At 44.8% G+C, this 72089-nt stretch overlaps 1 long non-coding RNA gene across 1 annotated transcript; it reads left to right on the top strand.

Moving 5' to 3' along the window:
* Positions 1-14066: 14066 nt before the first annotated feature.
* Positions 14067-36583, top strand: LOC141160924 (uncharacterized). Its single transcript, XR_012250576.1, has 3 exons — positions 14067-14158; positions 15034-15173; positions 36451-36583. It is a non-coding gene; the product is annotated as an uncharacterized lncRNA (long non-coding RNA).
* Positions 36584-72089: the final 35506 nt, after the last annotated feature.

Genomic DNA, 72089 nt, shown 5'->3' with positions numbered 1-72089 from the left:
GTTCTCGGAGCACCCGGATGGCTCTGTCCTTGAACTGTGCAAATCCCAGATGAGGGTCCTGTAAGGCCATTGCCCGCAACTGGGTTCGGTGGGCATTGCAATATAAACCCTCTATAAATTGTTCAGTCAACAGCCTGTCCTCGTCTCCCACGCCGTCAGGGTCGGTCTGCTTAATGGCTCTCAGGGCCTCTTGTAGATTCAGGGCATAGTCCCTTATACTCTCGTGTGCTCGCTGCTTGCACCCGTAGAATCTAAGCTTGATCTCGGCTGAGGTGCGGGTATCAAAGGTGTCCCTCAGCCGGGTTAGTATCCCTGCAACAGTCCTTCCCCCAGGTGGCCAGGACTTTACCTCCCTTTGGGCTGCCCCGGTTAATTGGGCCACCAGGATGTTTGAGGATGCAGTTGTTGACGTGCTTCCAGTACTACGTCTCTGTCCAGGAAGGCGCAACCTGACCTCGTCGTCACTAGCATCCTTCTCCACCTCCTCTGCTGACCTCATCGACTGGCTGACTGTGGGTTGACAGTAAGTGGGATCTCCAACCTCCTCATCATCACCCTGTGTGTTATCACACCCCTCGTCCTCAGAGCCAACCTCTTCCGCCCTGACAAAAAACTAAAGTTGTCGCTCCAATCAGTATTTGAGTCTCATCATCGTCTTCCTCATTGTCTCCACCAACAGGAGTTACAGTTTGGGAATGAGGGTCTACATTATGGTCAGAACCTTCTGCGTCTGGTCCTGGATCCGACTCATAAAGATTCTGGGCATCAGTGCAGATCATTTCCTCGTCTGGATTCACAGAAGCTCTAGAGCCGACCTCTGATCCCAGGCTATAGTATGAGTAAACAGCTCTGCAGACTCAACCATCTGTTCTACCCAATACTCAGACGGGCAGCTGGAGACTTGGGAGCTGTGAGGAAGCAAGTGCGATTGGGGTGACACCTCTGAGGACTGGAGTATTTGTGATGTTGAAGTTGAGGTGGAGGAGAGCCCACTTAAAGGAGCACTTGATATCCGTTGAAGCACCTGCTGCTTTTGTGCCTCATCTGGAATTTGTAGCGATTGGCGTGGCCGTAAGAAAGGGATCTTATCACATTGTCCGCTAAAAGAAGTAGGCATCTTAGTTTGGCTGAAAGATGGTCTTTCTTCTGCAGATGTTACTGTTGCTTTAACACCTACCCCACGGACTCAACCTTTTTTCCCTTCCCAACACGCCTATTCCCCTTTCCACCAGCAGCAGGCCTTTTTCCACTCATTTTGGTGGTTAACTAATTCACAACTCTGGAGTTGTTTGCACAAAAGACAATGGATGGGAACTGAGCAGAGCTGAGTGGCCAAACTGTGGTATTAGCCCAAAAGTATTGGCTGGGTTAGATGCAGATAAAAATTATATTGAATTTGCAACCTGATGGAAGTTAGTATAGATGGACTAATAGAACAAGTCCCACACACTGCTACAAGCCAAAATATTTTTTCAGAGCTAGATGCAGATAAAAATTATTTTGAATTTGCAACCTGGTGGAGGTTAGTATAGATGGACTAATAGAACAAGTCCCACACACTGCTACAACCCGAAATATTTTTTCAGAGCTAGATGCAGAAAAAAATTATATTGAATTTGCAACCTGGTGGAGGTTAGTATAGATGGACTAATAGAACAAGTCCCACACACTGCTACAAGCCAAAATATTTTTTCAGAGCTAGATGCAGAAAAAAATTATATTGAATTTGCAACCTGGTGGAGGTTAGTATAGATGGACTAATAGAATGATGCTATGCCCAAAAGGTTTTACTTCACTAGGTGCAGTAAAAAAATTTGTATTCTATACACAGGTGGTATAGCTTGCAACACAGATATGCTACTCCACTGACTAACACACTGCAAGAGGCCAAAAAGGATTTGCTTTGCTAGATTTAGCCAAATGCTGTGAAAAAAACTTGCACAGCACTAAAACAGACCTGCCTGGCAAAAAGTGATAGGAACTGATGTAACCTAGCCCTGAAAAGGACTGCAATTACAATTAGTCTTTACTCCCAACCTATCTATTTAAGTGCACAGACCTGCCTGATAAAAGTGATAGGAACTGATGTAACCTAGCCCTGAAAAGGACTGCAATTACAATTAGTCTTTACTCCCAACCTATCTATTTAAGAGCACAGACCTGCCTGATAAAAGTCGTAGAAAATGATGTAACCTAGTCCTTAAAAGGACTGCAATCACAACTATTCCCTACTCCCAAGCTATCTGTAGATTTGTGCGAAAATTGGCTTGAAATTAACAAAGTATAGCGCACACAGCAACAGCGGTGCCGTCTAACACGCAGCTGCAGCAGTGAGAAAATGGTGGCGACGGGGAAAATGGCTGGGTCTTATAGGGCAAGGACATGTGACATACACTGCCAATGACACATGCCCTTGCTTGTGTGAAAAAAAGCAGTTCGCACCGTGTGTGTGCTGCTGATAGGCTGACAGATTGCACCTCCCCACTGTAAATGCGGGAAAGAGAAAAAAAAATGGAGATCTTCATTATTCCTGCAGAGATCCATCCCCTGCCCCTCCCCCCGCCCCGCAGTACACTCAAACTGCGTATTAACATTAATTTTCAGCATTACTGAGAAAAAATCCAGTTATGATTTTGGTGCATGAACAGTTATCGAACATAACCTCGAACAGCCGAATTTTTTTCAAATTGTTCGTGTTCGCCGAACGGCTCGAACACCGCCCAAAACAGCTCGAATTTGAGATTGGTGAACAGTTCAAGTCAAACACCGCTCATCTCTAGTTGGCATATTGACCCCAGCCGAAAAACTAAGTTTTTTTTAATAATTTTATTAGCCTTTCCCTCTGTCTTCACCAATCAGCCCTCTGTATTGATGATCAGATCAAAGATCTAGACAGGGATTGTCTCACGCTGCATCTCCTTCCTGATTGTATCACTGAGGAGACAGAAGCTGCCCCATCCCATTCTCCAAGAAATGCAGAACCCAATGCATCTGCTGTCCGTGATCCGCTTATTGTCAGAGGACATCATTAGGGACTGCATTTTCTCATTCCTTAAGAAATTGTTGGGGGATCCTGCTAATCGCTGAATAATAAAACTGCAGCACCGCTCCATTTAAAGCAGTGTTTCCCAAACTCCAGTCCTCATGGCCCCCAACAGGTCAGGTTTTCCCCCCAACAGGTGATGTTTTCAGGATTTCCTCAGTATTACACATGTGATGAAAGTATCATCAAAGAATCAGGAATTCTCTCACCTGTGCAATACTATGGAAATCCTGAAAACATGACCTGTGGGGGGCCGTGAGGACTGGAGTTTGGGAAACACTGATTTTAAAGGGACTGTCAGCACAGAATGACTGTTGAAACCAAGTACAAGCACTCTTTGGATCACGGCGTGGGCCAATCATTTATATACACCTTCCCACCTGCTTGTTTTACCAATGTCTCCTTCCTTCTCTGGTTCTATGAAGCCAGAGCTGTCAATCAAAGAAGAGGAGGGTGTGGATAGAGGGAAAACAAGCAGGTGGGAAGGTGTATATAAATGATTGGCCCCGCCATGAAGCACCGAGAGTTGGGACTTAGTTTGAACAGTCATTCTGTGCTGACAGTCCCTTTAGGTGGACGAGATCCAGATGCAGCTCATTTCACCGCGTAAGGCTGTGTGCCCACTGTGCATTTTTTAAGCTTTTCTGCAGCGGCAATTCCGCCACAGAAACGCTTAACAAAACTCTTGGTAGAAGGTCTGCAATGTTCCCCAATGATAATCCGCATGTGCTGTGCACATGCTGCCGAAATTTCCGCTGCGGATTATCATTGCGGAATAATCCTCAGCACTACCAATTATTTTGCGCAAGCGCGGCGTTTTTGCCGCCATTGACGTGCATTGAATCGCTTAATATCCGCATGACTACATGTGCACATGCGGATATTAAGGGATTCAATGTGCGGATGGTACCTTGGTCTGGTAAAGAGGAGACTCTCCTCCAGACCCGGGTACCATTAGTACCTGTAAATAAAGAAAAAAGAATTTCAAATAAAAAATAAACCTTATACTCAACTTCTGATGGCCCCCGGTCTCCTTAGTGATGAGTCCTGGCTCCCCAGCGGCTCGCGATGGTCTAAAAGGACCTTCCATGACGTCATTTAGTGATGTGACGGGTCGCATCGGATAAGGAGACCGGGGGCCATCGGAAGGTAAGTATAATATTTTTTTTATTTTTTACCATTTTTATTCTTTTTTTTTTAAATAACTTGGTCACACTATAATAAAATCCATGGCGTTTGCATGGATTTATATAGTGTGACCAAGTTGTCAGCACTTTTCCAAGTGATGTTAAAATCGCTTTGAAAGTGATTGACAACCCGCATGCGAAATCACATGTGCAAAACGCGTGACAAACGCTTGTCCCTGGCCGAAAAAAAACACATGTAAAATCCGCATGTGTTTTTTCTGCCAGGGAGATGCAGAAACGTTCAGGAAAAATCCGGAGCATTTCTGCATCGAGGGCACAAAATCCTCCCCTAGTTTCCTTTTCTCTGCTCCAGCGCTGTCTGTCCTGTTTTCAGCAGCTCCTCGCAGGATGTGAGGCACAGCACGCGCTCTCAGATACTGCCGTGATTAGCTGCTGTCTGTAGATTCGCTGCTTTCCACGCCGGGACTAAGTGCGTGGAGAGGCACAAATCTGCATTCACTTTAGTAGCACATGCCGCAGATGTCGCTATGAAGATTTAACAATAATACAATGAATACACAAAATAATACTTTATTAACTATTATTGGTTATAGAACTTAATACAACTGAAAAAAAATTATTAAAAAGATGATCAAAATATATAAACTATTCCATGAATATGTAACAATATTTTACAATAAATCATCGGACAAAAGAAGTACGACCCTAGAATATATTTCTTAACAATATGAACCTAAAATATTTTTGTTCACAACATTTTTGGTGAATACTTTTGGACTATCTGTAAGCAACTTTCCTTGTAAATGGGTATCCAAAACTTGCACCTTGACATTGGATCTCATTTTAACTCTTGAAAATGCAACATAGAGTTGTCCATGACCAAAAATGGGCTCCGGTAAATATATGCCAACACGGTGTCGAGTTTGACCTTGTGACTTGTTTATTGTCATGGCAAATGCTGGTTTTACTGGAAACTGTCGACGTCGAAGCCTAAATGGAAGACCGGTGTCTGAAGGACATAAATCAATGCATGGAATGAACACTTCCTCTCCTTTTGCAGATCCAGTGATGACTGTTGCTTGCTTTATGTGGGAATGGAGTCCAGTAACAATAAGGCGAGTTCCATTACATAGACTATTTCTTGTATTTAGATTCCGAAGCAATATTACGATTGCTCCAACTTTAAGTTGTAGTCTGTGGGATGGCATTCCTGATGGTGCAACACTATTTAAAAATTCAACTGGATAATGCTCTCGTTCATCTTCATTGTCGACATCCACCGAATCATCACTTTTGTACAATTTATACTCTCCAGGCATTCTATCCATCACACTGGAATTTAGCAGAGCTACGTCATCGTTCTTGGGACAGAGAATTGCATAGGAAGAGGCCCTCTCAACACTGCTTTGATCGTTCACATCTATTTCAACGCGTTGTCCAAAAACATCACTTACGATGCAGTCAGTGCATAACATGTCTTATAGTATTTCAATAATGTCTTCTCCAAGGTTATATTCATTGCTAAGTTCACCATTACCAAGTTTAAGAAGCCAGTTGCTGTACTCTGGGTCAGAAGATCGCATGTTGTTAATTAATTGTAGTTTATTAAACTCTTTCCAAAGGTCTGACATTTCTAAGGTTGACTCGATAATATTTGTTCTTGTTCCATTCGGTACAACTGGAACGCATTGCCTAAAATCTCCGCCAAGGTCAAAAACTTTACCTCCAAAAGGAATTTCATTTTTTTCAGCAATATTTGTAGTCATAACTTCACGCAGAAGTCTGTCAATTAAGCTCAAAGCATATTTGGGTGCCATGGTGCACTCATCAAGTATCAAAAGATTTGCACTGTTCAATTGTTTTCCTGCAAATGTGTCTTGTTTGATTCTGGAAATGGAGATTTCATTGACCGGAACTGGTATCCCAAAGAGTGAATGCATAGTGCGACCTCCTCTTAAAAGGTTTGCTGCAATACCTGTTGTAGCCGATGGCAATACAACTTTTCCTAACCCTCTAACGTGATGCATTAAAACTTCATAGAGGTATGTTTTACTGCTGCCTCCAGGACCGTCAATAAAGAAACATTTTGGCGTTGGATCGGCTTGGTTTTCTACAGCACTCACAATAGTGTCATATGCAATCCGTTGTTCTTGATTTAAGGAGTTTTTCTTCTCTGTTGCCAACAATAATTCATAAGCTTCGTCATACTCTTGAATTTGTGCAACTTGACTTGCAGGCTGTGGCAAATTAAAGTCTGAAAATGTTTTTCCATGCAGTAGTAGGACATTTTGGACATCTTGCATAGCATAAGATTCGCAATTGTGACAATTTCCACTTTTGTTGTGAAGACGTAAGCCGTAATCTTCAATTATATGTTCTTTGAATTTTTCCAAAGTTGAACCGGATTTGTAGGCGGTCCAAAGACACAAATGTAGGCAAACAATTCACGAGGTTTCTTAGGCATATGTAGGGTAACTGCGCCTTCTAAAGTAAGTGTCCATATAGTATCATACAATAGAAGTCCTAAAGCCAAAGCTGCAGCTTTAAATGTATCGTGCAATACTCCATTAACTGTTTTCAAATCTTCGGAACTTCTAGGTCCTTTGACATGCAGTAGTAACAGCCGAAGACAATATCTTTCTTGATCCTTGACACTAACAGTATACATGCATCCAATTATTCTGCTAAGTCCTCGTTGTCTTGGCTTCCAAGTTTTATTCCAAACGTAATGTTCTGGAATCTCTCGATACAAATATTGCCTTGCGTTTTCGTCACGTTGGTTCAGCAAAAACCATTCCATTAATGTTGACGTTGTGCTTAAATTTTTGGAGACATCTTCGACTTGTGCATTTTCAAAGAAATAAAGCTGCTGTTGATTTGGTAAATGAATAGCTAAACGTATAATGGCATGGGACTGTGAATGCATTGGAAATGCAAATATTCTCCAGGCAGCTTCTGGAGCACTGACATATCTTGAGTCAACAAACCGTGATGATTCATCGTGATTGCCTGTTTTTTGTTGTATTTCGACGTTAGCTTTGTCATGCCCCTTGTAGATGTACTTGAAAAGATATTTAACACTTTTTATTGAAGCGCAGATTTCAACGTTGATGTGACAGTTGTAGCGTTTTAATAAGTACGGGTTGTATGGAACTATCCATGAGTTATTTATAATCTTTTTGTTGTGTACAATGTTATCAATCAGTTGTCTCCGGTGTGATGGGTAGCCGTCCAAATCTTTAACAGTGTGCTGTTTCAACTGCTTTGGAAACCCTTTTGTACACTTTCCGTTTTCCATGCATGGACTTTTTGGATTTGCTACACCGCATGGGCCATGAACCATATTACAGATTACAATATTATACAATTCAGGATACTTTTCTTGGTTAGGAATTTCAGCCCACACTATGTTGTCAATTTCGTCCTCCGTGTGAAACTTGGAATCCGCGTCTAAAATAATTAGTATATGCGCATGTGGGAGACCTCGTTTCTGAAACTCTATGACGTGTACCATTGCTACGACAGTTCCAAAAAGGCCTTTTTTGATGTCTTTAAAAAGGCTGCTGAGTTTTAGTCGAAATACGCGTGCAACTAAGTCCGGCCTGTGTTCAACTTGCTGCCAGGGTTGTAGATTTTCTGTAATTTCCGGCCATTTAGGATTACAGGTCATTGTTAAAAAAATGTCAGGTCTTCTATACTTTGTTACTATTGCCATTGCATCTTGATAACGCTGTTGCATGTTGCGGGGAATACCTTCAAAGGACGACGGGAGAATTACTGTTTTTCCAATTGGAATTCCTTTTTGAATGGATTGTTTTTGCAAATGTTCTTGAAGAACGCAGTAGTCTTCAACTTTAAGTTGTTTTTGGTTCCTTTGTATGAAATTGAGCCGATTTGCTTCAATTTTAACGTATGCGTCTACTAAGTACTGTTGTGTCAGTTTCCCAACGTTTAAAATAGGATTGAAGTAATTTCACACAGACACAAGAAAACTGTAGTATTGTAGTTGTGTAATTCTTCTTGAAGTTCCTTGCTGGTGTAGGTTTTCATACCACCCTTGATCACCGCTTGGAAAGAATAGCGGATACAGAAGAGCATCAAGGTTGCTGTGCAAAATGCTAATCCGTTGTGTTTTAAGAACGAAAGGTTTGTTTTTGTCTGGCTTAAGATGGACTAATATATCTCTGTGAAAAGGAGGCTCTCCATCATCGTTTTGAAAAACAACTGCGACCTCACTTACACGTGGTTTGTTGTAACATCGGGGATCTTGTTGACGTTCTTGTTTAATGGCCATGATAATAGAAGGCATTTCCGTCCCATTTTGTATAGCTCTCTGTTCCTCCTCAGCTTCAACGTCTTTTAGCATGCGATATGCGGCAGCAAATGGGCTGATTGTTTGTAAATGTACGGCAATTAGGTTCATCAGTTCTGCATTACACTTTTCATTTTCTTTTCGGTTCATCCTTTGTTCTGTAGCCTCATTTGGATCAAAGATGTATAATTGTGCAAATGTTGGTGGTTGTCCTAGTTCTGGGTGAAGTGTTCCAGTGCGGTGGTAGATCTGGCCATGAATTTTAAAACAATACGGTCCGAATCCAGGGGGCGGTGCAATGTTGGCACCAAATGAAGCAAACGCATGAGAACTGTTGATACTTCTGATATTTTCCATAAAATTTCTACTGTGTTGATGCGTTCCTTTCATCAACTGCTCAAACAGATCTGAGTAGTGACATCTTGGTAGCATCACTTTTCCTTTTTGGCAGCATTGAGTAAACTGATTGTCAGATGGTTTTTCCTCGATAAAATTCATAGAGTCGCATTTTGAACAAACTACATTCATCTTCCCACAGTAGTGTTGAATAATTATAGTTTCATTGTCTGTTACGTAACGTGCAAGTTGTTGAATGTTCTGCTGGGTTTGCCTTAGTTGGTAGAGCATTTGTTTTTGATAAATTTGTCGATCGTGTTGTTCTCGGTTTGTCCTGGATTCTGGAGATTCATTCAGACGACATTGTCTATGGGATTCCGCATCATGTTCCTGTCTAGCCGCAGTGTGTTGCGGTGTTTCCCGTTCCCGACGTTGTCTGTGAGATTCCGCATCCTGTGCTTGTCTGGCGGCAGTGTCTTGTGGCGTCTCCTGTTTCCGATGTTGTCTGTGAGATTCCGCATCCTTGTCTTGTCTGGCGGCAGTGTGTTGCGGTGTCTCCTGTTCCCGGTGTTTTTGTTGAGATTCTGCATCGTGGGCTTGTCTGGCGGCAGTGTGTTGCGGTGTCTCCAGTTTCCGGCGTTTTAGGTGAGATTCCGCATCCTGGGCTTATCTGGCGGCAGTGTGTTGCGGTGTCTCTTGTTCCTGGCGTTTTTGTTGAGATTCTGCATCGTGGGCTTGTCTGGCGGCAGTGTGTTGCGGTGTCTCCTGTTCCCGGCGTTTTTGGTGAGATTCTGCATCCTGGGCATGTCTGGCAGCAGTGTGTTGCGGTGTCTCCTGTTCCCGGCGTTTATTGTGAGATTCGGCATCCTAGGCTTGTCTGGTGGCAGTGTGTTGCGGTGTCTCCTGTTCCCGTCGTTATTTGTGAGCTTCCGCATCCTGGGCTTGTCTGGCGGCAGTATGCTGCGGTGTCTGTTGCTCTCGACATTGTCATTGTCTTGCTGCTTTTCGGTCTTCCTCCGTGGCGTATTTTCACTAACGACCCATTATAAAACAGGAAATAGTAAAGAAGTATCTCTTCAGCGCGCTGTCACTGGCAGAACATGTTCAGTAAACCTGACAGAAGTCCCTCGCATAGTGTGACTGAAGTCATTCGCACAGTGTGAGTGAAGTCCCTCTCACAGTGTGACAGAAGTCCCTCGCACAGTCTGACTGAAGTCCCTCGCACAGTGTGACTGTAAAAACCTGCTCAGTACGTTATGAGCAGCTTGTGAGTCACATGACCACATGGGCGGAGTTAGCCGTGCTATCTCCCGAAGGTGGCGTAGATATTTAAAATGTTGCGGTAATTGGCCGAGAGCGTGTTTAAATTTGGCGCGAAAATCTGTGATTGGTCGCGGGCGGCGTCCGCGACCAATCATAGAAGCGGGTTTTAAATCTCGCGCGCCGTGTTACTAAGCAGCGGACAGTGTGTTTGAATTCAGCGTTAAAATCTCTGATTGGTCGCGTCAAGAGGGCGCGACCAATCAGCGTATCGTATTGGTGAGTACCGGGGAGCGGCTGCCTGTGCGGCTACTTCTGCTCCGAGAAGCCGGGAGATGAGCGACTGCTCGCAGCAGAAGTATCCGGACCCGCAGCGCCGCTCCCCGGTCCTCCCTTCACACCCTAGCCGCATGGATGTCAGCGCCGCTCCCCGGTCCTCCCTTCCGCATGGATGTCAGCGGCGCTGCCTGTGCGGATACTTCCGCTCCAAGAAGCCGGGACATGAGCGGGCGCTGGCAGCAGAAGTATCCGGACCCGCAGCGCCGCTCCTCGGTCCTCCCTTCACACCCTAGCCGCATGGATGACAGCGCCGCTCCCCGGTCCTCCCTTCCGCATGGATGTCAGCGCCGCTGCCTGTGCGGATACTTCCGCTCCGAGAAGCCGGGACATGAGCGGGCGCTGGCAGCAGAAGTATCCGGACCCGCAGCGCCGCTCCCCGGTCCTCCCTTCACACCCTAGCCGCATGGATGTCAGCGCCGCTCCCCGGTCCTCCCTTCTGCATGGATGTCAGCGGCGCTGCCTGTGCGGCTACTTCCGCTCCGAGAACCCGGGACATGAGCGGGCGCTCACTGCAGAAGTATCCGGACCTGCAGCGCCGCTCCCCAGTCCTCCCTTCACACCCTAGCCGCTGATCTCCCTACAGTATCCGCATGGTGTTGCAAAGGTCCGGACATTTTTGTTCAAAATCGCTGATTGGTCGCTGGCGCTGCCCGCGACATATCACCGATTTGGGCGCCACATTTAAATAGCGCCCGCGACCAATCAGCACAGCGGTGTTTAAATGTGGAGCCAAGATCGGTGATTGGTCGCGGCCGATATTTAAATGTGGCGCCCAAATTGGTGATTGGTCGCGGGCAGCGTCCGCGACCAATCAGCACAGTAGTGTTTAACTTTTGCGGCAAGATCAGTGATTGTTCGCGGGCCAAGACCAATTACCGATTTGTGCGGCATATTTAAATAGCGGCCGCGACCAATTGGATGTCAGCGCCGCTCTCCGGTCCTCCTTTCACACCCTAGCCGCATGGATGTCAGCGCCGCTCCCCGGTCCTCCCTTCCGTTTGGATGTCAGCGGCGCTGCCTGTGCGGCTACTTCCGCTGCGAGAAGCCGGGAGATGAGCGGCTGCTCGCAGCAGAAGTATCCCGACCCACAGCGCCGCTCCCCAGTCCTCCCTTGACACCCTAGCCGCTGATGTCCCCACAGTATCCGCATGGTGTTACAAAGGTCCGGACATTTGTGTTAAAAATCACTGATTGGTCGCTGGCGCTGCCCGCGACCAATCACCGATCTTGGCGCCACATTTAAACACCGCTGTGCTGATTGGTCGCCGACGCTGGGTGCGACCAATCACCGATTTGGGCGCAACATTTAAATAGCGTCCGCGACCAATCAGCACAGCGGTGTTTAAATGTGGCGCCAAGATCGGTGATTGGTCGCGGACGCTATTTAAATGTGGCGCCAAAATCGGTGATTGGTCGTGCCCAGCGTCCGCGACCAATCAGCACAGCGGTGTTTAAATCTGTAGCCAAGATCGGTGATTGGTCGCGGCCGATATTTAAATGTGGCGCCCAAATCGGTGATTGGTCGCGGGCAGCGTCCGCGACCAATCAGCACAGTAGTGTTTAACTTTTGCGGCAAGATGAGTGATTGGTCGCGGGCCAAGACCGCGACCAATCACCGATTTGTGCGGCACATTTAAATAGCGGCCGCGACTAATTGGATGTCAGCGCCGCTCCCCGGTCCTCCCTTCACACCCTAGCCGCATGGATGTCAGTGGCGCTGCCTGTGCGGATACTTCCGCTGCGAGAACCCGGGACATGAGCGGGCACTCGCAGCAGAAGTATCCCGACCCGCAGCGCCGCTCCCCGTTCCTCCCTTCCGCATGGAGGTCAGCGACGCCGGCGGTCCTTCCGCTGCTACCGGCCGGGAGATGAGCGCCTCGCGCCGGTCATCTCCCGGCTGCATCTCCGTCCCGCAGATGGGTCCGGCGGTCGAGGTCCTTGTGCTGGTACCGGCTGGGAGATGAGCGCCCCGCGCCGCTCATCTCCCGGCTGCATCGCCGCTGAGCTCCGTCTCGCAGATGAGCCGCTAACGGCCGCTATCTTTTTTCAGAAATCCCGCGGCGCTGATTGGCCGCTGCCAGACCAATGAGTGACGCGGGATTTCCAGGACAGACAGAAAGACAGACAGACAGACAGACAGACGGGATAAGACTATTATATATAAAGATGTTTGGTGCCCAGGAGAGTGCAGAGCGAAAAGGGGATTCTGTTATTAAAGCAAATAAAATGTCAATATTGTGTTATGGAAAGTTCTGCAAATTAAAATACAATTTTGTGTTTTTATTGCCATTCAATACAAATCTGTTGTGGCCGCACGATGGTTCTCAGCTTGTTACAGTGCGATTAGCAGAGCTCTCTGATGTGGTATTTAGGCTCTGGGAAGTTATCAACATATATGTTTATGGATCCAAATTAGTTTTAGATCCAAAATTCAGTGTTGACTAATCTCACAGCATTTCTGACTTACCGTATTTTTCGGACCATACGACGCACTTTTTTCCTCCAAAATTTTGGGGGAAAATGGGGGGTGCGTCTTATAGTCCGAATGTTGGGGGGGGGTGTATATTTATGTGGGGTGTGGGGGGGAGTGGTATCGGTGGAGGAGCGGGGCACAGGAGGCAGCAGCCGCCCGCTGCAGCCTACACTGTCCCCGCTGCTAAAGAAAATGAATATTCACTGCTCCCCATGCCCATGAGGCGTGGGGAGCACTGAATATTCATGCTCCTTAATAGCGGTATACAGTGCAGCCGCGCTGTGGCTGCTGCTGCTGCCGGCTATCTCCTGTGCCCGCTGTTAAAGGGCATGAATATTCTACCTCTCTCCATGCCCATGGGTGTGGGGAGGGGATGAATATTCATGTTCTTTAATGAGCGGGCACAGGAGATAGCCAGCAGCAGCCGCAGCGCTGTGACTCCGCTGTGTGACAGCTAGGAAGGAGAGTGAAGTCACTGCTCCCCGCGCACACAGACCCGGCGTGGGGAGTAGTGACTTCCGGCAGCTGATCTGTCCTTATGAGCCGCGCATGGCAGTGACGTCATGCGCGGCTCACATGGAGAGGTCAGTACAGGCAGACCGGACACAGCGATGGAGGAGAGAAGAAAGGTGAGTATGAGTGTTTATTTTTTTTTATTGTGCAGCCTTGTAGTGAGCTGGCCGGCTCTGGCTGTTCTGTGATAATAGAAATAGAGCCTGTTACAGAAATGATTACGCAGGATGGTGTTGCCACCTTGTGGCCAGAGGTTGCACCTGCGCAGGGTGTAATGACAGAGAAAAAGACTGAGCCTCCTGTGTCCCGCCCTAGAGAGTCACGTGACCAAAGTGGGAAGCAGGAAAAAGCGCGCGAAGAGTCTATTGTTGTCTGTGAAAAGAGCCAGGACTGTGTGCAGGCCCTCGTGTGTGACGCAGGAGAGACTCTCAACGTGATTTCTTTTATCTGACACCTTATCCTCAGAGCCTTCCCCAGCTTCTTCACTGCTGAGGGATACAGCTATTACACTCCCTGCTACTGGAGTGTGGACTACATAAGGGATCCACCAAAGCTGCTATCGGGATCAGAGAGACTGTAAGCGGGTCCTCTGGCGAGAGGCCGAAGCATTCCTTTCTTTCAGTGAAATTTGTTGTTCCTGTCTTCCTGTCTTCTTCGGCTGGGACCCCTTCCTGCAGAGACAGACAGGCCTGCGACGGGGGAGACATCCTTCTGGAGTAAAGGACTGGTAATGTGTGAGTAGGGACAGTGAGGGTCAGCTTATAAGTACACGTTATTACTGTGAACATTTACGGTTGTCATTTATTGTTTTTTTTTTGCTGTGTTAAAAATGTATACAAGTAAAGATATGGTTATCAAGATAGAGTCTGTGTGTGGGGATCTTGCTGGGCCAGATCACAGATACCACTGCGCGGCCTTCCCCGCGGTCACTTCAGCCTGATGGGGATTAGGGGACCATGCATATTTGGACAGGGATTAGGGGTGCCATGCATACCAGGACAGGGATTAGGGGTGCCATGCATACCAGGACAGGGATGAGGGGTGCTATGCATACCAGGATGGAGGGATGCTGGGCATACCAGGATGGGGATGGGGACCACATATAATAGGAAGGGGGATGGCATATATACCAGGATGGGGGATATTGTCAGAATTGGGGGATATTACCTCTATACCAGTGTCAGCAGAAGACCCCCTCCCCCTTAAAAGTGCATCATGACCACATTTTTTGCTTAAATTTTTATTTTTTTATTTTCCTCCTCTAAAACCTAGGTGCGTCTTATGGTCCGGTGAATCTTATAGTCCGAAAAATACGGTAAATGAATGTAATTAGATGAAATACTATTTTTGTTGCATGCAGCCACCACCAGGGGGAGCTGTTGACATGTGATTATGTACAGCTAGTGTTGGACCCAACCGCAGCAGTAGAAGTCTGTCTCCAGTGAGCGCCCTCTAGTGCCAGCTGTATATAGCTGTAGTGAACACATGCAGTGCTGGGTCTCAGAGCCGTTGCTACCTTCTTTTATGGTAGATTTGCATCTGATATTCATTGTAGAATTTGATGAATCTGCACTAATTGTGAATATATATTGCTCTCATTGTTTCCTAGATATGCTGAGCAAGTAGGTTATCTAATCGCTGGGATGAAGGACGTACAGGAAGCACAAATAGGAGACACTGTGCATTTACTGAAGCAGCCAGTGGAGCCTCTGCCTGGCTTTAAGCCTGCGAAACCCATGGTGTTTGCAGGTGAGTTGAACCCTAATACAAATTAAATGGTCGCTGTACTTGATCTCATTCGATAGATAATGTGCAAAATCCCTTTATAAAAATCAATTAAGTTGGAGTTACTTTTCAGGGGTTAGATAACATAAGTGTCGGCCGATAGAGTCAACCTTCTGTTCCGAGTGTAATTTGTCTCTAGCAGCAGAAACCCCCCTGTATGGATTACCGGAAGTGGGGCTTGGCCTTTGTCTCTCTGCCCCTGCCTGTCAAACTGTATATGCAGGCATAACAGAGATGCAGCCGTTCAGTTAATTGTAGGCATCTCATTAAGCAATGGCGGAAGCAATGCATGCTGAGTAATGAGAGAAAGGATGTCCCAGGACCTATAGTGCTGACAGAATGCTGATAACGAGGTATCGTCCACTCCAAAAGAGTGGATGGCAAGTTACAGAGCATGTGTATTGGTACTGTTCCAGGACCCACTGTTTTATCTACAGTCCATTTAGAATCAAAACTCTGTTCTACATAATACTGTACATGGAACAGAGTATTATGCCAATGTAACCGCAACACACATCGAAGTCAAAATCTAGGCAGAATTACACCTACAGCCCCCTCAGACTATGCAAAACACCAATTGAGCTTTAACAACTTCAGCTCAAGTGCTCAAAAACTGTGTAACGGGGTCATAAAGCTATTGTACAGTATGCAGTATATATTTTATTAGCGTAGTATTAAACCCTGTATTACAAAAGCACTTAGTTCAAGATTCAGCCTCCAGATGGAGTGACATCAGAGAGTAGACACATCTGCAAGAGCGTCCTCAACAATGAATGTATAGTCAATCACATGGACTATACGTGTAATGTATTAGTACAACAGTATAACGAGTGTTGTGTAGAGATGAGCGAACCCGAACTGTAAAGTTTGGGGTTCATACCGGACACCTAGTGTCCAATGCTGAACTCCGAACACTGACAAGTCCGTTTTAAGAGAGAGAGACCCCCTAGCCCTTACTACGACCATTTTACAGCAGCAAAGTTCGTGTCGCCGAGGGGGCGTGGCTATCAGAGGAAGGAGAAGGACGCATGGTTGAGAGCTCCACAAGTAATCCCTCATCATCTCTGCAAATAAGCAGGTTTAGCCTCTTAAACAGCACCTAGACAATCCTAGGGAGAAGCCGCGTAACCTGGACACCCTCTTTTGTGGACTGTCTCACCGGAGAAAACACCGGACCCTTGCTTCCTACTTGTAGACCTGAAGCCATACTGAGGCCTTCCTGAGGACTCGCGCCTGAGCTCGCCCGTGCATCTACTGGGACCACGGAGAGGAGATGCAGCTACACCGCAGGTCGCTGCCGGCACAACCCGGCGAGGATCACCCTGAGGCCCTGGAGAGCGGGAGGAGGAGTGAGGTGAGCAGAGGCAGTCGGAGCTGCGAGCCACCGCTTGTGCTGAGACCGACGGTCGGACCGTGTCGCTATTGCTCTCTCCCCCTCGGCCATACCACTCCACTCACCGCGCCAACAGCCTTCACCGTCCCCGCCAGCATTGCTGGTCCGAAGAGTCACGCACCCTTAAACTTGGGCAGCCGCTGGTGATGCGGCCATTGGCGTACAGCTGGGAGTGAGGACGCGGTGCCACAGGACACCACCATCTTGCTCCGCCTGGAGTCCGTACCAACGCCTGTATTATAAAAGGTATTAATAACGCACTGCGGACTCACGGGTAACCCCCCAGCTCTGCGCTCCGTGGGTCCCTCAGGAGAGACCTGTGCAGGCCGGCCCTGCTTACAGGAGAAGCCTTCCCGGTAAACACCAGTGAGCATCTGTGTGTGACAGGAGGAAGGAATTAGAGGAACCACTGAGGTGTTGTGCAGGGGCTTACCTGCAGCTATAAGGATCTCCATCGCCTCACCTCAGCCGCTGCTTTTCTTCTCCTCTCCTCGTGTTTCTCCTCTCCTCTCCTCGTGTTTGTCCTCTCCTCGTGTTTCTCCTCTCCTCTCCTCGTGTTTCTACTCTCCTCTCCTCGTGTTTATCCTCTCCTCGTCTTTCTCCTCTCCTCGTGTTTCTCCTCTCCTTGTGTTTCTCCTCTCCTCTCCTTGTGTTTCTCCTCTCCTCTCCTCTCCTTGTGTTTCTCCTCTCCTTGTGTTTCTCCTCTCCTCTCCTTGTGTTTCTTCTCTCCTTGTGTTTCTCCTCTCCTTGTGTTTCTCCTCTCCTCGTGTTTCTCCTCTCCTCGTGTTCCGCCTCTCCTTTTTCCTCTCCTCTCTCCTCTCCTTTTTCCTCTCCTCTCTCCTCTCCTTTTTCCTCTCCTCTCTCATCTCCTTTTTCCTCTCCTCTCCTTTTTCCTCTCCTCTCTTTGTTTCTCCTCTCCTTTCCTCTCCTCACGTTTCTTCTCTCCTTTCCTCTCCTCGTGTTTCTCCTTTCCTCTCCTCGTGTTTCTCCTTTCCTCTCCTCGTGTTTCTCCTTTCTTCTCCTCGTGTTTCTCCTCTCCTCTCCTCGTGTTTCTCCTCTACTCTCCTCGTGTTTCTCCTCTCATCTCCTTGTGTTTCTCATCTCCTTGTGTTTCTCATCTCCTTGTGTTTCTAATCTCCTTGTGTTTCTCATCTCCTTGTGTTTCTCCTCTCCTCTCCTCCTGTTTCTCTTCTCCTCGTGTTTCTCCTCTCCTCGTGTTTCTCCTCTCCTCGTGTCTCTCCTCTCCTCGTGTTTCTCCTCTCCTTGTGTCTCTCCTCTCCTTGTGTTTCTCCTCTCCTTGTGTTTCGCCTCTCCTTGTGTTTCTCCTCTCCTTGTGTTTCTCCTCTCCTCTCCTTGTGTTTCTCCTCTCCTCGTGTTTCTCCTCTCCTTGTGTTTCTCCTCTCCTCTCCTTGTGTTTCTCCTCTCCTCTCCTCGTGTTTCTCCTCTCCTCGTGTTTCTCCTCTCCTCTCCTCGTGTCTCTCCTCGTGTTTCTCCTCTCCTCGTGTTTCTCCTCTCCTCTCCTCGTGTTTCTCCTCTCCTTGTGTTTCTCCTCTCCTCTCCTTGTGTTTCTCCTCTCCTCTCCTCGTGTTTCTCCTCTCCTCGTGTTTCTCCTCTCCTCTCCTCGTGTCTCTCCTCGTGTTTCTCCTCTCCTCGTGTTTCTCCTCTCCTCTCCTCGTGTTTCTCCTCTCCTCGTGTTTCTCCTCTCCTCTCCTCATGTTTCTCCTCTCCTCGTGTTTCTCCTCTCCTCGTGTTTCTCCTCTCCTCGTGTTTCTCCTCTCCTTGTGTTTCTCCTCTCCTCTCCTCATGTTTCTCTTCTCCTCATGTTTCTCCTCTCCTCGTGTTTCTCCTCTCCTCGTGTCTCTCCTCTCCTCGTGTTTCTCCTCTCCTTGTGTCTCTCCTCTCCTTGTGTTTCTCCTCTCCTTGTGTTTCGCCTCTCCTTGTGTTTCTCCTCTCCTTGTGTTTCTCCTCTCCTCTCCTTGTGTTTCTCCTCTCCTCGTGTTTCTCCTCTCCTCGTGTTTCTCCTCTCCTTGTGTTTCTCCTCTCCTTGTGTTTCTCCTCTCCTCTCCTCGTGTTTCTCCTCTCCTCGTGTTTCTCCTCTCCTCTCCTCGTGTCTCTCCTCGTGTTTCTCCTCTCCTCGTGTTTCTCCTCTCCTCGTGTTTCTCCTCTCCTCTCCTCGTGTTTCTCCTCTCCTCGTGTTTCTCCTCTCCTCTCCTCGTGTTTCTCCTCTCCTCGTGTTTCTCCTCTCCTCGTGTTTCTCCTCTCCTTATGTTTCTCCTCTCCTCTCCTCATGTTTCTCCTCTCCTCATGTTTCTCCTCTCGTGTTTCTCCTCTCCTCGTGTTTCTCCTCTCCTCGTGTTTCTCCTCTTCTCATGTTTCTCCTCTCCTCGTGTTTCTCCTCTCCTCGTGTTTCTCCTCTCCTTGTGTTTCTCCTCTTCTCGTGTTTCTCCTCTTCTCATGTTTCTCCTCTTCTCGTGTTTCTCCTCTCCTCGTGTTTCTCCTCTCCTTGTGTTTCTCCTCTCCTTGTGTTTCTCCTCTCCTTGTGTTTCTCCTCTCCTTGTGTTTCTCCTCTCCTCGTGTTTCTCCTCTCCTCTCCTTGTGTTTCTCCTCTCCTCGTGTTTCTCTTCTCCTCGTGTTTCTCCTCTCCTTTCCTCGTGTTTCTCTTCTCGTGTTTCTCCTCACCTCTCCTCGTGTTTCTCCTCTCCTCTCCTTGTGTTTCTCCTCACCTCTCCTGGTGTTTCTCCTCTCCTGGTGTTTCTCCTTTCCTCGTGTTTCTCCTCTCCTCGTGTTTCTCCTCTCCTCGTGTTTCTCCTCTCCTTGTGTTTCTCCTCTCCTCTCCTTGTGTTTCTCCTCTCCTCGTGTTTCTCCTCTCCTCGTGTTTCTCCTCTCCTCGTGTTCTCCTCTCCTCGTGTTTCTCCTCTCCTCTCCTTTTTCCTCTCCTCTCTCCTCTCCTTTTTCCTCTCCTCTCTCCTCTCCTTTTTCCTCTCATCTCCTTTTTCCTCTCCTCTCCTTTCTCCTCTCCAACTTTTTCCTCTCCTCCTTTTTCCTCTCCTTTCTTTGTTTCTCCTCTCCGTTCCTCTCCTAATGTTTCTCCTCTCCTTTCCTCTCCTCGTGTTTCTCCTCTCCTCGTGTTTCTCCTCTCCTCTCCTTGTGTTTCTCCTTTCCTCTCCTTGTGTTTCTCCTTTCCTCGTGTTTCTCCTCTCCTCGTGTTTCTCCTTTCCTCGTGCTTCTCTTCTCCTCGTGCTTCTCTTCTCCTCGTGTTTCTGCTCTCCTCGTGTTTCTCCTCTCCTCTCCTTTTTCCTCTCCTCTCTTCTCCTTTTTCCTCTCCTCTCCTTTTTCCTCTCCTCTCCTCTCCTTTTTCCTCTCCTCTCCTCTCCTTTTTCCTCTCCTCTCCTTTTTCCTCTCCTCTCCATTTTCCTCTCCTCTCCTCTCCTTTTACCTCTTTTACACAGAATGCAGACTACCGTGCAGGAAACTGGAGTGAATAATGTCCTCCTCTCCCTATAAATTACGCTTAGGCTATGTTCTCACTGGTGCTATCGGCTTCCATTGGAGATTTAAGCTTTTTGGTAGTTTTGATGCTGTATAGTTAGTCACAAAGTTACCTGAGACGTAATAAATAGCATTAAAGCTGCAGTCATTTTTTTATAATAAAAATATATATATATATACACACACTGATCAAAAAAATAAAAGGAACACTTAAACAACAGAATATAACTCCAAGTAAATCAAACTTCTGTGAAATCAAACTGTCCACTTAGGAAGCAACACTGATTGACAATCAATTTCACATGCTGTTGTGCAAATGGAATAGACAATAGATGGGAATTATTGGCAATTATCAAGACACCCTCAATAAAGGAGTGGTTCTGCAGGTGGGGACCACAGACCACATCTCAGTACCAGTGCTTTCTGGCTGATGTTTTGGTCACTTTTGAATGTTGGTTGTGCTTTCACACTCGTGGTAGCATGAGACGGACTCTACATAGTTTGTAAAGCCGAATAAAGACTTGCGTCCATCAAGTTCGACCTGTTAGTTCTGTAATTGCTAAAGTTGATCCAGAGGAGGGCAAAAACCCCAAATGATTTGGCCAATCTTCACCTGAGGAAAAATTCCCTCCCGACTCTGAAACCAGCAGTCAGAATAAATCCCTGTATCAACCTACTATTTTATTTTATTTTTAAGTATATGCTGAAATCTGCCTGGTATCTAGAAATGCATCCAGTCCCCGCTTGAACTGGTGTAGTGAATCTGACATTACCGTCTCCTCACTCAGTGAATTCCATATTCTCACTGCTCTTACCGTAAAGAACCCCTTCCTATGCTGGTGCTGAAACCTTTTCTCTTCCAGTCTTAGTGAGTGCCCTCTTGTTACCGTAATATCCCTCCTTTTGAACAAATCCCTGGCAAGATCTCTATACTGTCCCCTAACATATTTGTACACATTTATTATGTCCCCCCTCAACCTTCTCTTTTCCAGGCTGAATAGTTCTAGTTTTGCCAACCTCTCTGGGTATTGCAGTCCCTCCATTCCCTTTATTAATTTTGTTGCTCTCCTTTGTACCTTTTCAAGCTCATTTATATCCTTTCTATATATTGGGGCCCATAACTGAGCACAGTATTCCAAGTGTGGTCTGACCAGTGCTTTGTACAGTGGAAGAACAATGTTCTCATCCTTTGCAGCTATACCTCTTCTGATACATCCCATTACCCTGTTTGCCCTTACAGCAGCGGCCTGACTTTGGGCACTCCAATTTAGTTTGCTATCAATCAAGATGCCCAAGTCCTTCTCCATCTCTGAATTCCCCAATGATTTCCCATTCAGTGAGTACTGGTGACTTCCATTTTTCCTTCCCATATGTATGACCTTACATTTCTCCTCGTTAAACCTCATTTGCATTTAATGCTCCACCTACCCAGCTTATCCAAATCCCTCTGTAGGTCTGCACTGTCCTCTTTTGTATTAATTGTTTTACATAACTTTGTGTCATCTGCAAATATTGATATTTTACTATTTATCCCGTTGACTATGTCGTTAATAAAGATATTAAATAACATTGGGCCTAGTACAGACCCCTGTGGTACCCCACTAGTGACGCTTACCCAATCTGAGTATATTCCATTTATAACCACCCTCTGCCTTCTATCCTTTAGCCAGTTAGCTACCCACTTGCAGACATTTTCCCCCAGCCCCAACATTCTCATTTTGTATACCAACCTATTATGTGGCACGCTATCGAACGCTTTTGAGAAGTCGAGATACATGACATCCACTGGTTCCCATTGATCTAATCGAGAGCTAACCTCCTCGTAGAAGTCAATCAGGTTTGTTTGGCAGGAGCGATTCCTCATGAATCCATGTTGGTTCGGGATTAAAAGATTATTAGCATCAAGATGCTCCGTAATCGCCTCTTTAATGAAGCTTTCAAAAATTTTGCCCACAACGGACGTCAGACTCACCGGCCGATAGTTTCCGGCGTCACTTTTCGCTCCCTTTTTGAATATTGGCACCACATTCGCCTGTCGCCAATCAAGTGGCACAGACCCAGTCTCAACAGAGTCCTTAAATATAAGATATAACGGTCTGTCTATCACATTACTTAGTTCCCTTAGTACCCGTGGGTGTATGCCATCAGGTCCTGGTGATTTGTTTATTTTAATGTTACTGAGGCGTTTCTGTACCCCAGCTTGGGTTAGATTTGTCATACTTAGTGGAGGATTAAGCTTGTCACTTCTCATTTCTCCTGTTAGTTCAATTTCCTTTGTGAAAGTTGTCAAAAAAAAATTATTTAATAGATTAGCTTTATCCTCATCTTTCTCTATGATTTTGCCTTCCTCACATTTTATCGGTCCAATATTATCCGATTTAATCCTTTTACTATTTATATACGTAAAGAACAGTTTGGGATTTGATCTACTTTCCCTAGCAATACGTCTCTCTGTTTCCTCCTTCGCTATTTTTATTTGTTTTTTACAGGTTCTCGTTTTTTCCTTGTAACACATTAGTGCCTCCTTACTGTTTTCCTGTTTTAATCTCTTGAATGCCTCTTTTTTGCTATTTAACGCCCCTTTTACGTTCTTGTTCAACCATATTGGTTTCCTCTTATTTCTGGCCCTTTTATTCCCATACGGTATATACCTTTCGCACTGAGTATTCAGAATTCTTTTGAAGGTTTCCCATTTACTATTCGTATTCCTTTGATTAAGAACTTTGTCCCAGTCAATAAGTTGAAGGTTTTCTTTCATCTGATCAAACTTCGCCCTCCTAAAGTTTAATGTTTTTGCTGTTCCCTTATTGATAACCCTACTGAAGGGCATTTTGAAGTCGATAATATTATGGTCGCTATTACCTAGGTGCCCCCCTATCTGTACCTCAGTTATTCTATCAGGCCTATTAGTCAATATTAAGTCCAACACGGCCTTCCCTCTCGTTGGTTCCTGCACTAGTTGGGAGAGATAATTATCCTTAATATTTGTCAAGAACCTTTTTCCTTTCTGAGATCTACAGGTTTCTGTTTCCCAGTCAATATCCGGGTAGTTGAAATCCCCCATTACAATCACTTCATTATGTTTTGCTACTTTGTCTATTTGTCCTAAGAGCAGATTCTCATTCTCCTCTGTTATATTTGGTGGCTTATAGCAGACCCCCAGTAATATTTTATTATTATTTTTAGTTCCCTCTATCTCTACCCACATGGACTCGGCCCCCTCTTCTCCCTCTCCTATATCTTCCCTTAGTCTGGGTTTTAGACATGACTTTACATATAAGCAGACTCCTCCGCCTTTCCCCTGTTTCTGGTCCCTTCTAAATAAACTATAATCTAATAAATTTACCGCCCAGTCGTAGCTATCGTCTAGCCAAGTCTCTGTTATACCTACGATGTCATACCTCTCCTCCGATATAAGCTCCTGCAGCTCATCCGCCTTATTGGTCAGGCTTCTTGCGTTGGTCAGCATGCAAGATAAAACTTTGGGGTTATTTAGCATCCTATTCTTCTCTAACGATCTAACTGTACTATCCCCACCCCCCTCTCCACCCTCATTATATTCACTTCTCCCCTTCCCCCTTGCTTGCCTCACATCCCACCTATTTCCTTGGTTCCCCCACCGTCTCTAGTTTAAAAACTCCTCCAACCTATTAGCCATCTTCTTCCCCAGCACCGCTGCACCCTCCCCATTGAGGTGCAGCCCGTCCCTACGGTAGAAAAAAGAGAGGGGTCGCTCACTGGTCTATTCGGGTGCTCTGAAGAAAAAAGTAATCTCAATTGCAAAAAGAACTTCGGCACTCCATACATGAAAATATAAGAAATATTGTATCTGGACTAATGTCACTTTGAAAAATGAAGGTTTTTTGCGCATAATTTGGCCAATTTATGTGTGCCCATCAACCACGACAAGGTCACCTTCGTATGATGGGAAACTACGCTACACTACCACTGGATATGCCACTCTTGGGCTGTAAGCCTGTATGGACAATATGTCTCTGCTTGGGCTTTTAACCTACAATGTATGGGCTGGTAGAGCTAGTTAAAACCACCTGTGACTGAATGGGAGGGACACATGGTCAGAAAAAAGGCTGTCAAACTTCTAATAGTGTGAACACGTACCTGCTGCAATGCTCCAGGAGCGGGATCCCAAAAATGATTAATAGAAAAAAGAGAGGGGTCGCTCACTGGTCTGTTCGGGTGCTCTGAAGAAAAAAGTAATCTCAATTGCAAAAAGAACTTCGGCACTCCATACATGAAAATATAAGAAATATTGTATCTGGACTAATGTCACTTTGAAAAATGAAGGTTTTTTGCGCATAATTTGGCCAATTTATGTGTGCCCATCAACCACGACAAGGTCACCTTCGTATGATGGGAAACTACGCTACACTACCACTGGATATGCCACTCTTGGGCTGTAAGCCTGTATGGACAATATGTCTCTGCTTGGGCTTTTAACCTACAATGTATGGGCTGGTAGAGCTAGTTAAAACCACCTGTGACTGAATGGGAGGGACACATGGTCAGAAAAAAGGCTGTCAAACTTCTAATAGTGTGAACACGTACCTGCTGCAATGCTCCAGGAGCGGGATCCCAAAAATGATTAATAGAAAAAAGAGAGGGGTCGCTCACTGGTCTATTCGGGTGCTCTGAAGAAAAAAGTAATCTCAATTGCAAAAAGAACTTCGGCACTCCATACATGAAAATATAAGAAATATTGTATCTAGACTAATGTCACTTTGAAAAATGAAGGTTTTTTGCGCATAATTTGGCCAATTTATGTGTGCCCATCAACCACGACAAGGTCACCTTCGTATGATGAGAAACTACGCTACACTACCACTGGATATGCCACTCTTGGGCTGTAAGCCTGTATGGACAATATGTCTCTGCTTGGGCTTTTAACCTACAATGTATGGGCTGGTAGAGCTAGTTAAAACCACCTGTGACTGAATGGGAGGGACACATGGTCAGAAAAAAGGCTGTCAAACTTCTAATAGTGTGAACACGTACCTGCTGCAATGCTCCAGGAGCGGGATCCCAAAAATGATTAATAGAAAAAAGAGAGGGGTCGCTCACTGGTCTATTCGGGTGCTCTGAAGAAAAAAGTAATCTCAATTGCAAAAAGAACTTCGGCACTCCATACATGAAAATATAAGAAATATTGTATCTGGACTAATGTCACTTTGAAAAATGAAGGTTTTTTGCGCATAATTTGGCCAATTTATGTGTGCCCATCAACCACGACAAGGTCACCTTCGTATGATGGGAAACTACGCTACACTACCACTGGATATGCCACTCTTGGGCTGTAAGCCTGTATGGACAATATGTCTCTGCTTGGGCTTTTAACCTACAATGTATGGGCTGGTAGAGCTAGTTAAAACCACCTGTGACTGAATGGGAGGGACACATGGTCAGAAAAAAGGCTGTCAAACTTCTAATAGTGTGAACACGTACCTGCTGCAATGCTCCAGGAGCGGGATCCAAAAAATGATTAATAGAAAAAAGAGAGGGGTCGCTCACTGGTCTATTCGGGTGCTCTGAAGTAAAAAGTAATCTCAATTGCAAAAAGAACTTCGGCACTCCATACATGAAAATATAAGAAATATTGTATCTGGACTAATGTCACTTTGAAAAATGAAGGTTTTTTGCGCGTAGTTTCCCATCATACGAAGGTGACCTATTAGAAGTTTGACAGCCTTTTTTCTGACCATGTGTCCCTCCCATTCAGTCACAGGTGGTTTTAACTAGCTCTACCAGCCCATACATTGTAGGTTAAAAGCCCAAGCAGAGACATATTGTCCATACAGGCTTACAGCCCAAGAGTGGCATATCCAGTGGTAGTGTAGCGTAGTTTCCCATCATACGAAGGTGACCTTGTCGTGGTTGATGGGCACACATAAATTGGCCAAATTATGCGCAAAAAACCTTCATTTTTCAAAGTGACATTAGTCCAGATACAATATTTCTTATATTTTCATGTATGGAGTGCCGAAGTTCTTTTTGCAATTGAGATTACTTTTTTCTTCAGAGCACCCGAATAGACCATTGAGCGACCCCTCTCTTTTTTCTATTAATCATTTTTGGGATCCCGCTCCTGGAGCATTGCAGCAGGTACGTGTTCACACTATTAGAAGTTTGACAGCCTTTTTTCTGACCATGTGTCCCTCCCATTCAGTCACAGGTGGTTTTAACTAGCTCTACCAGCCCATACATTGTAGGTTAAAAGCCCAAGCAGAGACATATTGTCCATACAGGCTTACAGCCCAAGAGTGGCATATCCAGTGGTAGTGTAGCGTAGTTTCCCATCATACGAAGGTGACCTTGTCATGGTTGATGGGCACACATAAATTGGCCAAATTATGCGCAAAAAAACTTCATTTTTCAAAGTGACATTAGTCCAGATACAATATTTCTTATATTTTCATGTATGGAGTGCCGACGTCCCTACGATAGAGCCTGTAGCCGACCGCGAAGTCGGCCCAGTTCTCCATGAACCCAAACCCTTCTGCCTTGCACCAACTCTTTAGCCACTTATTCACCTCCCTAACTTCCCGTTGGCGCTCCTGTGTGGCTCGCGGGATTGGTAGTATTTCTGAGAAAACTACCTTGGAGGTCCTTGCCCTAAGCTTCCTACCTAGGTCCCTGAAATCATTTTTAAGGACCCTCCATCTACCACTCACTTTGTCATTGGTGCTGATGTGGACCATGACCGCTGGGTCTTCGCCAGCCCCACCCAGTAACCTGTCAACCCGATCCGCGATGTGCCGGACTCGAGCGCCAGGGAGGCAGCACACCGTTCAGCGATCCCGGTCTTTGTGACAGATTGCCCTGTCTGTCCCCCTAATAATAGAGTCACCCACTACCAGAACCTGTCTTGCCTGCCCTACACTCCCCCCCCCCCCTCATTACTGGAGCATACACTCCCCCGGCGGTCAGAGGATCTGTCGTGCTCCAATAATGCCGGTTCTGAACCAGCCTTCCTATACTTCTTCCCTCTATCCCTCCTAACTGTTATCCAGCTCCCTGCCCGTTCAGCCTGCACTTCCCCTCTATGCTCCACCCCCAGTATTGACCCATTGAGTGTCTGCTCGGTGAGCAGCAAACTCCGTTCCATGTTGTCGATGCTCCTCAGTACCGCTATCTGAGCACTTAGATCCAGAATTTGGGCTTCCAAGTGCACGATATGCTCACATCTCTCGCAGCAGTATGGATCCTCGAGCAGTTGCTCACGGAATGCATACATTGCGCAAGATGTACACTGCACGGCTCCGGCCAAAATGGACGTCATTCTAAATATGGGGATACAGTCAGTATATATATACAAGTACAAAACACAATTATTTATATATAGGTGTATGGACGGGGATCAATTAGGGATGTGCAAGTGTATCAATTAGATATCGGCGGGGGATCAGTTAAGTATCAAGTATGGACGGGGGAATCAGATAAGTAGGTCAGGTGGATTAATTAAGTAAAAAGTAAAGTAAAGAAAGAATGAAATACAGTCAGGAATTCAGTCCTAAGTCCTCCCTTCCAAACTCCCTGAATCCAAAGTCACTGAAAAACAAGTCACACACTTACTTTCGTTCGCACTTACGCTCCGGACACACGCAGCTCGTTCACACTCGCAAACTAAGAGATTTAAAGAGTTTTTTTTTTTTTTTTTTCTTCCTTTTCCAGCAATGTACCCTTCACCTCAATGCACTTCCACAGAAGTTGCTCAGCTAGTGCAGCTCATCCAGGATGGCACATCAGTGCGAGCTGTGGCAAGAAGGTTTGCTGTGTCTGTCAGCGTAGTGTCCAGAGGCTGGAGGCGCTACCAGGAGACAAGCCAGTACACCAGGAGAAGTGGAGGGGGCCGTAGGGGGCAACAACCCAGCAGCAGGACTGCTACCTCAGTCTTTGTGCAATGAGGAACAGGAGAAGCACTGCCAGAGCCCTGCAAAATGACCTCCAGCAGGCCACAAATGTGCATGTGTATGCAAAAACGGTTAGAAACCGACTCCATGAGGGTTGTATGAGGGCCCGACGTCCACAGATGGGGGTTGTGCTCACAGCCCAACACCGTGCAGGAAGCTTGGCATTTGCGACAGAACACCAGGATTGGCAAAGTCGCCACTAGCTCCCTGTGCTCTTCACAGATGAAAGCAGGTTCACACTGAGCACATGTGACAGACGTGATAGAGTCTGGAGACGTCGTGGAGATCGATCTGGTGCCTGCAACATCCTTCAGCATGACCTGTTTGTCAGTGGGTCAGTAATGGTGTGGGGTGGCATTTCTTTGGAGGGCCGCACAACCCTCCATGTGCTCGCCAGAGGTAGCCTGATTTCCATTAGGTACCGAGATGAGATCCTCAGACCCCTTGTGAGACCATATGCTGGTGCGATTGGCCCTGGGTTCCTCCTAATGCAGGACAATGCCAGACCTCATGAGGCTGGAGTGTGTCAGCAGTTCCTGCAAGATGAAGGCACTGAAGCTATGGACTGGCCCGCCTGTTCCCCAGAGCTGAATCCGATTGAGCACATCTGGGACATCATGTCTCGCTCCATCCACCAACATCACATTACACCATAGACTGTCCAGGAGTTGGCGGATGCTTTAGTCAAGGTCTGAGAGGAGATCTCACAGGAGACCATCCGCAACCTCATCAGGAGCATGCCCAGGCGTTGTAGGGAGGTCATACAGGCACGTGGAGGCCACACACAATACTGAGCCTCATTTTGACTTGTTTTAAGGACATTATATCAAAGTTGGATCAGCCTGTAGTGTGTTTTTCCACTTTCATTTTGGGGGTGACTCCAAATCCATTCCTTCATTGGTTAATAAATTTGTTTTCCATTGATGATTTTTGTGCGATTTTGCTGTCAGCACACTTTATGGGGCAATGAAAGAGGAACCTAGGACGTCAACAGGAGGAAAATTACTATGTAAAGGCTAAAGGTTGTGAGATCTGCTCTTCTGTGACCCTGACAATTATTTACCTTTTTTTGGGTGGGTGTAGAGGGGGGGCCCGATTAGAACTTCTGCTATGGGGCCCCATGATTCCTATGTACGCCTCTGCCTGTCAGGTTTAATAAGTGGGATTTCTTGCCTTATAAATGGGGTTGGGACCAACAGTTGTGTTGTGCAGAAGTCAGGTGGATACACAGCTGATAGTCCTACTGAATAGACTGTTAGCTGCTTTTTGCTTGCCATAATACAAATTCTAAGTAAAGAAAAACGAGTGGCCATCATTACTTTAAGAAATGAAGGTCAGTCGGTGCGAAAAATTGGGAAAACTTTGAAAGTGTCCCCAAGTGCAGTTGCAAAAACCATCAAGCGCTACAAAGAAACTGGCTCACATGAGGACCGCCCCAGGAAAGGAAGACCAAGAGTCACCTCTGCTTCTGAGGATAAGTTTATCCGAGTCACCAGCCTCAGAAATCGCAGGTTAACAGCAGCTCAGATTAGAGACCAGATCAATGCCAGACAGAGTTCTCGCAGCAGACACATCTCTTCAACAGCTGTTAAGAGGAGACTTTGTGCAGCAGGCCTTCATGGTAAAATAGCTGCTTGGAAACCACTACTAAGGACAGGCAACAAGCAGAAGAGACTTGTTTAGGCTAAAGAACACAAGGAATGGACATTAGACCAGTGGAAATCTATGCTTTGGTCTGATGAGTCCAAATTTGAGATCTTTGATACCAACCACCGTGTTTTTGTGTGACGCAGAAAAGGTGAACGGATGGACTCTACATGCCTGGTTCCCACCGTGAAGCATGGAGGAGGAGGTATGATGGTGTGGGGGTGCTTTGCTGGTGACACTGTTGGGGATTTATTCAAAATTGAAGGCATACTGAGCCAGCCTGGCTACCACAGCATCTTGCAGCTGCATGCTATTCCATCCGGTTTGCGTTTAGTTGGACCATCATTTATTTTTCAACAGGACGATGACTCCAAACACACCTCCAGGCTGTGTAAGGGCTATTTGACCAAGAAGGAGAGTGATGGGGTGCTACGCCAGATGACCTGGCCTCCACAGTCACTAGACCTGAACCCAATCGAGATGGTTTGGGGTGAGCTGGACCGCAGAGTGAAGGCAAAAGGGCGAACAAGTGCTAAGCATCTCTGGGAACTCCTTCAAGATTGTTGGAAGACCATTTCCAGTGACTACCTCTTGAAGCTCATCAAGAGAATGCCAAGAGTGTGCAAAGCAGTCATCAAAGCAAAAGGTGGCTACTTTGAAGAACCTAGAATACGAGACATATTTTCAGTTGTTTCACACTTTTTTGTTAAGTATATAATTCCACATGTGTTAATTCATAGTTTTGATGCCTTCAGTGTGAATGTACAATTTTCATAGTCATGAAAATACAGAAAAATCTTTAAATGAGAAGGTGTGTCCAAACTTTTTGTCTGTACTGTATTTGTGGGAGAAACCCTAGTGGCAGCCTCATATTTCTGACATGGATCCTCTAGCACTATTTGTGAAACTGCGGCTCCCAGCATTTCTTGTTGAGAGACCGTCAGCCTGCTGGGACCTGTAGTTTCACTACAGCAGGAGTGTCACAAGCTGTGGACCTCTGCTCACTGCAGCACTGGTCGGCATTTTCAGCACGTGAACGTACGCTATGATTTCCGGAGACACAAGGGTGTAGATAATTTTATCAAACCCTTGACTGTAAGTTTGCTGAACCCTAAGTGGATTCTATTGTTACCACAGTTTCAGTTTTGGACCATTTAAGGGGAATTTAAAGGGTTCTGGCCACTGATTTTCCTTAAAGGGGATCAGTATCCCTGTATGTCTTTGTATATCCTTGATAAAGACCTATAACAGGTCGAAACGTTATGTGATGGCGGAATAAACTTTGTCTTTTGGAATTCATCACCCTGGACTGAAAGTGGTTTACTTACCTTTATACCCCTTAACAGGATGTCTTATTTTTGTGTTTTAGTCCCAAGATTGAAAAGGGCAGCCCTCTTAACCCCTTAACAACATCTGACGTACTAATACACGTCTGTGCCCTGGGACTTAAGAGCCAGACCCGTATTAGTACGTCATGGAGATCGCACGCGCACACAGGCTGTGCGGGCGCGATCGCCGCCGGCTGTCAGCTGATTGTCACAGCTGACACCCGATACTATGTGCAGGGAGCGGTCCTGCACCGCTCCCAGCACATTAACCCCCGCGATGCTGCGATCGAAGTTGATCGAAGTCGATCGCAGCATTGCGGGGGCAAGGGGAGGTGATCGCAGATACTCACCTCCTCTTCCGGCTTCCAGCGCTGTCTGCAAAGGCTTTCCGGGTGTTGCCATGACGACCCGATGTCGTCATGACAACATCCGGGTCACCAGACAGCAGGAAGATTGTTTGGACATGCGCAGTGCATCTCCAAACAATCTTCTCCCTTTCCAGCTCTGACAGCCTGCATGGCACAGGGATGGTGCTGCATTCCTGTGCCATGCAGGCGATCAGAATAAAAAAAGTGAAAGTCCCAGAGTGGGACAAAGTAAAAAAGTATATAAACTTTCAGAAAGTGGAAAAAAAAAAAAAAAATTGCAAAAATATAAAAAAATAAATAAAAAAAATAATCCACCAAAAATAAAAATATAATGTACCCATCAATAAATATTATTATAAAAAAACAAAAAAAAATACAATAAAAGTACATATATTTGGTATCGCCACGTCCGGAACAACCTGACCTATAAAACTGTTACATCTATATAGGTGCCTTGGGGGGTCTAATTTCCAAAATGGGGTCACTTGTGGGGGAGCTCCAATGTTTGGGCACAGAGGGACTCTCCAAATGCAACAACATGGTATCCGCTAACAAATTGTCGGCTCAAATTGTTAGCGGACACCATGTTGCGTTTGGAGAGCCCCTGTGTGCCCAAACATTGGAGCTCCCCCACAAGTGACCCCATTTTGGAAACTAGACCCCCCAAGGCACCTATGTAGATGCATAGTGAGCACTTGGAACCCCCAGGTGCTTCACAAATTGATTCATAAAAATGAAAAAGTGTTTTTTTTTTCACTTTTTCATTTTTATGAATCAATTTGTGAAGCACCTGGGGGTTTCAAGTGCTCACTATGCATCTAGATAGGTGCCTTGGGGGGTCTAGTTTCCAAAATGGGGTCACTTTTGGGGGAGCTCCAATGTTTGGGCACACAGGGGCTCTCCAAACACAACATGGCGTTCGCTAATTATTCAAGCAAATTTTACAATCAAAAAGTCAAATGGCGCTCCTTCCTTTCCGAGCCCTGAAGTGCGCCCAAACAGTGTTTTTTCCCCACATATTGGGTATCTTCGTGCCCAGGGGAAATTGCACAACAAATTTTGGGGTCCATTTTTTCTTGTTACCCCTGTGAAAATAAAAAAAATTGGGTCTAAAGTAACATTTTTGTGAAAAAAGTTAAATGTTCATTTTTTTCTTCCACATTCAAAAAATTCCTGTGAAGCACCTGAAGGGTTAATAAACTTCTTGAATGTGGTTTTGAGCACCATGAGGGGTGCAGTTTTTAGAATGGTGTCACTTTTGGGTATTTTCTGTCATAAAGACCTCTCAAAGTGACTTCAAATGTGATGTGGTCCCTAAAAAAATGGTTTTGTAAATTTTGTTGGAAAAATGAGAAATCGCTGGTCAACTTTTAACCCTTATAGCTCCCTAACAAAAAAAAATTTTGGTTCCAAAATTGAGCTGATGTAAAGTAGACATGTGGGAAATGTTATTTATTAACTCTTTTGTGTGACATATCTCTCTGATTTAAGGGCATAAAAATTCAAATTTTGAAAATTGAAAAATTTTCTAAATTTTCGCCAAATTTCCATTTTTTTCACAAATAAACTCAAGAGATATCGAAGAAATTTTACCACTATCATGAAGTACAATATGTCACGAAAAAACAGTCTCAGAATCAGGGGGATCCGTTGAAGCATTCCAGAGTAATTACCTCATAAAGTGACAGTGGTCAGAATTGTAAAAATTGGCCTGGTCATTAACGTGCAAACCACCCTCGGGGCTTAAGGGGTTAAAGCCCTGCTGCTTGACTCAACGTTTGATCACTACAGAGGCGTCGTAGCCAGCATCGCCCTGTGTGGAGGTGATGTGTGTAAAGGCAATAAAATCGTGTCTGCCCACTCTGGCATGTGCTATGAAGTCAATGAGGTTGGCATATTGACCCCAGCCGAAAAACTAATTTTTTTTTATAATTTTATTAGCCTTTCCCTCTGTCTTCACCAATCAGCCCTCTGTATTGATGATCAGATCAAAGATCTAGACAGGGATTGTCTCACGCTGCATCTCCTTCCTGATTGTATCACTGAGGAGACAGAAGCTGCCTCATCCCATTCTCCAAGAAATGCAGAACCCAATGCATCTGCTGTCCGTGATCCGCTTATTGTCAGAGGACATCATTAGGGACTGCATTTTCTCATTGCTTAAGAAATTGTTGGGGGATCCTGCTAATCGCTGAATAATAAAACTGCAGCACCGCTCCATTTAAAGCAGTGTTTCCCAAACTCCAGTCCTCATGGCCCCCAACAGGTCAGGTTTTCAGGATTTCCTCAGTATTACCCATGTGATGAAAGTATCATCAAAGAATCAGGAATTCTCTCACCTGTGCAATACTATGGAAATCCTGAAGACATGACCTGTGGGGGGCCGTGAGGACTGGAGTTTGGGAAACACTGATTTTAAAGGGACTGTCAGCACAGAATGACTGTTGAAACCAAGTACAAGCGCTCCGTGGATCACGGTGTGGGCCAATCATTTATATACACCTTCCCACCTGCTTGTTTTACCAATGTCTCCTTCCTTCTCTGGTTTTATGAAGCCAGAGCTGTCAATCAAAGAAGAGGAGGGTGTGGATAGAGGGAAAACAAGCAGGTGGGAAAGTGTATATAAATGATTGGCCCCGTCATGAAGCACCGAGAGTTGGGACTTAGTTTGAACAGTCCTTTTGTGCGGACAGTCCCTTTAGGTGGACGAGATCCAGATGCAGCTCATTTCACCGCGTAAGGCTGTGTGCCCACTGTGCATTTTTTAAGCATTTCCGCAGCGGTAATTCCATCGCAGAAACGCTTAAAAAACACTTGGTAGAAGGTCTGCAATGTTCCCCAATGATAATCCGCATGTGCTGTATACATGCTGCGGAAATTTCCGCTGCGGATTATGATTGCGGAAAAATCCGCAGCACTACCAATTATTTTGCGGACATGCAGCGTTTTTGCTGCCATTGACGTGCATTGAATCGCTTAATATCCGCATGACTACATGTGGATATTAAGCGATTCAATGTGCGGATGGTACCCGGGTCTGGTGAAGAGGAGACTGTCCTCCAGACCCGGGTACCATTAGTACCTGTAGAAAAAAAGAATTTAAAATAAAAAATAAACCTTATACTCACCTTCTGATGGCCCCCGGTCTCCTTAGTGATGTGTCCTGGCTCCCCAGAGGCTCGCGGTCTAAAAGGACCTTCCATGACGTCATTTAGTGATGTGACGGGTCGCATCGGATAAGGAGACCGGGGGCCATCGGAAGGTAAGTATAATATTTTTTTTTATTTTTTACCATTTTTATTCTTTTTTTTTTTAACTAACTTGGTCACACTATAATAAAATCCATGCCGATTGCATGGATTTATATAGTGTGACCAAGTTGTCAAGCACTTTTCCAAGTGATGCTAAAATCGCTTGGAAAGTGATTGACAACCCGCATGCGAAATCGCATGTGCAAAACGTGTGACAAACGCTTGTCCCTGGCCGAAAAAAAACACATGTAAAATCCGCATGCGTTTTTTCTGCCTGGGAGATGCAGAAGCGTTCAGGAAAAATCTGGAGCATTTCTGCATCGTGGGCACATAGTCTTAGAGTGCCGCTGTGCAGGCGAAGACAGCATCCCCCTCTTTCTGAGAATAAGTAGGCTTGAAGGGGTACGGCTCCCCATCAGTTATAAAGCCATGTGATGTCATCAATCATATGAGTGTTATGTGGCAATGGCATTGTCTTGACAGCTAAGGATCCTACTGAAGGCCTCCATGTCTTCCATGATTGTACAACTATGAAGCTCATCCCATAACTGGGTTTAATATCAGATTGGTAATTTTACTCTACACTGTAGCGGTAAAGAGATTGTATGTTTTCGGTGACCTGAGCCTGCAAAGTTAAATTCTCCCGTTATATCATTTTTGGCTTCACCACATCTGTTCGTGTTAAAACTAAAAAAAATATCTTGTATAAATCCAATCGAGTGGGTGATGGAATGAAAAAGATGAAACGTCAGAATCTCTGGATTTTTTTTGTTCACTTTGCCTCACCAAGAAAAGTAATAAAAAGAGATTAGAAAATATTTAAAAAAACTACAGCTCTAACTGCAAAAAAAAGCCCAGATACAACAAATCTACTGGAAAAAAAAAGTTTTATAGCTTTTAGAAGGCAAGGATAAAAAAAATTGTAAAAGTGAAGATTATCCCACATGCACTTTGTCACCCAAGGATCTGCATAAACTGCAGCCGGCCCATCTCAGCACCACTTCTTTTGTTTGTGCTTTTTCCTTATTGCTTTCTGTGCCTTTTTAAAAGGTTTTTTTCATCATTTTTTTAAAGTAATTTTTTCCAATATCCAAAGCATTTAAAATTGTGTACGGCCCTGTGCAGGATATAATAGATGGACATTTTAGCACACTAGGAATATTCTTTTAGTGCCACTAGATGGCGCTCTAATCCTGCGTCCAGTAGTGATGCTCCTGTCGGTGCTGCTTTCTATGAATATACCTGTATGTTTGGTGCCCAGGAGAGTGCAGAGCGAAAAGGGGATTCTGTTATTAAAGCAAATAAAATGTCAATATTGTGTTATGGAAAGTTCTGCAAATTAAAATACAATTTTGTGTTTTTTTTATTGCCATTCAGTACAAATCTGTTGTGGCCGCACGATGGTTCTCAGCTTGTTACAGTGCAATTAGCAGAGCTCTCTGATGTGGTATTTAGGCTCTGGGAAGTTATCAACATATATGTTGATGGATCCAAATTAGTTTTAGATCCAAAATTCAGTGTTGACTAATCTCACAGCATTTCTGACTTAAATGAATGTAACTTGATGAAATACTATTTTTGCTGCATGCAGCCACCACCAGGGGGAGCTGTTGACATGTGATTATGTACAGCTAGTGTTGGACCCAACCGCAGCAGTAGAAGTCTGTCTCCAGTGAGCGCCCTCTAGTGTCAGCTGTATATAGCTGTAGTGAACACATGCAATGCTGGGTCTCAGAGCCGTTGCTACCTTCTTTTATGGTAGATTTGCATCTGATATTCATTGTAGAATTTGATGAATCTGCACTAATTGTGAATATATATTGCTCTCATTGCTTCCTAGATATGCTGAGCAAGTAGGTTATCTAATAGCTGGGATGAAGGACGTACAGGAAGCACAAATAGGAGACTCTGTGCATTTACTGAAGCAGCCAGTGGAGCCTCTGCCTGGCATAAGCCTGCGAAACCCATGGTGTTTGCAGGTGAGTTGAACCCTAATACAAATTAAATGGTCGCTGTACTTGATCTCATTCGATAGATAATGTGCAAAATCCCTTTATAAAAATCAATTAAGTTGGAGTTACTTTTCAGGGGTTAGATAACATAAAAGTGTCGGCAGCTAGGGTCTCCCTTCTGTCCAAGTGTAATTTGTCTCTAGCAGCAGAAACCCCCCTATATGGATAACCGGAAGTGGGGCTTTGCCTTTGTCTCTCTGCTCCTGCCTGTCAAACTCTATATGCAGGCATAACAGAGATGCAGCCTTTCAGTTAATTGCAGGCATCTCATTAAGCAATGGCGGAAGCAATGCATGCTGAGTAATGAGAGAAAGGATGTCCCAGGACCTATAGTGCTGACAGAATGCTGATAACGAGGTATCGTCCACTCCAAAAGAGTGGATGGCAAGTTACAGAGCATGTGTATTGGTACTGTTCCAAGACCCACTGTTTTATCTACAGTCCATTTAGAATCAAAACTCTGTTCTACATAATACTGTACATGGAACAGAGTATTATGCCAATGTAACTGCAACACACATCGAAGTCAAAATCTCAGCAGAATTACACCTATAGCCCCCTCAGACTATGCAAAACACCAATTGAGCTTTAACATCTTCAGCTCAAGTGCTCAAAAACTGTGTAACGGGGTCATAAAGCTATTGTACAGTATGCAGTATATATTTTATTAGCGTAGTATTAAACCCTGTATTACAAGAGCACTTAGTTCAAGATTCAGCCTCCAGATGGAGTGACATCAGAGAGTAGACACATCTGCAAGAGCGTCCTCAACAATGAATGTATAGTCAATCACATGGACTATACGTGTAATGTATTAGTACAACAGTATAACGAGTGTTGTGTAGAGATGAGCGAACCCGAACTGTAAAGTTTGGGGTTCATACCGGACACCTAGTGTCCAATGCTGAACTCCGAACACTGACAAGTCCGTTTTAAGAGAGAGAGACCCCCTAGCCCTTACTACGACCATTTTACAGCAGCAAAGTTTGTGTCTCCTTTGACTTCTATGGGGTTCGGGTTCAAGTTCTGGTACCCAAACCGAACTTTGGACTAAAGTTTGGTCGAAAACGAACATCCACGGGGTTCGCTCATCCCTAGTGTAGTGTGAATTCTACATATTTTGTGCCTGAGTACCAGTATTGAGGAGAGCCTTACCCATTATATGCCTGCCACTCTCCTAAACACGCGTTTCACTTTTATAGCTTCTATAGAGTATACCAAACACTGCCCCACAGGCACCAGATGTAACCCACAGTATCAATTCCTTTAAGGCTAAAGTTACAGCTATAGAATATATTGAACTTGACAATTCAAGTGCTTTCTCGTGGGAAGTATGTGCACCTCCCGATCATTTCAGTGGAGAGCGACCATTCCCAGCCACCTCTATTGAGAATCCATGACCGGCACAGGCGCTGTACCCTCACCTATCACACTTTAGTAATGCTTCTAATTCCTTGTAACGGCCAGGAACGCCTCCACGATTGGATTAGGAACGGTGATCACAGAGTAGATAAATGCCAGAGAACATTTATTCTGCAGCCGCATTTTTCATCCCATTAGACTCGGCCTATTTTACAGAAGCCGAGATAAGTGAGGAGAGATGTAAGGAAGGAACCTCACGATACACCAGGACTAGTCAGCTCAGAGCCGTGACGTGTGGACAAGGTTTTTGCTACATTGTCGGGAATTTAGGGAGCGCTGCAGCAAGGGGGTTGGTAATGACACGCCACCGTGACACATAATGCATGGACTGTCTCCTCTCATTTGTTCTTTGAAGCTTGTCTTCCTCGTGAGTGATGCTCGGCGCATGAGAAAAGCCCAAACAATTAACTTCAAATGGGTTTTCTGCGATTTGTAAAAAATATAGCAGAGAGATGGGAATCTAGGAATGATTACATATGGAATAAAAAAATAAAAGAAAAGACCTTCTCAATCTCTGCCCTTTGAAAATCGCGGCTCTCACGGTCCCTGCTCACTTCCTGCAGTGACCACATCCAGTATATCATTCATGTGGACACTTAACCCCTTTCTGACCCAGGGCGTATTAGTGCGTATCTGTGCCCTGGGCCTTATGGGACTGATATGTATTAATACGCCCTGGCAATTTCGCCCGCACACAAGCGGTGCGGGCGAAATCACTGCCAGGTGTCAGCTGATTGTTACAGCTGACACCCTGTGCTATGTGCAGGGAATGGTCCCGCACCGCTCCCGGCACATTAACCCCCAAAATGCTGCGATCGAAATCGATTGCAGCATTCCGGTGGCAAGAGGAGGTAAGTGCTATACTTGCCTTCTCTGCCAGCGTCCAGCGGCGTCTGAGTCCAGTCCCGGCTGTTGCCATGGTGACCCAACGTCATCATGACAACGTCCGGTACACCAGGAGGCAGGAAGTTGCTTTGGTCATGCGCAGTGCACGACCAAAGTAACTTCTCCCTGTGCAGCGCTGACAGGCTGCATGGCATAGGGAGCTGCTGCTCTCTATGCCATGCAGGCGATCAGGCTACAAAAAGTGAAAGTCCCATAGTGGGACAATGTGAACAAACAATAAAAATGTCAGAAAGTGCAAAAAAAAAAAAAATTGTAAAAATATTTTTTAAAAAATGAAAAAAATAATAAAATAAAAATAAAAATATTTTGTACCCATAAATAAATAATCTTATGAAAAAAAAATAAACCAATAAAAGTACACATATTTGGTATCGCCGCGTCCGGAACGACCTGAGCTATAAAACTGTCCCGCTAGTTAACCCCTTTAGTGAACATGGTAAATAAACAACAAAAGAAAAACGAAACATAAAACGATGTTTTATCATCATACCGCCAAACAAAAAATGGAATAAGACGCGATCAAAAAGACGAATGTAAATAAAAATGGTACCACTGAAAACTTCATCTTGTCCCACAAGAAACAAGCCGCCATACAGCTCCAACAACCGAAAAATAAAAGTTATAGCTCTCAGAATAAAGCGATGCAAAAACAATTCTTTTTTCTATAAAATAGCTTTTATTGTGTAAAAGCGCCAAAATATAAAAAAAAATATATAAATGCGGTAACGCTGTAAACGTACTGACCCGTAGAACAAAAGCTACCTTATCAATTTTACCAGACGCAGAACGACATAAAAAAAATAAATAAATAAATAATTCCTGAATTGTTGGCTTTTATTTATTCTGCCTTATAAAAATCTGAATAGAAAGCGATCAAAAAATGTCACATGCCCGAAAATGGTACCAATAAAACCGTCAACTTGTCCCGCAATAAACAAGCCATCACATGACTCTGTCGGGCGAAATATGGAAAAATTATAGCTCTCAAAATATGGCGATGTAAAAACTAGTCTCTGCAAAAAAATGCGTCTTTTAGTGTGTGATCGCTGTCGATCATAAAAACCCGATATGAATCTTGCATCGCTGTAATCGCACCAACCCGAAGAATAAAGACGTCTAATCACTTATACAGCACGAGGAACGGCATAAAAAATAAACTTTAGGGTTAGGGTTGTGCTAGGGTTTGGGTTGCGGTTGGGATTTTTTCAGAAATAAAGAAAAAAAAATGACGACGATATGGCGACTAGTGAGTGCAAGTGCTCGCTACTTCAGTTTGCATCGGGTGCTTGGGTATGCACCGAGTATGGCGGGTGCTCGAGTGACATGCTCGAGTCTCCGCCCCAAATGTTTTGCAGCTGTTATACAGGCAAAAAAACCTTGCGGGGATTGCCCGAGCACGATGAACGAGCTATCCCGGCTTGTTTCTTTTTTGGGTGTCTAATAACCGTGAAATTTGGGGGGCAGGGACTCTAACTTGTCACTTGAGCACCTGCGATACTTGGTGCATACCCGAGTACCTGATGCAAACTCAAGTAGCAAGCACTTGCACTCAAGACTAATGAGAACTTATTCAATATGATGACCTAATGTTATCAAATTCTGTGTCATACTTCTGGGTTCAAAATGTTCACTATACCCCTTGATAAAATTCTGGAGGGGTGTAGTTTCCAAAATGGAGTCACTGGGGAAAGGGAGGGGTGGTTTCCACTATTTAGGCACATCAGGGACTCCGCAAACGCAAATTTTACAAATCAAAAAGTCAAATGGCGCTCCTTCCCTTCCGAGCCCTGCTGTGCACCCAAACAGTGGTATTCCCCCACATATTGGGTATCGGCTTACTCAGGAGAAATTGCACAACAAATTGCATTGTGCAATTTCTCCTGTTACCCTTGTGAAAATGCAAAATTGGGGGCTGAAAAACATTTTTGTTGAAAAAATGTGAAAATTTTATTTTTACGTTTCAATGTTATAAACTTCTGTGATGCATCTGGGGGTTCAGGGTGCTCACCAAACATCTAGATAAGTTCCCTAAGGGGTCTAGTTTCCAAAATGGTGTGAATTGTGGGGGGTTTCCACTGTATAGGCACATCAGGGGCTCCCCAAACGCAACATGGCTTCCGCTAATTATTCAAGCAAATTTTACATTCAAAAAGTCAAATGGCGCTCCTTCCCTTCCGAACCCTGCCGTGCGCTCAACAGTGTTTTTTCCTCACATATGGGGTATCTGCGTGCTCAGGGGAAATTGCACAACAAATTTTGGGGTCCATTTTTTCCTGTTACCCCTGCGAAAATAAAAAAATTTGGGTCTAAGGCTGTGTGCCCACGATGCGTTTTTTAAGCGTTTCCGCAGCAGCAAAAACGCTGCAGAAACGCATAAAAACGCATGGTAGAAGGCCTGCCATGTTCCCCAATGATAATCCGCATGTGCTGTGCACATGCTGCGGAAATTTCTGCTGCGGATTATCATTGCGGTAAAAAACGCAGCACTACCAATTATTTTTCGGAAGTGCTGCGTTTTCGCCGCCATTGACTTGCATTAGAACGCATGCGTTCTAATGTGCGGATGGTACCCAGGTCTAGAGGAGAGGAGACTCTCCTCCGGACCTGGGTACCATAGAAACTGTAAAAAAAAGAATAAAATAAAAAATAAAGATTATATTTACCTTCTGACGGCCCCCGCTGCACTCCTCCTCTCATGCCGACAGATCGCGGTACACTGAAGGACCTGCGCTGACGTCATAGTCATGTGACGGGTCACGCGACGCTGACGTCGGCAGGTCCTTCAGTGTACCGCTGCCGGCAGCCAGGACGAGCGCAGCAAGACACCGGGGGCCATCAGAGGGTAAGTATAGATTTATTTTTTATTTTTTACCATTCTTTCGGTCACAGTATATAAATCCATGCCGTTTGCATGGATTTATATAGTGTGACCAAGATGACAAGCACTTTCCAAGTGATGCTAAAATCGCTTGGAAAGTGCTTGTCAACCCACATGCGGAAATTCAAGTGAAGAACGCTTCACTTCCGCATGTCCCTGGCAGGAAAACGCATGTACAATCCGCATGTACAATCCGCATGTACAATCCACATGTACAATCCGCATGTACAATCCACATGCGTTTTTTTCTGCCAGGGAGATGCAGAAACGCTCAGGAAAAATCCTGAGCATTTCTGCATCGTGGGCACATAGCCTAAAGTAACATTTTTATGAAAAAAGTTAAATGTTGATTTTTTTCTTCCACTTTCCAAAAATTGCTGTGAAGCACGTGAAGGGTTAATAAACTTCTTGAATGTGGTTTTGAGGACCCTGAGGGGTGCAGTTTTTAGAATGGTGTCACTTTGGGGTATTTTCTGTCATATAGACACCTCAAAGTCACGTCAAATGTGATGTGGTCTCTAAAAAAAAAATGGTTTTGTAAATTTTGTTGTTAAAATGAGAAATCGCTGGTCAACTTTTAACCCTTATAGCTCCCTACTAAAAAAAAATTTCTTTACAAAATTGTGCTGATGTAAAGTAGACATGTGAGAAATGTTATTTATTAACTATTTTGTGTGACATATCTCTTTGATTTAAGGACATAAAAATAAAAATTTTGAAAATTGCAAAATTTTCAACATTTTCGCCAAATTTCAGATTTCTCCAATAACCCCCACGACAGCACCAAAGGAGGATGTCACCCCACCCTAATAGGGACAGGAAACACAAAGAGGTTAAATAGCCCCTCCCTCATCCTCCCTCCAGTGTTTTTTCCTGTCCCTATTGGGATGAAGAGGTCATCCAGGGTGCTCTGTGCAGACTGCAGACACCTAGTATACAGTACAGACAAAAAGTTTGGACACACCTTCTCATTTAAAGATTTTTCTGTATTTTCATGACTATGAAAATTGTACATTCACACTGAAGACATCAAAACTATGAATTAACACATGTGGAATTATATACTTAACAAAAAAGTGTGAAACAACTGAAAATATGTCTTATATTCTAGGTTCTTCAAAGTAGCCACCTTTTGCTTTGATGTCTGCTCTGCACACTCTTGGCATTCTCTTGATGAGCTTCAAGAGGTAATCACCGGAAATGGTCTTACAACAATCTTGAAGGAGTTCCCATAGTTGCTTAGCACTTGTTGGCCCTTTTGCCTTCACTCTGCGGTCCAGCTCATCCCAAACCATCTCGATTGAGTTCAGGTCTGGTGACTGTGGAGGCCAGGTCATCTGGCGTAGCACCCCATCACTCACCCTCTTTGTCAAATAGCCCTTACACAGCCTGGAGTTGTGTTTGGGGTCATTGTCCTGTTGAAAAATAAATGATGGTCCAACTAAACACAAACTGGATGGAATAGCATGCCGCTGCAAGATGCTGTGGTAGCCATGCTGGTTCAGTATGCCTTCAGTTTTGAATAAATCCCCAACAGTGTCACCAGCAAAGCACCCCCACACCATCACACCTCCTCCTCCATGCTTCACGGTGGGAACCAGGCATGTAGAGTCCATCTGTTCACCTTTTCTGCGTCACACAAAGACACGGTGGTTGGAACAAAAGATCTCAAATTTGTACTCATCAGACCAAAGCACAGATTTCCACTGGTCTAATGTCCATTCCTTGTGTTCTTTAGCCCAAACAAGTCTCTTCTGCTTGTTGCCTGTCCTTAGCAGTGGTTTCCTAGCAGCTATTTTACCATGAAGGCCTGCTGCACAAAGTCTCCTCTTAACAGTTGTTGAAAAGATGTCTGCTACTAGAACTCTGTCTGGCATTGACCTGGTCTCTAATCTGAGCTGCTGTTAACCTGCGATTTCTGAGGCTGGTGACTTGGATAAACTTATCCTCAGAAGCAGAGGTGACTCTTGGTCTTCCTTTCCTGGGGCGGTCCTCATGTGAGCCAGTTTCCTTGTAGCGCTTGATGGTTTTTGCAACTGCACTTGGGGACACTTTCAAAGTTTGCCCAATTTTTCGCACTGACTGACCTTCATTTCTTAAAGTAATGATGGCCACTCGTTTTTCTTTACTTAGCTGCTTTTTTCTTGCCATAATACAAATTCTAACAGTCTATTCAGTAGGACTATCAGCTGTATATCCACCAGACTTCTGAACAACACAACTGATGGTCCCAACACCATTTATAAGGCAAGAAATCCCACTTATTAAACCTGACAGGGCACACCTGTGAAGTGAAAACCATTTCTGGTGACTACCTCTTGAAGCTCATCAAGAGAATGCCAAGAGTGTGCAAAGCAGTCATCAAAGCAAAAGGTTTTTTTTTAACTTTCTGCTTTTTATATTTTTTTGACAACAATAGAAAGAGTGCATTGAATAACATGCTTTTCAAGTGCAGCCTCAACAGTAATGCCCACAAGAAGCAAAGAAACTGGAATGCAATCAATCGGTAATGTTTTGTTTTTTAATTAGATAATTTTGTATCAAAAACAAAAGGGCAGTTAAGTATTCTTAACATACTTGTATGTAGTTGGAATTACAGAATATTCATTAGCGAAATTACTATAAATAATTACAATGAATATCTTAGAAGTTACAAAATATAATTTTTTACTTATTCTTTTTTTTATTATAACCTCACATCCAGCCTCATAACACACCAGAGAGAGAGAAATAACCATGATGAACCCTTTTACATATAAAATAAATAATATTTATTTTTAGATACATAAAATCCTACTTAAGTGAATGGGTCACAGAGAATCAGGCTATAAACATCCATAGCTCAGGATAAGGGATGAGCGGACCTGTTGAAATTTGGATCTTGGTACCAGACCCAAACTGTATTCTAAACTTCGGGTTTCTCTTACCAGAACTGTACCCAAACTTGAACCAGGACCCGAACCCCAATGAAAAACAATGGAGACCCGAACTTTGGGTCTGAGTAAGAAAAATAAACTCTCTCTACAGCGGACTTCCCCCGTAACTCCGAACATTGCAACAGACTTCTAGAGAAAGTCCATGTTCGGCGTTTAGCATTGGACTAACTGTCTGGTATGAATGCCGAACTTTTAAGTTCATGGAAAACAAAAGCAGTTGGAGCACCAATGGTGAAGAGCCTGAGGTTTGGGGGGGAATGAAGGGAGAGATGTTGTGACCACTCACCTGGTCCTTGTGCAAAGGTGCCCCTCAGAGCAAGGGAAAACACTTCCAGGTGGGAGTCTGTAAGATGACTGCAGCTTAGCAGGAACTGCTGTAGGGAGTTACTGTCTGCTTCAGCAGTCACATGACCAGGACCGTGTGACCAAAGTGGGCGTTCCACAATGACATCACGGCAGGTCCTGTAGTAGGCTAGTTGTAAACAGAGCAGCTTCCACCGCTCTCCACAGGGGAGATTAGCAATCAAGAAAGAAGGAATAGTGCGGTGTTAGTGAAGCACTAGAACAACTAGACAGGGGATTAGGTTATAGCACACAAACCTTTTATTGTTTAGTACGCTCTTTAACGCCACGACGCGTTTCGGTAGCAGACGCTATCTTCCTCAGGTAAATTAGAGAGCAAATGAAAGAGCAGCAATTATATAGGGTAGTTGCACCAATCAAAGGACACTAACAATTATGACAACACAGGAAATACAAAACAGGAAGTAAAAAAAAAAGTAAGTAAAAGAAATGAATATCATATAAATATGAATATAAATACATTAGATCAAAGGGTTAAACAAGAGAAGATAAAAGATGCCACAGTATACCCAATAGTGTCATGATGTACTAAAAGACTAAAAGCAGGGATTATAAATAAATGCATGTGTTGCCAGAGCATCTTGAGTGGTTCAAAGACTTTCTCCTCGAATACCACTGGCAAAACATATACCATTAGACAATTTTTAAACTGTCACTCCATGTTCGTGGTATATCTTCTTGAATATACATGCGGCCTACAATACGTGGGCCGTACGATACAGGCCATGCATGCACGGATGAATAAGCATAGGTCTAACATTCGTAGTGGTTTCCTTCTACATAGCGTTTCTAAACATTTTTCTGTGGCGCATAATAAGGATCCTACTGACTTAAGGCTTAAAATTATTGATCAGATTGCTGAAACCATGACTGACCACTTGGGTCGTTTAATTAATCGTGAGAGTTATTGGATTTTTATATTGGGCACTCTGTCCCCTGAGGGCCTTAACTTAACAATTGAGAATGTGATTCATTAACCCTATTTCTCTCTTGGTTCTTATTCACGCATTACTAATTTTTATTCACTTTTTATTTTATTAATTTTATATTTTATTTATAATCCCTGCTTTTAGTCTTTTAGTACATCATGACACTATTGGGTATATTGTGGCATCTTTTATCCTCTCTTTTTTAACCTTTTGATCTAGTGTAGTATTTATATTCATATTTATATGATATTCATTTCTTTTACTTACTTTTTTTTTTACTTCCTGTTTTGTATTTCCTGTGTTGTCATAATTGTTAGTGTCCTTTGATTGGTGCACCTACCCTATATAATGGTTGCTCTTTCATTTGCTCTCTAATCTACCTGAGGAAGATAGCGTCTGCTATTGAAACGCGTGGTGGCGTTAGAGAGCGTACCAAACAATAAAAGGTTTGTGTGTTATAACCTAATCCCCTGTCTAGTTGTTCTAGCGCTTCACTAACACCGCACAATTCCTTCTTTCTTGAACTTTTAAGTTCAGGTACACTCATCTCTACTCAAGATTACTTGATTTAATTTTAGTACACAGACTCTAGAGCAATCAAATAAAACTAAAAAGGACAAGTAACTGAAGCATTCTGTCTCTCAAAAAGACTCGGGTGGGTAATCCTAGCACATCCAACAATGGTTGCCAAATGTTTTCAAATTTCTTAATTGCATTTCTCTTTCTATAGACTCCTATTTTCAACCACATATTGTCCATGTTATTCCCCTATTGTTGGTGGTTGGACATCTAACCAATGTTTTTTATGCCTGATATAAAATATGTGATATACCTATAGCAATCGGAGATTCCAAGTCAACCGAATCCTTCAGAAACCCCCGATACACAAATCCTGAGATGCGCCTAAAATCGGATTTCAAATATGCTTTCTTTTAGGGACAGAACATCTTTCCAAAATGGGCCTGAGTGTATTCCCAGAACATATGCATCAATTGTGCATTCTCCACTCCACACCTCATTCTGCACTCATTCTCATTCTGCACTTGAGTGAACCCCAATTTTATGGAGGAAGCTGGGTGTTCTATAAACCCTATGAATAAAAAGATCTGTGAAAACCTCTGTAATTCACAAGGGGATAACCTGGGAATGAGCTCCAACAACTCCCTCTACAGTTCTTCAGAATTTGGACCAATATCTGCTTCCCACTAAGATTTAAATCGGTATTCCTATCTCCAAGATCCTATCCCAATATATAGTAGGTATAATAATAACATTAGCAAATACCTCCAATTAGAAATGTAGTATAGTTCTTCTGATTTGCTTTGTCACCTACCCCATGGCAGGGCATTTCAGCAGCTTAGATATCCATGGTTATGGCTTATCATAAAGTGACAATTAGTAAGTTTTTAGTTTTTGTAACCATGGTGTCACAGGTGTGTCAGAAGTGACAGACAGTCACCCTGCAGTTGGTTGCAGGAGATCTCTACGTTTGGCTTTACAGACATTTTCTTAGACGCTGTCTCTAGGACCCAGCGGCTACCTTCCTCTGGCTATTTAACACCCTGCCTGGGTGTATAAATACCTGCTATGTATTCATTACTACTTGTGAAGGCTTTAGCAAGAGCAGTACTTCATGCTCTCTGGAGCATAAGAACGGGTGCGCATTTGTCCTGAGTTCGTCTAAAGCTAAGCAATTTCCCCCTGTTTGTCTACCTCTGTTGTCTATAGTGTTTAATTGAGATCAACTAGTGCTCATTTCCTCCCTTCCCTAGCCTTAGCCATATGCCAGGGAAAGACAGGACAAGGCACATGTGCGGCGATTGGTGAAAAGTCAATACAAGGAAAGACAGGGTGATGCTAGATCAACCTAGGAGGTCTCCACTTCCCCCCTTTCCCTAGAGTCTGGGCTTCCTTTCCCTCTTCCCTTTGTGATGCACTATGTCTTTCCCACATCTTGCGTGACACATGGATACCTAAGATGTTGCAATAATCTGTGCATGGGGTAAGCAACATAGTGAATCAGAAGAACTATACTACATTTATAATTGGAGGAATTCGCTAATATTATTATTACACCTAATACATATTGAGGTAGGATCTTGGAGATGAGAATAAACCTTTAACTGTCAGAGGGTTCTCATCTATGCAAGGTCACAGAAGTTATTAATATTTAGTAGAAATTAAACCATGTGTGTGGTTCACAGGTAGGATCATATCTGGGATAAAGTGATTCTGTATTAGCATCCTTGTCATACTTGACTGGGTCTAATATGTGTGCCTAAGTTGTAGGTATTTGTAAAAAGATAATAAGGCAAGTTAATCTCCTTCTGGAGTTTCTACACCCCATCTTCAAGCAGATAATCTATTATCTGGATTACTAAGGTTATTGCATTAATGGTTAGTGACCACATTAGAAAAGTAAGTACATGCCAACAATGATTTTGCTACTGAGAGAAAAACATTTGATTTATTGTGATTTACACTAAATTGAACGCGCTGATTCCAAACATGAACTCCGAATTTTCCTGACACATTTAGATTTTAAGTTATACATGCAAAGCCTATTCATTTATAATGTTAATGCATTATATATTGGAAATATTCCAACGTTCATGCCCAGACCTCTCCGAACACGCTCATATAGGTCTATCGGCTGATGTCAGCAGGGAGTATATAAGGCAAACTGGACAGAGCTCAATAAAGTGATCGGTTATAGGGCTATCAGTTTATAAACTTAAGGCTGGAGTCATACTAGCGTATAAAAAATTGGTCCGATGTTGATCCAGAAAATTAGGACGAGTGTGTGGCGCTATGTTATGCATACTGCTGAATAAAAAGGGTTCAATAAAATATTATGCACCCCCCAAAAAATGTTTTTAGTGTGCAAAAGCAGGAAAACATAAAAAATCTTATATTAATTTGGTATCGCTGTAATCGTACTGACCTACAGAATAAAGCCATCGTATCACTTATACCCAGGCCCAGAGTCAGCAAGCGGGCAAGTGTCGGGGCCCTGAGCAGGCAGGGGGGCTCACTCACCCGCCGCGCTATGGGACCCGTGAGCGGAGGAGGGTGGTGTCAGCTCCCGCTCCCCCTGCTTGCTCATGGCCCCGTCAGCCAGCGGCACAATACTTACCTCTCCCTGTGCTTCTGCAGCATGTCCGATGTCTTCCGCAGCTGCAGCACTGTGACGTCTCAGGTCAGAGGGTGCGGTGACGTCTCTCCACCGCGCTCTCTCCTGAGCCGTCACAGCGCAGAGTGGGTAGACGCCGGCGATGCTGGAGCCTAGAGCAGCGGCAGCAGGTGAGAAGTTAGGTGAGTATTTGATTTTATTTATTTTTAATGTATGGCGGCATGGGGCATTATAAGGGAGGGGGGAGAGAGGTGACATCCTGCATGGGGCATTAAAAGAGGGGAAGTGACATCCTGCATGGGGCATTATATGGGGGGGAAGTATCATCCTGCATGGGGCATTATATGGGGGGAGAGTGACATCCTGCATGGGGCATTATATGGGGGGATGACATCATGCATGGGGCATTATAAAGGGTGGTGACATTATGTATGGGGCATTATAAGCGTGGGTGACATCCTGCATGGGACATTATAAGGGGGGTGACATAATGCATGGGGCATTATAAAGGGGGTGACATTCTGCATGGGGCATTATAAGGGGGAGTGACATAATGCATGGGGCATTATAAGGGGGGGTGACATCCTGCATGGGGCATTATATGGGGGGAACAGCCCGCATGGAGCATTATGTGGTTGCATAGCCTAGATGGAGCGTTATGTGGGGCATTATAAGGGGTGGTGTGACATCCTGCATGGGGCATTATAAGGGGTGGTGTGACATCCTGCATGGGGCATTATAATAAGGGGGAAGTGACATCCTGCATGGGGCATTATAAGGAAGGGGGGTTGTTACATCCTGCATGGGGCATTGAAAGGGAAGGGGGAGAGAGGTGACATCCTGCATGGGGGATTAAACAAGGGGGAAGTGGCATCCTTTATGGGGCATTATATGGGGGGAAGTGGCATCCTGCATGGGGTATTATATAGGGGGGGATTGACATCGTGCATGGGGCATTATATGGGGGGATGACATCCTGAATGGGGCATTATAAGGGGGTGTGACATAATTTATGGGGCATTATAAGCGGGGGTGATTTCCTGCATGGGGCAATATAAGAGAGGTGACATAATGCATGGGGCATTATAAGGGGGGGTGACATTCTGCATGGGGCATTATAAGGGGGGTGTCATAATGCTTGGGGCATTATAAGGGGGTGGTGGCATCCTGCATGGGGCATTATAAGAGGGGGTGACATCCTGCATGGGGCATTATATGGGGGGGAACAGCCTGCATGAGGCATTATGTGGGGGAAACAGCCTGCATGGAGCATTATGTTGGGGCACAGCCTGCATGGAGCGTTATATGGGGGCCAGTATTCTGTATGGAGCGTTATATGGGGTCAGTATCCTATATGGAGCGTTATATGGGGGCCAGTATCCTTTATGGAGCGTTATATGGGGGCCAGTATCCTGTATGGAGCATTTTATGGGGGCCAGTATTCTGTATGCAGCGATTCGCTGGTTTCTGAGCTATTGTGGAATTTACAATAGATATCGGTCATGTAATGTAAGAAGTGAAATTTCTGTATTGTATTATATATATATATTTTTCTGCGGCATCTGTGCGTCATGAATCGTGGTATGTGTTAAAGGGGCCCACTGAGACTCTTTCGCCCAGGATCCACGAAAGCCTGGAGCCGGCCCTGCTTATACCGCACGGCGAATGTCATGAAAAAAATAAAAAGCAATTCTTGAACTTTTGTTCATATTTATCCTGTGAATGCTGGGAGTTGTTGTTTCACAAAAACTGGAATGTCCATAGTTCCTGCACCTACAAAATGTGTGAAAATGTGTAACAATGGGAATGGTTTCTCCCATAGACAATGATTCCTGCTCTTACCTGTCATTTGTCCATTGCTAGATGTATCACCAGCAAACAAAACACTCAATGTTCTTGATTTAAGGCCTTAAATGCACTAAAGCTGGAATTGGACTGGTTGCTATGGGCTAGAGGTCTTTGTTCCTATGGTAACAGTGTAGTGTTGTCAGAGAACCTAGAATTTAATTAAATTTTTTTCAGTCACAGTAAATGCATTTTACTTTTGGGAACTTTTCCTTTTTCATCCTGCTCCTTCAGCTTTGATGCTAACCAATGTGATCTGCCATATTATTACTACTTGTTATAAATATGAATTAATACCTGTGGAGATAGCACTTATGGTCATATATGACATCATCAAATCCAGGAGGCCATTGTTACCTCACAGCATGATGTCACAATGACTGTGGGTCTATATAAATGGGTGTTCAGGGGGCAAATGCTCATTTCAAGAGATGAAGACAAGGAGAGCAGAGGAACCAGGATCGAGGACACAGATTCTCATTTCAGGAGATGAAGACGAGGAGAGTGGAAGTTCCTGGATTGAGGATACAGGTAAATGAGAAACTTTTCAGGGATTTAAGCTAGTGAACTTAGCGCCAACATGGACATCGATCCTCCAAGTCTACAGATTGTGGCTGTAAGGTACCAGCTTTCTCCAGTCTTTGCTTGCTGAATCTCTAGACTTGGGTGATGAAGGTTCTTTGTGAGGTCACACAGCGGAATGTTGGACACTGAGAGTTCTATGCAGCAAACATGGGGACATCCCTGGGGCTATCACAGATGTCAGCAACAAGATGGCACCTCGGATGGAGACACTGTATAGGCTACTTTGGTCAGTGACAGTTCCAGTGGTATCTGTGGCTGGCACAGATTGCTGGTGGTGGTTCTGTCATTTTAATTTCAGATTTTTGAGGCAAAAAAAATCTACCCTTAGTCCCCCACATGGGAGAGAGGTTGGTGTACATACATTGGGGGACATATATTTATTTATTTATTTTACTCTTTATTTTACATATATATATATATATATATATATATATATATATATATATACATTTTCCACAATTTTTTTTTATTAAATTTATTGCACCATTTTTAAGTATCCACATCAAAATTTAAAAATGTACAGAAAATGGGGCATAAAGTACAATATATTTATGACTGATTTTCTGTGGGTCTTTGCCTGATTCGTCTTGTATTATTTTTTTCTTACCAGGAAGAATATCTGGATCCTGGAAAGAAGACTGAAGAATCTAACAAGAGCCACGGGATTATTTAGTGTTAATCATTTAATATGTCTGTAGATAATATTTGTTGTCTTATGAGGTCATTATATACTGATTATATAGATCTAATTCTGGAATCAGTGCATCATGACATCATATTACTTAGGTGTCTGCTGTCTAACCTAATTTTATAAGGGACCTGATATGATATAACTGCCCTATGTCTGTATCCGAAGGGCTAGTGTTTGTGGGGTGTAGTGTTTGTGGGGTGTAGTGTTTGTGGGGGGTGTTCTGTATTTTTACAGGGGAGATCAACGTAGACAAGCTATAAGCTCAGAGTCCGATCTGATAAGGAGAGGTGAGGCGTGTTACCAGGACAAAGAAGATCTGCTCTCCGGAAACGAGTCATTGCTCTATATATCAGTTAGTTAGTTGTAGTATGGCCTTGGTCCAGGGTTCTCGAACTGATCGCCTTTTCTCGGGGTCAAGAAGGAATTTTTCCCTGTGACACACATTGGCTGAACGTGTCCAGGTTTTTTGCCTTCTTCTGGATCATTGGCTTTAGGTAGGGGTAAACATTTTATTTAATAAAATGTTTAAAATTAATGCTCTGCCTCCTTGTGTCTTTATTTTATAGCACTCAGGTAGTTGTATATGTCAGTTCTCGTTTTTATGATCCATGGCTGCCACAATATGAAGGCAAACTGAAATACAAGGGCGGTAATTATGTGTCTACTAATGTAATGACTGTATCTATGATGCATAAAATATAGTCAAAAAAGCAAGGGGTAGATGCCCAAACAGATTTAAGTCAAGAAAAGCAGTAATTGGACTAATTAAAAATATCTTTTTATTAGAATTGATTAAAAACCTCAATAAAAATCACCCAAAAACGCCAATAACAAATATCAACAGAGATGAGGTAGGTCACCTCAGTGACCAGTAGGTGCTTAGAATAGTGCCAGTATTCCAAAACCAATTGTCACTGGACATGCAGCCAAACACACAGCAGGTACAAATAACAATTTAGTAACCAGCTAGTGGTGGCCACAAACTGTACAATAAATGCTCATATCCTTATATACACACGTGGTCAAAATTGTTGGTACCCCTCGTTTAATGAAAGAAAAACCCACAATGGTCACAGAAATAACTTGAATCTGACAAAAGTAATAATAAATTAAAAATCTATGAAAATGAACAAATGAAAGTCAGTCATTGCTTTTCAACCCTGCTTCCACAGAATTTTAAAAAAAAATAAACGCTTGAAATAGGCCTGGACAGAAATGATGGTACCCCTGAAAATAATGTGACAAAAGGGACATGGTAAATTAAGTTGTGTTCACTAATTAGCATCACAGGTGTCTACAATCTTAGGATCAGCCAGTGGGCCTGTATATAGGGTTACAGATACTCACTGTGCTGTTTGGTGACATGGTGTGTAGCACACTCAACATGGACCAGAGGAAGCAAAGGAAAGAGTTGTCTCAGGAGATTAGAAAGAAAATTATAGACAAGCATGTTAAAGGTAAAGGTTATAAGACCATCTCCAAGCAGCTTGATATGCCTGTGACTACAGTTGCACATATTATTCAGAAATTTAAAATCCATGGGACTGTAGCCAACCTCCCTGGACGTGGCCGCAGGAGGAAAATTGATGATAAATCAAAGAGACGGATAATACGAATGGTAACAAAAGAGCCTAGGATAACTTCTAAAGAGATTAAAGGTGAACTTCAAGCTTAAGGAACATCAGTGTCAGATCGCACCATTCATCTTTGTTTGATCCAAAGTGGACTTCATGGGAGGCGACCAAGGAGAACATCATTGTTGAAAAAAAAGTCATAATAAAGCCAGACTGGAATTTGCCAAACTGCATGTTGACAAGCCACAAAGCTACTGGGAGAATGTCCCATGGACAGATGTCTATGTTCACAGACAGAAAAATGAAAGGGGTTGTCCACTACTATTGAAAATAGCCCAATGTATTTTTATGATGAATAGAAGCTTCTTTGTAATTACCTTCCTCTGCTGTTTCTGCCTGTGAGCGGCGCTATCACTGGCCGCTCACAGGCATCATGTGACCCCCAGCTGCAGTCGGCGCTGACAAGTTCAGGCTGCAGCCGAGGGTCCCTCTTCTGCGTTCCATGGTGGCTGCTGGGTTGTGGGCGGGGTTACCCCGCGTGTCACACCCGGCATCCACCGCGTGCTCACCCTCTCCCCATTCATTGGGAAAGCAAGTGGTGGATGCAGGGTGTGACGCGGGGGTAACCCCGCCCACAACCCAGCAGCCACCGCGGGGATCCCAGCGCTAAGTCACGCCTCACTTGACATGACCTCAGCGGTGGTCACGTGGTGCCTGTGAGTGGCCAGTGATAGCGTTGCTCACAGGCAGAAACAGCAGAGGAAGGTAATTACAAAGAAACTTCTATTCATCATAAAAATACATTGGGCTATTTTCCATAGTAGTGGACAACCCCTTGAAGCATAACAATAAAAGAACAGTGTCCCTACTGTTAAACATGGAGGAGGCTCTGTTATGTTTGGGGCTGCTTTGCTGCATCTGGCACAGGATGTCTTGAATCAGTGCAGGGTACAATGAAATCTCAAGTCTATCAAGGGATTCTAGAGAGAAATGTGCTGCCCAGTGTCAGAAAGCTTGGTCTCAGTCGCAGGTCATGATTCTTGCAACAGGATAATGACCAAAAACACACAGCTAAAAACACTCAAGAATGGCTAAGAGGAAAACATTGGACTATTCTGAAGTGGCCTTCTATGAGCTCTGACCTAAATCCTATTGAGCATCTTTAGAAAGAGCTGAAACATGCCGTCTGGAAAAGGAAACCTTCAAACACGAGACTACTGGAGCTGTTTGCTCATGAGGAGTGGGCCAAAATACCTGTCGAGAGGTGCAGAAGTCTCATTGACAGTTACAGGAATCGTTTGATATCAGTGATTGCCTCAAAAGTTTGTTCAACAAAATATTAAGTTAAGAAGAGTACCATCATTTCTGTCCAGGCCTATTTCATGAGCTTAATTTTTTTTTAAATTCTGTGTAAGCAGGGTTGAAAAGCAATGACTGACTTTCATTTGTTCACTTTAATCATTTTTCATTTATTATTACTTTTGTCAGATTCAAGTTATTTCTGTGACCATTGTGGGTTTTTCTTTCATTAAACGAGGGGGACCAATAATTTTGAGCACGTGTGTACTATTGAACAGTTTTTATATGTACCTTAGTTCAGAAATGGCAATGCTCATTCAAACTAGGTGAGCATTCAAGTTGTACTACACGTAAATTAAAAACTAGGTTTAATGAACATTATAATGACATACTTAATTCAAATAACACCAGTAGAAATGTCTCTACTATCGCAAAGCATTTTATTATTGAGCACAATCGTGACATGTCTTCTTTGCAAGTTTTAGGTATTAAAAAACTTTTTCCACATGCAAGAGGTGGAGATATAAAGCGAAAATTATTGACAAAAGCGCATTGGATATTTAATCTGGATTCAAGAAGCCTACAAACTGTTATCTGACCACAAGTGTTATGTGAAACTTTCGCATAATCCACTTGGAGATTTTCAATTCCAATTGGTGCAAATATTGGAACGGGCATACAATAATGGTACTATTCCAAAAAAAATTTTTGACTTCATACAGAAATTAAAACCCCGTATGCCGACTTTGTACCTCATTCCCAAGGTACACAAAAATTTGGTAGATCCTCCTGGTCGCCCAATTGTATCAGGAAATGGCGGCCTGTGTGAAATGGTCTGCAGGGTGGTTGATTTCTATTTGAAGCCTATTGTAGCCACTCTCCCATCTTTTGTGCAGGATACCACAGCGGCCTTGAAAAGACTGGACCAGTTACAACTGGACAGCCAAATGTTTGAACAGCAGGCCTCTGAACTATATACTAGGTTCAGAGAGCGAGGATATGGACATAGACAGATTCGACGTGGCTACCAACGAGCCAAGGAAAATAGCAGAAACCAACTCTTATATTCTGTTCAGTCCCCTAAAAATATGAATAAGGATAACGTCAGCTCAAGTGAGGTTAGATTAATAACCCCCTACAATCGTCAATGGCATCAATTCACCGGTATTATACAAAAACATTGGCACGTCTTGCAAACTGACCCAATTTTGTAAAAAATCATATCCAACAAACCCTGTATCACGGCGAAAAGGTCAAAAAATCTGAAAGACCATTTAGTTCGCAGTGAATACAAACCGGCGACAACCAATTTATCGCTTTTCAGTGATCGGATTCAGGGATTTTGTCCCTGTGGGCAATGCAAGGCTTGCCGCAATACCATAAGAAGTAAGGTATTTTTTGATTCAAGTAAGGGACGGAAATTCACCATCAGGCATGCATGTCAAAAAATCTATGTCAGTATGACCACTAGGGAGCTTAGGATCCGTATACGGGAACATGTACGCGATATTGAAAAGACTAAGGACTCTGTGGCACCCCAGGGGTCTGGTTTCCACAGTAACAGCAATGTTACGTCTGAGAGCAGGTGGGAGGTCTCTTGGTCAGGAATCCTATGCATGCCACACCTCCTGCCCAGTCCTGGGAGGGGAAGGACTTCCCCTATATAAAACTGGGGCTGAGGCAGGGTTAGAGAGTTCAGAGGGAGAGTTCAGCCAGGAGGGCTGACAGGGAGCTGTGGCTCCGGCTGGGCCCAGCTCCTGGGCCATGCCAGAAGTAGAGACAGAGAAGAGAAGCAGCTATGGGAAGAAACAACAGGAGCTCTGTGGGAGCAGTGCTATAAGGAGTCAGGGGCTGGCAGCTGCAGAGCTCGCCCTGACTGAGAAGATTTCTTACCGGACCCGGAGTCCGAGGCTGTGGGGACTAACTCCTACCCAGCAGCAGAATCCGTCAGGCAGGGGATTTCAGGTCCTCTGGCCAAGAAGCCCGAAGGCACGGTCACACGCATGGGACCAGCACCGCCGTCGTGGAGCGGAAGCTACTAGAAGGCCCCGAGTCACCGGCCATACGGGTGAGCACCACACGGTACACTCAGGGACGTGGGCTACTTATACCCGCCTCTAGCAAGGTAGCCAGAAGAGTACAGTTAGTTTGGGAGGCCTACAACTCCGCCTGGCCAGGGGAGATCCCATCTGCTCAAGGACTGACCAGGCCCCAATCGCTAGCCAGTACTCCGGGAGGGTCTATCGTTGTCACCAGTAAAGACCCTGAACTACACCGTACCGTCTCTGAGTGGTTCCTGCTACCCCCATCATCCACGTCGGCTGCCCTGAGGCCATACCCCTCCCGTTGGGGGTTATACTATCACGCTGCACAATCCTACCACCGGCCTCAGCGGTCTGCCCTGCAGCGGCAGCTCCATAGCTGCATTCAACGGGTGGCGTAGTCGTCCTACATCTACTGCTAGTACAGCGCCACTTAGTCTGACTCCCTGGGCACGGACCGGATCACCGCCACGAGACTACAACCCTCAAGAGATCCGGCTCCGGGTAAGCTCCCGCATGCGCAACGCAGCGCGACACAGGCCCAGGGGCGCGTCAACTTTTGGCGTAGTCGGCAGGATTTCGTGCCCGCAACCACCGGGTACTGCGTGCCTGAAAAAGACTGTTCAAACTTACCTGTGGTGAAGATTCCCGCCATCCGGCGCCATCTTCCGCTTTCTTCCCGCCATCGGTGGAGTTTTCCCGCCATTCGGCGCCATCTTCGGCCTTCTTCCCGCCAGCCGTGGAGTTTTCCGCCATTGGACGCCATCTTGAGGACGCCGCGCGGGAAGAAGAGGGGCGTGGACTCCGAAAGCGCGCGAGAAACTGAAGCTCCGCCTCACGTCCGGACGTTGCGTAAAGTCCTGGAAGGAGCCCAGCAGACGCCGACGTCACAGGAGCGCGACGGAAGGTCCTCAACCCTGACGATCCACTGCGGAGCCGCGGCCTACGGAAGAGGATCATCGCAAGGTAGGCCACGGTCCACTAGGGGGGAGAAGGATGTCGGATACGGAGGAGAGCTTCACCGCTTCAACCCCCGCCAGCGCCACCGCTGTTGCGGTCATGCCTTTCACCATGCCCTATATCTCGGGGGCAGCCTGGCTACCCCAGTACTCAGGGGAGTCACATACCCTGCATGACTTTAGAGAAAAGCTGGATAGCCTCTTCCAGGTGTACCCCCTCACAAAGGAGCAAAAAGTGAGCATCCTGGTGGCCCAATTAACCGGGGCAGCCCAAAGGGAGGTAAAGTCCTGGCCACCTGGGAGGAGGACTGTCGCAGAGATACTAACCCAGCTAACCGAGGAGGAGCTGCAGTACTACCAATACGAGGAAAGCCAAGAGGACCCGGACGGGTCTGAGGACTACCCTCAGGAGGGAGCACAAAGAGGACATAGCTACTGAAGGGAAGTAGCATGAATAAAGAGCTGTAAATAGTTACCCGTAAGGGTACAAGAACTGCTGCTAATTAAAATATGGTCCCCGTTGGGACTAGTGTGGAACTGTTTAAAAGAACTGTTTCCTGTGTGTCCCTATCCCTTAACAGGCTGAGGACTGTGAACAGCCATTCCTTATCCCCACTGGCCGAGGACTGAGAGCGGCCATATCCTGTAAATAATTATGTGTTTCTAGTAATTTATGGGAGTCTTTGGTGGATTTACCGGGAATCCTTTGTACATGGTTGGAGCGTAACCCAGGAATGGACTAAAGACTGTAAAAGACTCGGGGCAGGACAGACCCCTACCTGGTTACGTCTCCCTGTTTTGGTGAAATGGACACCTTGCTTTTCTTCAAAGACTGCACCCGGTTGCGGACACGCCGTAACCATCTTTATGTGTTTTTCTTATTGTATTATTATTGTTCATACCTTGTTATGTTTTTCTAAAAATATGTTTAGTCCCGGAGTACTAAATTTCACTAGGGGGGAATGTGGCACCCCAGGGGTCTGGTTTCCACAGTAACAGCAATGTTACGTCTGAGAGCAGATGGGAGGTCTCTTGGTCAGGAATCCTATGCATGCCACACCTCCTGCCCAGTCCTGGGAGGGTAAGGACTTCCCCTATATAAAACTGGGGCTGAGGCAGGGTTAGAGAGTTCAGAGGGAGAGTTCAGCCAGGAGGGCTGACAGGGAGCTGTGGCTCCGGCTGGGCCCAGCTCCTGGGCCATGCCAGAAGTAGAGACAGAGAAGAGAAGCAGCTATGGGAAGAAACAACAGGAGCTCTGTGGGAGCAGTGCTATAAGGAGTCAGGGGCTGGCAGCTGCAGAGCTCGCCCTGACTGAGAAGATTTCTTACCGGACCCGGAGTCCGAGGCTGTGGGGACTAACTCCTACCCAGCAGCAGAATCCGTCAGGCAGGGGATTTCAGGTCCTCTGGCCAAGAAGCCCGAAGGCACGGTCACACGCATGGGACCAGCACCGCCGTCGTGGAGCGGAAGCTACTAGAACGCTCCGAGTCACCGGCCATACGGGTGAGCACCACACGGTACACTCAGGGACGTGGGCTACTTATACCCGCCTCTAGCAAGGTAGCCAGAAGAGTACAGTTAGTTTGGGAGGCCTACAACTCCGCCTGGCCAGGGGAGATCCCATCTGCTCAAGGACTGACCAGGCCCCAATCGCTAGCCAGTACTCCGGGAGGGTCTATCGTTGTCACCAGTAAAGACCCTGAACTACACCGTACCGTCTCTGAGTGGTTCCTGCTACCCCCATCATCCACGTCGGCTGCCCTGAGGCCATACCCCTCCCGTTGGGGGTTATACTATCACGCTGCACAATCCTAGCACCAGCCTCAGCGGTCTGCCCTGCAGCGGCAGCTCCATAGCTGCATTCAACGGGTGGCGTAGTCGTCCTACATCTACTGCTAGTACAGCGCCACTTAGTCTGACTCCCTGGGCACGGACCGGATCACCGCCACGAGACTACAACCCTCAAGAGATCCGGCTCCGGGTAAGCTCCCGCATGCGCAACGCAGCGCGACACAGGCCCAGGGGCGCGTCAACTCTGATGTTGATGAACATCTAAAAACCCTCCCCAGACACTTCAAATACTTTCACAATTCGGATCCCTCCTCGTTACGGATGAAAGCTATTGATCAAGTATCTCTGGGATGTAGGGGGGGTGATTTATTTAAATGTTTATCACGCACTGAAAGCCGGTGGATTTACCGACTAAATTCTATTGCACCTTACGGTCTCAATGAGAATTTCGGATTTGGTTCTTTTCTGTAATACTTTCCAATATTAACTGTTCACCATGTATCTTTGTGTATTTTAATGTGTTTTTGTATTTGTTTTTAACTCAATTTGTTTTTATATCTAGTGATTGTACTTTCTGCTTACCTTGCCTTGTGGATGTCGTCGCTGCCTGGTTGTCCCTTGGTTTCGTTGTGCTGTGGTGTCGGTGAGATGGCCGTGGCTTGCCGTGTGTCCTTGGTGCGGCCTGCTCTTGGCGGAGTTCTTCTTCTTGTTCACTGTTGGATGATATTGTTCGAGGGAACTTGTCATCATTGTATGTTTCGTTGCGGCCTGCTCTTGGCGGAGTTCTTCTTCTTGCTCACTGTTGGACGATATTATTCGAGGGAACTTATCATCATTATATAATTCGTGTATGTTTTTTGTCTATTTTATGATTTTCATCATCTATTTTACATCAATAATCTTTGCATGTTAATTCAATATTCAGATTTTGGATTGTATAACCCTCTTCACAATATTTGTATTTGTATTTAATTTTTATATGTATGTATTATAAATTTTACACAATTACTTATTATATGTACACAATTTTGTCTTTATACTTCTGTAACACTGTATATCGCTCCAGCATGTTTTAATAAGTGTGATTTCACACAGGCTTGTCCACATATATTTATTACAACATATATACACTCTCATCTCTCCATTCTCGCAATACTAATTTTTGTTTTCTCATTATTCACAAATGTACACATCTTTGCCCCTTATATTCAGTAACACTGCACATTGTTCACATGTTTCACTTACCATAGCTCATTCCCTTTTTTTGTTGTCCCTAAGTTCCTTCACTACATTCATGCACTTCACAATCCTCTTCTTTCACTTCTTTTTATGTCCCATCTCGATTTTTCATTTTTAAATTCATCATCATTATTTTCAATTTCTTTTACATTTTTATTTTCCATTATTATTTTCATTTTTTCATTTTTATTTGTATTATCATGTTTATTCCCATTCATATTTATTTTCATTATCATTATTCCCTTCATTTATATTTTTATTTTCAATTTTTTATTTATTCACATTTTTTTCATATACATTTTTATTCATTGCATTTGTTTATTTTCATCTATTCACCCCTCAATATTTATTCATTTTATTATATTTCACATTATATTTTTCATAATTGATTTATTCATATATTTTCCTTTTCTTTGTATATCCCTCTGCCTTCTGACTCACTATTTCCATCGGCACATCAACAATTACTCCAATATTGCAGTTTGGTCGCGCATACAGGATTGACAGAGCTTCCGCCCCTTCCTGACGCGGATCATGTGACCCCTGGAACGCAGGTTGCATAGCAACCTGGAGCCTGCGTGTCACCCGCCGCGAACAGAAGTAAGGCCCATAGGAAGTGGTCATCACGCATGCGCGCCACGTGCATCCGCAAGTCCGGCAGCGCAGCTGTACAAGTTTACTTATTATAAATACCCACACATACACATATATATAACACACGATACACATCACTTACTACGCTCCTTGATAAAGAAGGAACGAAACGCGCGTCGGAGCGTTGTTGGGAGCCCCTTGTGTTCGTTTTAATAGCCCTGTCTCAGGTAAAGCGCCTCTATTTAACATTGGAACCTAATTTTCAATTTGTACCCACTGAGCATTGCCGTGCTTTATCATTTGCCGTGTTGTATTATGCCATAATGGGACGTATATAATTTCTATATGGTTTCTCATTGCTAGGTTGGGCTTACTTGTTACTGGTATACTATGTAATTATTTTGCATGTAGATTTAATTATCTGTCTTTGTATCGAACACTTTGGCGATTGCTCCCTACTTTTTTGAAGCTGGGTTTTTATTTTTATTTCTGTTTTTTAATTTTATCTCAATAAAATTTAATATTTTAATATATCCTTAATACTCTTTTTGTTTTGTGTGTGGATGACTCATCCCCTATACAAATGTTTGATACAAATATATCTGTTGAAAATAGTCTGGTGTAGGCCCGAGAAATACAAGTGTGGTTTTGCAGTTCCACGGGTCAAATCTCTGTATTATCCTGCTTTTCGCAATTTTTGGCCGTAAAAAATAAATAATAATGTCTCCTGATTGTTCAGACACAAATATATCTGTTGAAAATAGTCTGGCGTAGGCCCGAGAAATACAAGTGTGGTTTTGCAGTTCCACGGTTCAAACCTCTGTATTATCCACTTTTGGGCCATTTGTATCTAAAAAAAACAGTTTGAGTGTGTCGCTCACTGTTCAGCCGCAAATATATATATTTAAAAAAGTCAGATATACATACACCAGTAAATTATAACTGTGGTTTTGCTGTTCCATGGTAAAAAATCTCTATTATTTAGCTTTTGGTATTTTTTCCGTAAAGAAAAACAGTAATATTTTCTCCCTGATTGTTCAGATTGTTTAAAAGAGTCGGGTGTAGGCCAGAGAAATAGAACTGTGGTTTTCCTCTTCCACGGTTCTAATTTACTTTTTATTACCCTTTTTCCATTGATAGTGCGAGTGTAAGCTATTTTACTTCCTTTACAATGGGCAAGGCGCGTGGCAAGGGACGTGGAAGTGGACGCTCTGGTGATGATGTGTGCAGAGGACGGGGCCGTGGCCAAGGTGAAAATGTGCCACAACCAACAGCCACATCTTCTCGCTCCCACTTCTTGACCGAATTACTAGGGAAGCACAGAACAACACCAGTATTGCGAACTGATCAGTGTGAACAGGTTATTAATTGGATAGCAGATAATACTTCCAGTTACCTGGGCACCACCACCTCCGGCCTGTCTTCCACACGGTCGACTCTTAGTAGCCGTGAGTCTCGACCGCATAATCCTCCTCACCCTGATGCTCCTTCCTCCCACCATGCCGAGTGTCGTCAGACAGCAACTGATCCCACACTTGGACACTCTGAAGAACTGTTCACTGGTCCATTTCCAGATTTGTGCCCCTACCCTGCTCCGCTTGAAGTGGTAGAAGAGGAGATCCCATGTAGCGATGCATAAATATTTGAACAGCCACGGCCACATGAAGTCGACGCTGGCAATTTGTCACAAGAGGTGGACGATGACGAGACACAATTGCCAGGAAGTGAGGAGGAGGATCGCGGTGCGCAAGTGGAAGAGGAGGAGGTGGTGGATGATCTAGTAACTGACCCAACGTGGCAGGAGGACATGCAGAGTGAGGCCAGCAGCACACAGGGGGAGGGAGGCAGAGTACCCCAACAGGCAGGAAGAAGCAGTGTGGTGGCCGCAGACAGAAGGCGGGCAACCGTTCCCCGTAACACCAACACAAGGGACGTTGCCAGTACAAGCGGTAGGTCTTCCAGAGTCTGGAATTTTTTTAAAGACTCTGCTGATAACCCCAAAAAAGCCATTTGTACCACCTGCCATGCCAGCATCAGCAGGGGTGACAAAACTACCAGCCTGACCACCACCAGCATGATCAGGCACATGGCAGCAAAGCACCCGACTTTGTGGGGCGAACCCCAGGGTCCACGACCAGTGTCAGCGGGTGTCACCACTGCTTCTTCCGCTGTTGTGCGTGCAATAGAACACCCTGTTGTGTGTGCAAGGCAATCCCCTGTCCATACTGCATACGAAGATGCCCCCTCCTCTCAGTCTTCACTTGTTATGGCAGTTTCTCAAGAAACAACATCAATGTCCACGTCCACGTCCCACTGCAGCGTTCAATTGTCCATATCCCAGACCTTTGAACGAAAGCGGAAATTCGCAGCTAACGCCCCACAGGCTACAGTCCTAAATTCGCACATTTCACGACTGCTTGCGTTGGAAATGCTGCCTTTTAGACTGGTGGAGACTGAATCCTTCTGCAACCTTATGGCAGTGGCCGTCCCTCGGTACTCGGTCCCCAGCCGACACTATTTTGCCCGGTGTGCCATCCCCGCACTACATAAGCACATGTCCCAAAACATCTGCCGTGCCCTCAACAACGCAGTTACTGGGAGAGTCCACCTGACAATGGACATGTGGACAAGTGCTTGTGGCCAGGGATGGTACATCTCCCTGACGGCACACTGGGTAAACATAGTGGAAGCCGGGACCCAGTTGGACCTTGGGACGGAACACATCCTCCCCACACCGAGGATTGCGGGCCCTATGTCAGTCAGAGTTGCCCCCACAGTGTACAGCTCCTGCGCATCATCCTCCTCCTCCTCATGTTCAGCCTCCATCTCAGATATCACCACATCAGTTACAAGCTGGAAGCACTGCAGTACTGCCTCCGCCAAGCGGCAACAGGCTGTGCTGAAACTCATAAGCTTAGGTGAGAAACCTCACACTGCTTGTGAATTGTGGACAGCTGTGAAAGAGCAGGCAGATCTGTGGCTGAACCGCTGAACCTACATCCAGGCATGGTCGTGTGTGACAATGGCCATAACCTGGTGGCGGCTCTGAGGCGAGGCGAGATCACACACGTACCATGCCTGGCTCATATGCTTAACCTCGTGGTTCAGCGGTTTCTTAAATCGTACCCCGAGTTGCCAGATCTGCTCGTCAAAGTACGCCGCCTGTCAGCTCATTTTCGCAAGTCGGCTACAGCTTCCGCCGCCCTTGCTGTGTTTCAGCTGCGTTTGCAGCTTCCGTCACACCGACTGGTGTGTGATGTCCCCACACGTTGGAACTCTACCCTCCACATGTTGCAAAGGATTTGTGAGCAGAAGAGAGCAGTTGTGGAGTACCAGCTGCAACAAGGCCGTCGATATTCAGGTCAGACTCCACACATAAGACCTCAGGAGTGGACCTGGATGTCTGACATCTGTACCATCTTGACAAACTTTGAGGAGTCCACCCAGATGGTGAGTGGCGATGATGCCATCATTAGCGTCAGCATTCCACTTGTCTGTCTTTTGCAACGCTCTCTGCAGAGAATTAAAGAGGAGGCATTGCAGCCAGAGTATGATGAGATGGATCAAGAAGCCGTAGCGGTCGATTACACACAGCCCAGCCTCATCTCATCCCAACGTGCATTGGGGGACAATGAGGGAGAGGAGGAGGAGAAGGAGGAGGAGGAAAAAGAACAGGAGCTTGTGTCATGCGCTGTAGACGGTAGTACCTGTACAACTGTCATACCGTCGGTTCAGCGTGGGTGGCCTGAGGACAGGGGGGAGGAGGAGGAGGAGGAGAGCATGGTCAGTCGTCATCTTGGTGAGGACACGGTAGTCTTGCCCGTTACCAGTCTGGCAAGCATGGCTGACTTTATGTTACGCTGCCTTAACCGTGACCCTCGCGTTGTCAAAATACAGTCATTACTGGTTGGTGACACTTTTAGACCCCCGCTACAAGGAGAACTTTCACTCTCTTATTCCTGAGGTGGGGAGGTCTGCAAAAATAGGGCAGTACCAGAAGGCCCTTGCTGCAGAACTGACCAACCAAGGCGTACAAGTGAGAGAGAGGCAACTCCAATCCAGCAGAGGCAGGGGAACACTGTCAATGTTCTGGGACAGTTTTCTGAGACCCACCCAGCTTACAGGCCCTGAGGCGCGGGGTACTCTCACAAGGAGTGGAAAGTTTCAAAAGATGGTGAGGGAGTACCTTGCCGATCGTACCAGCGTCCTCCGTGATTCCTCTGTGCCTTTTAATTATTGGGTATCCAAGCTGTACACTTGGAATGAACTCGCTCTGTACGCCTTGGAGGTCCTGGCCTGCCCTGCCGCTAGCGTGTTATCGGAGCGTGTTGTTAATGCCGCTGGGGGAAATATAACTGATAAGCGCACTCGCCTGTCAACTGACAATGCTGACAAGCTGATCCTTATCAAAATGAACAAGGGCTGGATTGGGCCAGACTTCTCATCACCACCAAATGACAGCAGAGTAACATAAAGTCAAATCCACTGTGTTATTTCGGGAGGTGTATTCACATGCACCGCTTCACACCCACACATGGGTATACGCTTCCTCATTTCGGCTGTTTTATGTTCTTCTCCTTATCCTCAGCCTCCACCACCACTCTACCACCAGGGTGACCGTGGTCTGTGTTGCCATTATTGAAAGTTCCTCCATCCTAATTTTTGGCAGCTTTTGCTTGGAAGGCATAAGCAAATACTAAGGAAGACCCACTCCCCAAAAATGGGAATAATGTTTGTAATATGCTGTACTGCATGGCTCTTGTAAGGGGCATTGCAAGTTCTTCTGTCCTAATTTTTGGCAGCTTTTGCTTGGAAGGCATAAGCAAAGACTATAGGATACACACTCCCCAATAATGGGAATAATGTTTTTAACATGCTGTACTGTATGGCTCTTGTAAGGGGCATTAAAAGCGTCTTGTTAAGCTACTGCGACCTCCACCACTTTTCCGAGGGGCATTAAGAGCGTCTTGTTAAGCTACTGGGACCTCCACGTCTCTTCTGAGAGGCATTAAAAGCGTCTTGTTAAGCTACTGGGACCTCCACCACTTTTCCGAGGGGCATTAAAAGCGTCTTGTTAAGCTACTGGGACCTCCACGTCTCTTCTGAGGGGCATTAAAAGAGTGTTGTTGTACCACTCTGACCTCCACGTCTCTTCGAAGTGGCATTAAAAGTGTGTTGTTATACCACTCTGACCTCCACGTCTCTTCTGAGGGGCATTAATAGCGTGTTGTTATACCACTCTGACCTCCACGTCTCTTCTGAGGGGCATTAAAAGCATGTTGTTATACCACTCTGACCTCCACGTCTCTTCTGAGGGGCATTAAAAGCGTCTTGTTATACCACTCTGACCTACACGTCTCTTATGAGGGGCATTAAAAGCGTCTTATGCTACTGTGACCTCCACGTCTCTTCTGAGGGGCATTAAAACCATCTTGTTATACCACTCTGACCTCCACGTCTCTTCTGAGGGGCATCAAAAGCGTGTTGTTATACCACTCTGACCTCCACGTTTCTTCTGAGGGGCATTAAAAGCGTGTTTTTATACCACTCTGACCTCCACGTCTCTTCTGAGGGGCATTAAAAGCATCTAGTTAAGCTACTGCGACCTCCACGTCTCTTCTGAGGGGCATTAAAAGCGTGTTGGTATACCACTCTGACCTCCACGTCTCTTCTGAGGGGCATTAAAAGCGTCATGTTAAGCTACTGTGACCTCCACGTCTCTTCTGAGGGTCATTAAACCGTCTTGTTATACCAATCTAACCTCCATGTCTCTTCTGAGGGGCATTAAAAGCGTGTTGTTATACCACTCTGACCTCCACGTCTCTTCTGAGGGGCATTAAAAGCGTGTTGTTATACCACTCTGACCTCCACGTCTCTTCTGAGGGGCATTAAAAGCATCTTGTTAAGCTACTGCGACCTCCATGTCTCTTCCGAGGGGCATTAAAACCGTCCTGTTAAACTACTGCGACCTCCACCACTTTTCCAAGGGGCATTAAAAGCGTCTTGTTATACCACTCTGACCTCCACGTCTCTTCTGAGGGGCATCAAAATCGTGTTGTTATACCACTCTGACCTCCACGTTTCTTCTGAGGGGCATTAAAAGCGTGTTTTTATACCACTCTGACCTCCACGTCTCTTCTGAGGGGCATTAATAGCGTCTAGTTAAGCTACTGCGACCTCCACGTCTGTTCTGAGGGGCATTAAACCGTCTTGTTATACCAATCTAACCTCCACGTCTCTTCTGAGGGGCATTAAAAGCGTGTTGTTATACCACTCTGACCTCCACGTCTCTTCTGAGGGGCATTAAAAGCGTGTTGTTATACCACTCTGACCTCCACGTCTCTTCTGAGGGGCATTAAAAGCGTCTTGTTAAGCTACTGCGACCTCCATGTCTCTTCCGAGGGGCATTAAAACCGTCTTGTTAAACTACTGCGACCTCCACCACTTTTCCAAGGGGCATTAAAACCATCTTGTTATACCACTCTGACCTCCACGTCTCTTCTGAGGGGCATCAAAAGCGTGTTGTTATACCACTCTGACCTCCACGTTTCTTCTGAGGGGCATTAAAAGTGTGTTTTTATACCACTCTGACCTCCACGTCTCTTCTGAGGGGCATTAAAAGCGCCTAGTTAAGCTACTGCGACCTCCACGTCTCTTCTGAGGGGCATTAAAAGCGTGTTGGTATACCACTCTGACCTCCACGTCTCTTCAGAAGGGCATTAAAAGCGTCATGTTAAGCTACTGTGACCTCCACGTCTCTTCTGAGGGGCATTAAACCGTCTTGTTATACCAATCTAACCTCCACGTCTCTTCTGAGGGGCATTAAAAGCGTGTTGTTATACCACTCTGACCTCCACGTCTCTTCTGAGGAGCATTAAAAGCGTGTTGTTTTACCACTCTGACCTCCACGTCTCTTCTGAGGGGCATTAAAAGCGTCTTGTTAAGCTACTGCGACCTCCGTGTCTCTTCCGAGGGGCATTAAAACCGTCTTGTTAAACTACTGCGACCTCCACCACTTTTCCAAGGGGCATTAAAAGCGTCTTGTTATACCACTCTGACCTCCACGTCTCTTCTGAGGGGCATTAAAACATAGTAACATAGTAACATAGTCTTTTTTTAAGGTTGAAGGAAGACTAAGTCCATCTAGTTCAACCCATAGCCTAACTTGTTGATCCAGAGGAAGGCAAAAAAAAACCATGTGGCAAACACTAAGCTCTACATTGGGGAAAAAAATTCCTTCCCGACTCCATACGACAATCAGACTAGTTCCCTGGATCAACGCCCTATCAAGGAATCTAGTATTTATAACCTGTAATATTATAATTTTCTAGAAAGGCATCTATGCCCTTCTTAAATTTTAACAGTGAATCACTCATTACAACATCATGCGGCAGAGAGTTCCATAGTCTCACTGCTCTTACAGTAAAGAATCCCCATCTGTGATTATGTTTAAACCTTCTTTCCTCCAGGCGTAGAAGATGCCCCCTTGTCCCCGTCTCAGGCCTCAGAGTGAAAAGATCAGTAGAAAGGTCTTTGTACTCTCCCCTCATATACTTGTACATAGTGATAAGATCACCCCTAAGCCTTCTTTTTTCCACAGTAAATAACCCCAAGTGTAATAACCTGTCTTGGTATTGCAGACCCCCCAGTCCCCTAATAACCTTGGTCGCTCTTTTCTGCACCCGCTCTAGTTCAGCTATGTCTTTCTTATACACCGGAGACCAGAACTGTACACAGTATTCTAAGTGTGGTCGCACTAATGACTTGTATAGAGGTAAAATTATGTTCTCCTCATGAGCATCTATGCCTCTTTTAATGCATCCCATTATTTTATTTGCCTTTACAGCAGCAGCCTGACACTGGCCACTAAACGTGAGCTTGTCGTCCACCAATACACCCAGGTCTTTTTCAGTTACAGTTTTGCCCAGTGTTTTACAATTAAGCATATAATTATACATTTTATTTCCTCTGCCCAAGTGCATTACCTTACATTTATCCCCATTAAAGCTCTTTTGCCATTTATCAGCCCAAGCTTCTAGTTTACATAGATCCTCCTGTAATATAAAATTGTTCTCCTCTGTATTGATTACCCTGCAGAGTTTAGTGTCATCTGCAAATATTGAAATATTACTCTGTATGCCCCCTACAAGGTTATTAATAAATATGTTAAAAAGAAGGGGGCCCAATACTGACCCCTGTGGTACCCCACTGTTAACTGAGACCCAGTCTGAGTGTTTTCCATTAATAACCACCCTTTGTTTCCTATCACTGAGCCAATTCTTAACCCACATACATATATTTTCCCCTATCCCCATTGTTCTCATTTTATGTATCAAGCTTTTGTGTGGAACCGTATCAAAAGCTTTTGAAAAGTCCATATACACAACATCCACTGCATTTCCTTGGTCCAGTCCAGAACTTGCCTCCTCATAAAAACTGATCAGATTAGTTTGACAGGAACGGTCCCTCATAAACCCATGTTGATATTGGGTCATGAGGTTATTCTTCTTCAGATACTCTAGTATAGCATCTCTTAGGAAACCCTCCAGGATTTTACCCACAGTAGAGGTTAAGCTTACGGGCCTATAATTTCCAAGTTCAGTTTTTGTCCCCTTTTTGAATATTGGCACCACATTTGCTATACGCCAGTCCTGTGGTACAGACCCTGTTATTATGGAATCTTTAAAGATTAAAAATAATGGTCTATCTATGACGTTACTTAATTCCTGCAGTACTCGCGGGTGTATTCCATCCGGGCCCGGGGATTTGTCAACTTTAGTGATTTTTAGACGCCGCCGTACTTCCAGCTGGGTTAAGCCAGTGACATTTACTGGAGAATTTTTGTTATCACTAATCATGTTTTCTGTCATGCGATTTTCTTGTGTAAATACGGTTGAAAAAAAATCATTTAGAATATTGGCTTTTTCCTCATCCTCATCCACCATTTCACCCAGACTATTTTTAAGGTGGCCAACACTATCATTTTTTAGTTTTTTACTATTTATGTAGTTAAAGAATATTTTGGGGTTATTTTTACTTTCTCTGGCAATGATCCTCTCTGCCTCAATCTTTGCTGCCTTGATTTGGTTTTTACATAATTTATTTAATTTTCTATTTTTATTTAATGCCTCATCACTACCTACTTGCTTTAGTTCTCTAAATCCTTTCTTTTTGTCACTTATTGCGCCCCTTACAGCTCTATTTAGCCATAGTGGTTTCCTCCTATTTCTAGCATGTTTATTCCCATAGGGTATATATTGTACACAGGTCCTATTCAGGATGTTAATAAATGTCTCCCATTTGCTTTGTGTAGTTTTATGTCTCAGGATATCGTCCCAGTTTATTGCACTAAGATCATTTCTTAACCGTTGGAAATTTGCCTTCCTGAAGTTTAGTGTCCTTGTAACCCCTCTACTACACATCTTATTAAAGGTTACTTGAAAACGTATTATTTTGTGATCACTATTATCCAAGTGACCCCCAACTCGTATATTTGATATGCGGCCTGGCCTATTGGTTAATATTAGGTCTAGCAGTGCCCCCCTTCTTGTTGGGTCCTGAACCAGTTGTGAAAGGAAATTGTCTCTCATAGTAGTCAAAAACCTAATTCCTTTGCTTGAACTACATGTTTCTGTCCCCCAATGTATTTCAGGGTAGTTGAAGTCTCCCATAATAATGACTTCTCCTTGAGTCGCTGCTTCATCTATTTGCTTTACGAGGATATTCTCCGCTACTTCCATTATTTTTGGAGACTTATAACAAACTCCTATCAGTAATTTATTATTTTTTCCCCCTCCCCTTATCTCCACCCACAGGGACATTTTCATTAGATTCACATATATCCTCCCACAAGACAGGTTTTAAGGATGATTTTACATATAAACACACACCCCCCCCTCGCTTGTTTGTATGGTCATTTCTGAACAGACTATAGCCCTGTAAATTAACTGCCCAGTCATGGCTCTCGCCCAGCCATGTCTCAGATATCCCTACCATGTCATAATTATTTTCCAACAAAATTAATTCTAATTCCTCCATTTTGTTGGTGAGTCTTCTGGCATTAGTGTACATGCATTTTATGTATCTCTCTGTACCTCTATTCCTTCTTACTTTATTGACTGTTCTAACCCCACCCCAATTTCTTTATTTGTGACCAGGTCACTATCTGCACTATCTTCCCCACCTATAAAATGAATACCCTCCCCCCCAATCCCTAGTTTAAACACTCCTCCAACCTTCTAGCCATTTTCTCCCCCAGCACAGCTGCACCCTCCCCATTAA

This window comes from Phyllobates terribilis, unplaced genomic scaffold, assembly GCF_046119375.1.
Source record: "Phyllobates terribilis strain yellow unplaced genomic scaffold, ASM4611937v1 Scaffold_9__5_contigs__length_417890890, whole genome shotgun sequence".
NCBI lineage: Eukaryota > Metazoa > Chordata > Amphibia > Anura > Dendrobatidae > Phyllobates > Phyllobates terribilis.
The sequence above is the reverse complement of the archived record's forward strand: the minus strand, read 5'-3'. Positions and strand labels throughout refer to the sequence as shown.